The sequence below is a fragment of the Coenobita brevimanus genome, chromosome 40, assembly GCF_032717465.1.
Source record: "Coenobita brevimanus isolate Jiangsu-jjx chromosome 40, ASM3271746v2, whole genome shotgun sequence".
In the NCBI taxonomy this organism is placed as follows: Eukaryota; Metazoa; Arthropoda; class Malacostraca; order Decapoda; family Coenobitidae; genus Coenobita; species Coenobita brevimanus.
The window spans coordinates 10,481,119-10,553,207 of record NC_136993.1 but is presented as its reverse complement, the minus strand read 5'-3'; the positions used below and the strand labels follow the sequence as shown (position 1 = coordinate 10,553,207).

General features: G+C 41.2%; 1 protein-coding gene across 1 annotated transcript; it reads right to left on the bottom strand.

Annotated features, from left to right (window-relative positions):
* Positions 1–25,065: 25,065 nt before the first annotated feature.
* Positions 25,066–66,095, bottom strand: LOC145396953 (putative glutamate receptor). Its single transcript, XM_080270187.1, has 11 exons — positions 66,036–66,095; positions 53,703–53,923; positions 47,586–47,714; positions 46,788–46,946; positions 34,684–34,774; positions 27,751–27,949; positions 27,517–27,566; positions 26,360–26,489; positions 26,096–26,313; positions 25,621–25,801; positions 25,066–25,088 (listed from the first exon to the last, which is right to left on the bottom strand). The coding sequence occupies exons 1-11, from the start codon at positions 66,093–66,095 to the stop codon at positions 25,066–25,068; spliced, it is 1,461 nt and encodes a 486-aa protein (XP_080126313.1).
* Positions 66,096–72,089: the final 5,994 nt, after the last annotated feature.

The window sequence follows — 72,089 nt, the reverse complement described above, 5'->3', positions numbered from 1 at the left end:
CACATGACTTGGCCCTTCTCAGCTTGCGATGGTGGATTGAAGTTTCACGATGATCATCTACTGATCAGGGTTGCGGGAGTCTGTAGGGAGCTTTGCATGTCGAGCCCCACCTTCTGTGAGACTCCAGTCACGGATTAGCTTTCAGAATTTATCAATTTATTCCCTTAGCCACAACCCATCCAAGGACAATCCACAAGACAGTGGGTCTGGGAACACTTAGTCTGACCCTTCACTAATGGCCTCTCCAGCATGGGTAACCCTGTCCTCCTGCCGAGGCCAAGGGGATCTCACCCTGTTGGTGTAGCCTACCAGATGTATGCAATATGTACTACACACACGAAAACGCCCGCCCGCGCGCACACACACACACACACACACACACACACACACACACACACACACACACACACACACACACACACACACACACACACACACACACACACACACACACACACACACACACACACACACACACACACACACACACACACACACACACACACACACACACACACACACACACACACACACACACACACACACACACACACACACACACACACACACACACACACACGTGTGGGGGGGAGGGGGTTTAATATTCAGTAAGGAATGTGAAACGCAATAATCTTGTATAAAACGCGTACTTAAAAAAAAAAAAAAAATCTTAGCTTGGGTGGAATATCATCGATCCTTAGGTGCCATCCAAAGTATAGGCTTAAATACATATTTTTTTTTTGATATATTTTATTGACAACTCATTATATTATATGTATCCAATGGAATGATGGTGCATCACTGAAGCAGACTTGCGTGAAGAAGTTCAAGGCAGAGCGCAAAAATACTAGCCACATTACCTCCTGCCAGCACCACCAGAGTACCCTGGAAAATAATTTATATATAAATATTTACAGATTAAACACACACACACACACACACACACACACACACACACACACACACACACACACACTTTATATTCCCTCTGAGGTACAGGATGCCAAAGTATAATATTCATGTAGATACCAGACCATTAAAATTAGTTTCAGCATGTACCATGTACAGCACTCTATGTTTTCTCTCATCTGTCCTTTCACCTGAAGAGTTTCTTCTAAGATGAATAAAAATCACCTCGCGCTGAGCAGAGGAAACCAGTAAATAATAAATGTCATATTTCTTGGATTAATTGTACATATACTCTGCTGAAGGTAATTCTCCATAGCTAAGCACTACAGTGCAAATGAACAAGAAAGCATATTTCTTTTTATCTTAACTAATTGGTGGCTAAGGCAGTAAGCTGCACCTGGAGTATATCTATCTATCTATTGCCTGACGCCTTAATCCCGTAAGGGGTGGCAACAAACAAATCGCCTCCATGTCGCCCTGTCCCCTGCCATTTCATTGCCCTGCTCCCAGCTCACACACCCCTCTCTCATATACCTCTCCACTCAATCCCTCCATCTCATCCTTGGCCTCCCCCTACCTCTCCCCCCCTCTACCTCACACACATACACTCTCCTCGTCAGTCTCACGCTCTCCACCCTCTCCACAAGTCCAAACCACCTCAGTGTGTTTCTCCTAACGCTTCCTATCACATCCACATCCACACCACAACGCTCCTTCACTTCCTCATTTGTCAGTCTGTCTCTCCATGTGACTCCACATGCTCCTCTCAAATAACTGATTTCCAGTGCTCTCATTCTTGACTTCTGTCCCTACAACAAGGTCCAAGCATCACTTCCATACGTTAGAGTAGGTATCATAATACTGTCATGTAGTAGCTTTTTCACTTCCAAGCTCACTTCCCTGTTTCTTATCACTGCTTTCAAGGAACCAGCAACCTTTCTTCCCTAATGGAGCGTTTCAAGTACTTCACCCTCTAAACATCCATCCTTACTCATCACACTACCCAAGTACTTAAACGCACTCACATTTTCCATTTCTTCCTCATCCGGCCTCACTGTACATTCACTGACTTCACTTCTGTCGAAAACCATAATTTTACTCTTTCCTACATTTACCTTTAGATTCCGTTTCTTACACTCTCTCTCAGACTCATCCACCAAGCCTTGCAGCTCCCCTTCGTCTTCACTTAAAACCACATTATCATATGCACACAACAGTAGGTAGTTTCCAAACACAGCCCTCTCTCACTAGGGCCGCTCCAACATCCACTGCCCTACCTTGCATCTCTTTTATAACCCCATCCATATACAGACTGAACATCCGTGGAAACATGACATATCCTTGTTTCAATCCAACCATCAAATAGAAAAATTAACTCAGTTCACTATCCACATGCACTGCAGCCTTAGCACCCTCATACATACTCTTCACGGCATTCAGCAACTTCCCATCTTCTCCATATATTCTTAATACTTTCCACAATCCCTGTCTATCCACCCTGCCATATGCTTTCTCCAAATCTATGAAGGCCGCATACAACTTCTTTCCCTTCTCGAGAAAATTTTCCACTAAAGATCTAAGAATGAATATCTGATCTACACAACCTTTTCCGTACCTAAAGTCTCCCTGTTCTTCTCCAACTAATTCCTCTTTTATTTCCCTAACTCTGTCAATAAGCATCCTAGCATATATTTTTCCTGTTACACTAAGAAGACAAATGCCCCTATGATTGCCACACACTTCTTTTTCCCCTTTTCCTTTGTACAGAGGAATAATTATACCTGATTTCCAATCCTCCAGGACTCTACCTTCCTCCCAGGCAAATCTGCACATCTTCCACATCCACGCTGTATCAGTTCCTGGGGCTTTCCCCATTTTAACGTTCTTCACTGCTTCCACAACTTCCATCCTACTGATATTTCCTATTGATAATTTGTTCTTCCAGTTGTTTTGCTCTTCATGCAGACGCAGATTGACAAACTGCTAGTGGATCAATTATTTTGACATCAGCGAAGTCTGTGTCACCTCATGTTCAACAGCTACGGACACTGACGTCTCCTCGTGTGTCAGTTGGTATTACTGGCGTTGAGTATTGGCTAACTGTTGTTGTCATTCATTGGAATTAAAAATGATTCAGCAAAGACATCGTGGCTCAGTTCTGGAAAAAAAATTTGTTTTGAAGTCTCATACGTCATTATGCCTAATGAACAGGAAGCCCTCCGTTTCCGCAGTTCAAGATATGGCCATTTTGAAATTTTGCCCAATAAGTGCACTCATCTGTTACAGACTTTAGTGACTATCCATATCTCAAGGCACTGACATTTTAATCTTTTATTATTTGGGCTGAAATATTTTGTCTTCAGTATAGAGAAGTCAACCAGTTTGAGGATTCCATCTCTTGTGCACCCTCTACTATTTTTTTTACATTGTACTATTGCCAGCTGTTGTTCATTTATTGCACCCATTTTGGCCTGACTACAATTTTCATCTACATGGACTCGATGAGATTGCTTGTATTTCCATGTCTGGTATGTTTATTAGCTTTCCTGGCATGCAAGATTTACTATATTCATGAAGTCCAGTCCTGGTTTTTGTGGGAGTAGCCACAGCTCTGCGCATGCATACAGTGTTGCAGTGTCCAGCACCACAGTGATGTTCTACCAAGGCACGTGTGGTGAAACTGGAGGTAGACATTTTTGAACCACCTAGAACTTGAGTAGGGGCATTACGTCCCTCTCTTAAGGTATTCATTATGACTGTTGAGGACAGTAGTAATGAATCTTTAGTGGCCTCTGCTAGGGCCTGGAGCAGATAACTCACTTCGGACGCGGTTCTCAACATGCATGCCCACAGATGTTTAACACCATATATGAATGCTGTGTATGCAGAGTCGGAATCGATTTTTAAATGTGCAGTGAATTTTCGAACTCATTTTATCTGATTGTTTTCCTTGTTAGTATTCATTTCCTTAAATTCTCCATTTCAGACTGCTGGACCCAGGTGTCTTTGGCCCTTGTTGGGTATTGCTGCTTAACTCCCCTCAAAGACGTTACATGCAAACTGATAATGTTGGGGCTTTACTGTTAGGGTGGGTAGTATTGCATTTGGTTGGTATCCTATTTTTGAACCTTATGTTATTTTCACAACAAGTTCATGATATCTTGGATTTTTCCAGCACTGATGGGGCAATCCCCATATGCTTCCCGTTTCATGTTTGTGCCCTCATATCTGACCTTGTTCCTTAATACCAACATGTTCGGAGCTTTCATGGCCATAGCAACTGGATTACCTTGAGCTCTTCCCCCCATAAAATGAATAACTCTCCTTCCTCAGCACCATAGCAGTTTATATACAGGTTTGATGGCTGGCTGTATGTTTTCTGCAGTCACCGGGCAAAGGACAAGCATTTGACCTTGATATTGAGAAGCATCACCTCTACAGAAAAAGTAATGTCATTAGAGGGATCTACAATAAGTCTAGCTTCATAGTCTACTTCCCTTTCAAAAATTTTGCTTGTTCCGTACACTGCTGACTCCCCATTTGCTTTTTGACCAGCACAAACGTATTGGTTATTATTGGCTTTCTTTACATCGTCCTTCGTAGTGTCAATAATAGATTTTCAAGTTCTTCTTCTCAGCACTTTGCCAATCCCACATGGTCTCATTCTAGTTCAGTTTTTATTTTCTTTTTTTTTGTGGAGGGGAATTAGTCTGGAAGTTGTGAGTGCATCATTATTCTCGCAAGCCGATGTTGCTGACTAGCTTGCAAGCTCAGCTGTGGCATTACAAATATACTTTGGAAAGTCCTCAAAGTATTTGCTGTTGATTCTGGCTCTCTACAGTGTTGCACTGAAGCCTCCTTGTGTGTGTTGTGATTTCTACCACGCCATTTTCCACTTATCCTCTCAAAGATGCCTAGGTTCGGTGGTGTGTATTCCTATCTAACTTGGCTCCAGCACATGCAGGTTCCGTCTTTGGTGCTTCTCCTTTAGTTCTACAGTGTCTCGTCATCCATCTGGGGTGTTTCACGTGGCATCTTGGTTGAAAATGTCGTGGTACTCTGGGACACATTTCCCTTTCTCATGTCACCAAACTGCATCACTGTAACTGCATTGTTGCACTTTGGATTTAAATTTTTGTCTCACAGTTGCAATATTCTTGCCTTCTCCAAAACAAGGTCATCTCTACCAGCTTGACGATAGTTCCATTCTCTTCGCAATTGCTTTGGTTTTCAGTCTGAGGTTTTATCTTGACTGGGTTAAAAAAAAGATGTAGTATGACTACCCGCATGTTGAAAGCCAACGAGGGTTAAAATGGGTAAGGATTATAGTTAGATATCAGCCAAGCCGTTTGCTCAATCATGTGAAGTCGAAGCCGAAGCCAAAGACGCCGACGGAGACAAACGATTAAGCAGAAAAAACAGAACATTAATAATAATAATCCATCCATTATCCAATCATAATAAGAAGAACGATGATATGAAGAAGAAGTAGAAGAAACTAAATAGTAATAATAATAATAATAATAATGATAATAATAATAATAATTATTATTATTATTATTATTAATAATTATTATTATTATTATTATTACTATTATAATGATGATGATGATAGTAATAATAATAATAATAATAATAATAATAATAAGAAGAAGAAGAACAACAACAACAACCAGAATTCTGAAAATGCTGAAGCAATATTCAAAGAACTCCACATTCCAGATGAAAATACTTTTGTTTTCATTATACGTTTAATATTAAGGGACTTTTAGTATGACCCAAAATTTTTACAAATGTTGACCAGTGACCTTCAGATCAAGGCCAAGGTCATTCATACTAGGCAAATCATGTTCACTCATGACACACTACATCACCGAACTTGGTCAAAATCTGCCAAATTCTTTCCAATTTAGCACTTTCAGGCATGAGGCGGCCATATTGATTTTCCTCAATATCTTAAAAAGTATTTGTTGGATCTCAGTATCAATAACCAGGTGCATTGGTATTGTACTTTATGTTGACGACTGCATTCTGGAACATTAGCAAGGCAATCGATTCAGTAGTTTTTGCTGTGAAGGAAAAAAATATATATATATATATATATATATATATATATATATATATATATATATATATATATATATATATATATATATATATATGACCCCCTATAGATATACAGGGCTCCACCGAATATAGCGAATAAGGTGGCACACAAATTACATCTCACCAGAAACTATGTGGCAGGGAGGTGCGATTATATGCCATAATCCTCCCAACCAAACATGAGTTCTATTGCAAATGATTTGACGGGCGTTCCTGTTGGATCATCGTCTACTAAAGGTCCAACCGCACTGCTTCCTGTGCTTACGGGCAGTGTGCCACCGAAAGTAAATAGGCACTGTGTTGGAAAATTAGACTCTTGGATATTAAACAAATTGAAATCCATGAAGATCTATGCATACAATGTAAGAAGCCTCGCAGATTACAAACTTTATAACCTAATGACTGAACTGGAAAACATTCGTTGGGGTATTGTAGGTTTGAGTGAGATCCACAGAAAAGAAGAAAAAGTAATTCAACTTGAAGACTGCAAACACCTATTTTACTACATAGGAAGAGAAAATGAAAGAGTTAATGGTGTAGGATTTCTAATTAACAGAAATCTTGCAGACAACATTGTTTAATTCAGCAGTGTATCTGACAGAGCAGGATTTGTTGTCATTAGACTGTGCAAAAAATATACCCTGAAAGTAATACAGGTATATGCACCAACTTCTCAAAGCCCAGGTGAAGAAATAGAAACATTCTATGATGACATCCCCCAGATTATGGAAGAAGAAAAGACAACATATACTATACTCATGGGAGACTTCAATGCAAAAGTTGGGAAGTTGAAAAATGGAGAAGCATGTATGGGAAAATTTGGAGTGGGAGAAAGGAATGAAAGAGGAGAAATGCTGGTAAATTTCTGAAATGTTTGACATGAGAATAATGAATACATTCTTCCACAAAAGAACAGAGAGAAAGTGGACCTGGAGAAGCCCAAATGGAGAAACAAAGATTGAAATCGACTTCAATAGAGCAGATAAGAATAACACGATCACAAATGTCACAGTTATCAACAAAGTAAATACAGGTAGTGATCATAGAATGGTGGGTTACACAGCCAGATTCAATTTCAGAAGTGAAAGAAATAGATGATTAAAGATAAAAGGATATGCCCAATAACAGTAAACGAAAAGAAAGAAGCCTTTCAGTTGGAAATAAGGAATGGATCTCAGGCTCTAAGTAATGCTGAATGTGACATTGATGAGCTGAATGACAGACTAACAAAAGTGCTAAGAGAATCAGCGGAGATAGTAGGAAAACCTAATACAACCAAAGCCAAGAAATATTCAGAAAAGACACTCGAGCTTATGAAAAAAAGAAAGGAAATCAAAGTAAAAACAATGAAAGACGAAATAGAATGAGCAGAATTAAATAAACTTATCAACAAAAGACTAAGAGAAGAAAAAAGAGAAATATGGATCAGATCAAAGAAACCATCAAAAATGGAAAAAGTCTGAAACAGGTCCGAAGTAAAATGGCACTAGGAAAGCAACAAATGACATCACTGAAAGAAAAAAACGGTGAAGTCATTAAATGTAGAGATAAGATGGTGAAGAGAGTTGAAGAATTTTACAAAGAACTGTATGTATCAAAGGCAGTAGTAACAATAGCTAACTTTTCAGTTGACACAAAAGAAATACCTGAGGTAACACCAGACGAAGTAAATATTTGTCTTAAAAATATGAAAAGAGGGAAGGCTCTGGGAGAAGATGGAATAGTAACAGATTTACTGTTGGATGCAGGAGTAGAAGTACAAAATAGGCTTGCTCACTTATTTACCCACTGTATAAAACAGAAGAAAATTCCCAAAACATGGTGTAATGAAATAGTTATTTTACTCTACAAAAAAGGTGACTCAAAAGATCTTAGTAACTATCGACCCATTACCTTATTTTCAGTCATTTACAAACTTTTCACTAAAATTCTTCCGAACAGAATAACAACAATTTTGGAGGAAAACCAACCTCGTGAACAGGCAGGATTCCGAAGCGGGTATTCGACCACTGATCATCTACATACAATGAATCAGCTAATTGAGAAAACTACAGAATATAATAAGCCACTGTGCATAGTTTTTTTTTTTTTTTTATTACGAAAAGGCTTTTGATTCAGTGGAGCACGTAGCAATTATTAATTCATTGCGAGAACAAGGAGAACATTGTAAAACTGCTCGAAAACATATATAAGGAGGGAACTGCTACAGTTAAATTACATAAGGACTCAGAAAAAATTAAGATTGAGAAGGGCGTGCGTCAGGGAGATACAATTTCACCAAAATTATTTACAGTATGCCTAGAAAGTTTTTTCAGAGAGCTAGACTGGGAAAACAAATGAGTGAACATAGATGGAGAAAAGTTAAACCATTTAAGATTCGCAGATGACATTGTCCTAATCTCAGAAACAGCGGAGGCATTGCAAGAAATATTAAATGACCTGAACAGAGAAAGTCTGAAAGTAGGACTGAAGATGAACAGGAGTAAAACTAATGTTCAACCCACAAACACCAAAGAGAGTCATCGGAATAAGCGATGAATTTCTTGAAGAAGTTGAGGAATACAACTGCTTGGGACAAATACTAAAATTAACGAAAGATCATGATAGCGAAATAAAAAGACGCATTGCAATTGGATGGAAAGCTTTCGATAAACATAAAGAAATTATGAAAAGTAGCTTGCCAGTTTGTATAATACGAAAAGTATATAACGAATGTATAGTTCCAGCTATGACGTATGGTTGTGAGACCTGGAAACTGACAGAATCAATGGAAAATTAAATAATCCGTTCTCAGAGAGCAATGGAAAGGTCAGTGTGGGGAATATCTTTAAGAGACAGGAAAAGATCAACTTGGGTGAGAGAGCAGACTAAAGTCAAAGATAATATAGAAGTTATAAAAGAATAGAAATGGAGGTGGGCAGGCCATATAGCAAGAATAAGAGATAACCGATGGAGCAAGAGGCTGACTGACTGAACACCAAGAGATTGTAAGCGTGGCAGAAAAAGGCCAGACAGGAGATAGAGAGATAAGATAGAGAAATTTGCAGGGAAAACGTGGCAAAGATTGGCTCAGTCAAGGAACTCGTGGAAAAGGTTGGGGAAGGCCTTTGTTCAGCAATGGACTAGTTAAGGCTGATGATGATTATATATATATATATATATATATATATATATATATATATATATATATATATATATATATATATATATATATATATATATATATATATATATATATATGAACTCACAGAATATGGGGTTAATAATAATAATAATAATAATTATTATTATTATTATTATTATTATTATTAGAATAATTACACTTTCACTGATATACCTATTGCCCTATTGCATCATATTATCAAAAAGCATATAATTACATATTACCTATATACAAGTATCTTGGGAAAACCATCTATAGAATAGGAACCCAGCTATATTCATTGTTCCACCATACATGTTTCCTTAGATTTTATACTTGAATCAGTATTTATGACAAATATTTTGTAGATCTGGATTCCTACTCTGCACTTCACGACTGCCACAGATGACTCTGGATCTAAAGATTTACCCAAATGTTGCTGATGCCAATTGAAGCCTTAACTGCAACTTTGGTGGGTGGATTGAGACAGGAGGTGAAGTTTGGTGTGAGTTGCTTCATCCAGTAATCAAAAAGACCCGCTTCAACAATCCGCATGATCCTGAAAAACGTTTACTGTTAGAAGTTTTATTTTTTTTCTTTTTTAGTTTTATATGATCGTCTGATATGACTTAAATTATTCTTGCTCCCTGAAGGTCATTTTATCCAATTGTATGGACACCTTATTGTAAAAGTGTCAGAGAAGAATGTACCACACGCTTTAACTTAAAGACTCTCCCAAAAGCAAGAAAATGATCTGGTGGTAGCTAGAGAACAAGAACAAAGACACCATTTTAATGAAGGAATGCAGCTGGTGAGGCAACAAATGAAGGAATAGAGCACGAATTTCACTTTCCAAATCTATTTTTCTTTACACATGTCTTGTACTGGAGGGGGATGCCTTCACATGTTGGCACCAACAGTCATCCAACGGCTCACTCTCTATCCACCCAAAAGAAGGATGGTAGGCTTTAGGAAGGGACATCTTCATCCTGCACTCCACTGGGTTCATGATCATGTCTATAGCAATAATCAGGGTTCCTAGTAGCTTTGTGACTCTGTGACTCTGTAGCCACTGTTGGAGAGACTAACCACGTACGTGATTTCGATCTTCGTGAGATGAAGTTTTCCAGTCATAAAATAATGTTTATAGGTATCAGGGTGTAGCTTGATGATTTGCTTGAATTTAGCGTGGGCAGTGCTAGCGATGTAAAGCATGAGCATGAATAGCATAATGTAATGAAATCTCACTGCTGGTTGACATGTAAATTTACGTTCTTCTCTCTCCATTCCTTAGTGGCCGAGACAAAATTTTTTAATCAATAGGTGCCATATTGCTTTATCAAATGTAAATGATATGACCTGTTGGGGTGAAGGGGCTTGTATATAAGATATGCAAGTATAGTATACACCATAGTGATATATGATGAAATCTAAAACAGTAGCATCCACTTTTTTATAAATCTTTATAAATTTTCAGTACTACAATATTCCACAGTAGCTGATTTTTATTGCAGTTTTTTCTGAATTATTCCACTCTGTTATTAACCCTAGCTCTATAGCTTTATGAATGAAGACAAAGATATAATGAAGCAATCTTAAGCATAACATAGGTTTAATAAAGTTGTAATTATGGAAGCACAATTCTCACCTGCGACTGAGGGAAGGGATCAGAGGACTGCCTTTGGGTCCTGCTATGGCTGACATCATAGGCAGGAACTCTTCTTTGGCCAAGTAGAAGTAGCACTTGCCTTGTGTATTGAAAGATGAATACGTTTTAGTCTAGGAAGTACAGTACATCAATTAATACTGTAATAAATTTGTTCATGCATCAACTCGTGGATAGAAAATTTTATCCTGTCACTAAGGTTTTTATGTTAGATAAGTAAAATTCTTCACATACCTTTGCCACAGATTGACTTTCAGTGATTGCCTGACTCACACAGGCTCCTGTAACCCACTCTGTGGGGAGAGAAAGGCATGTAGACTTAGCTAGTTTACTAGGTTGGCCCAACCAGGCTGGCTCAACCATGTGAAGATACGAGCCAAGTCAGACATTAGGTGTGCCATAGCCTCATCCCTTGTTTGTTGAAGTAACTGCTGAGATGGACGTTGTGGTAACCGAATGGAAAGGTGAAAGGTGGAATCATTAGCGTACGAGTGGATAGTTAGATGTACAGCTTAGAAGGTCATTGATGAATAAAAGGAAGAGAGTTGGTGACAGGACAAAGCCCTGAGGAACACCACTGTTGATAGACCTAGGAGAAGAACGATGGCCGTCTACAACAGCAGCTATAGAACGACCAGGAAGCTATACAGTAGATGAAGGCACAGATAGAAGGATAGAAACCGTAAGAGGGCAGTTTGGAAATTAAAGATTTATGCCAGACTCGATAGAAAGCCTTTGAGATGTCAAGTCCAATGGCAAAGCTTTCGCCAAAGTCCTGAAAGGAGGATGACCAAGAGTCTAATGGGTAGGTGAGAAGATTGCCAGTGAAGCGTCCCTGATGGAACCCATACTGAGGCTCAGAAAGGTTATGATATGAAAGATGCTTTATAATTTTTCTGTTAAGAATTGACTCGAAACGTTTTGAGACACAGGATGTTAAGGCAATTGGACGATAGTTAGAGGGTTGGGAATGGTCACCCTTCTTTGGGACTGGCTGAATGAAAGCAAACTTCCAGCAAGAAGGAAAGGTTCAAGTTGAAAGACAAAGGCGAAAGAGTTTACCTAGGCAGGGTGTAAGCACAGAAACACAGTTCTTGAGGACAACAAGAGGGACTTCATCCTTCCCATATGCTTTGTTAGTACTAATGCCAGTGATGGCCGAAAATACATCAGCTGAAGAAATTTTAATGTCTTCCATGAGGAAGTCAGAGGGGGGAGGTGATGGAGGAGCACCACCGGTATTGTCTAAGGTGGAATTGGAGGAGAAAGTCTAAGTGAAGACATCTGCTTTATCAGGAGAAGAAATAACTACAGAGCCATCAGAGTAGAAAAGAGGAGGGAAGGATGATGAAATAAGTTGTTAGAAAGGTTTTTGGCAAGGTGCCAGAAGGAGAAGGAAGAATTCGGGTTGGAGAGTTGAGAGCATTTAGTACGGATGAAATTATTTTTAGCAGGCGAAGAACAGACTTGGCACGATTCCGGGCCGAAACCTATATAAAGATGTGATTCAGGGTTGGGTTGGCTTTGGTACCTTTTATGGGTCCTCTTCTTGTTCTGGACAGCTTCCTTGCCCAAGAGAATGACCTCTGTAATGCTCAAGGCACACTCAGACGGTTCCCGGCCATGGAAGCAATAATTATTCTTGAGAAAATCAAAGTACTGTCTGAGGGCCTCCCAATCCACAGCTCCGAAATGCCACAATCGACATTTCTTTGGAGGGTCCACAGGCCATACTGGAGCGACAGGACAGGTTAAGGTAGTAAGGATATGATCGGAGGAGCCCAACAGAGAGAAAAGATTAACAGTGTAAGCAGAAAGTTTAGCTGTAAGGAAGAGGACAAGTATGTTGAAGCTCTCTCCAAGGCAGTCAGAGATACGGGTAGGGTGTTGCACAAGCTGCTCTCGGTCATTAAGGATAGAAAAGATGTAGGCTTATTCACCAGGTGGATCAGTGAAAGGAGAGGAGAGCCAAAGGTGGTGGTGAACATTAAAATCTCGAATGGAGATTTCAGAGAAAAGAGAAATGGATAAAATGTGTTCCATTGTAGAAGTAAGACAGTCGAAGGATTTTTCACAGTCAGCAGAATCCTGGGATAAATATACAGTGCAGATATATTTATTATGAAAATGATAGGAAAGTCGAAGCCAGAGAGTAGAGAATTCAGAAGCATCAAGTTCAAGAACACGAGAGCAAGATAATTTGTTGCATACAAATACACAACAGCCACCTTTGGCTTTGAAATGAGTATAGAGAAAGTAGGAAGATACAGAAAATGGTTTGCTATCAGATGCCTCAAACAGCTGAGTCTCAGTTAGGAAGAGATGGTGAGGTTCAGAGGAGAAGAGGTGGTGCTCAGGAGATGAAAACTTGAAGAAATTCCACGAATGTTGCGGAAATAAAGCCCAGGTGAAACAGAAACTGGTTCCAGGTAACTCGTTGAGTCGTCACCAGGAGAGGGGTAGATGGTGGGAGCATTTATCATCCCTCCCCCTTGGGGACTCCAAGGCTTCGTTATTGGTCGCCATTTTCCTTTTTCTAATTTTGAAAAGAAAGTGTAGTGTGTACTGTGCATGTAGTTTCGTGTTGACAGTTAGAGGAACTTGTACTGGAGAGCATGCTTGGCTACTCTCTGTGTTACTGAAACACTGAAGAAGTTCAGCAAAGGAGGATGGTCAGGAACCAGTCCTGAGGGCTGATGAAATTGGAGCTCCAGCTCTCCCTGTCATCAGCTTTCCATCCACCTTGGAAGTACTGCCCTGCTCGACTGGTGCTACAGTCTACTCCTCTAGTTCAACTGTCTACTTCACTATGCTAGAGTCTGCCGGGGTAAAAATAATCTTGTTGTTTTTAATGCATCAAAGACTCAATTCTTACACCTATCAATCCGACAAAATCTTCCACTGAGGTACCCATTAATGTTTAATAATATCCAGCTCAATCCTGCATCATCCTTGAACATGCTTAGGGTTTCATTCACTCGGGAATTATCTTGGAAAGATCATATTTCATCTCTTGTAAAATATGCTTCCAAGAGATTGGGTGTGCTAAGCCGACTCCGTACCTTCTTTACCCGTGCACAGTTGTTGACTTTATACAGGGGTTTTATTTGCCCTTGTGTAGAGTACAACTCTCATGTGTGGGAAGGTTCCCCACATACGGCTCTTCTCAATAAGGTGGGGTGTTATGTGTGTAAGAATGTATATATATTTTTGTGTATATTGTGCATGTACGTATAGTGCATGTTTGTTGCTGGGCGTGTGTGTATGTGCATCGATGCTGTGTATGCCAGCATCTACGCACATGCACTCGCTCATGTTGTTGCCTGTTTAGTACGTACACATTTATAAAGTCTTAGTTAATTCTGTTTGCTCTCTCGACGCGGTTGTGAGTAAAATTGTTTTTCACATCAGTGACTTATTGTGCAGCTTAAACTGGCGACATAAAGATTCGTATTTACAAACGTTTGGAGTATGAGGGAAAGATTAATTTGCCTAGCTCTTTTCTGTATATTTCTCGTCTGGCCTCTATCTGCGTGTTCACGCATGCACACAGTCGAAGGATATATAAGGCATAGAATTTTGAATGGCTTGAGAGTTTTGTGGGATTGGCGTCAAGAGAGGGAGTCTTTGGACTGGAGATAAGAGATAAAGGAGAAGCAGTGTTTTGTGTGTTGTATATATTTCTGAACATGTTTTCACTTTGTATTAGCATCGAGTTGCAAGTATTATTATTACTGTATTATTATTATTATTTGTTGCAATTGAATGCAGTTTAGTTATCTCTTTTTTGTATGTGTTTGTTTCTTTTGTTTGGTAAGTTTGTTCCCAGACTTGTCTGATTATTCAGGGTATTATCAGGTTACTTGCTTTTCTCTTTCTTTTGTGTTCGATTATCTCATTGTAAATATTATTAGTTTGTATTATATTAGGTATTTTTCATTGTGTTTACTTTGCCCTCGCTAACGTTAGCTAATTATATTTACTTTCGGACCTGTGTTGCGAGATTGGAGTTAGTTTTTCTCTATTGTTTTTCATCACTTAACTATTTGTTCAGTTCCCTTTTCACTTTGTTTTTCTCAGTTTTTACGCAGTCAGATTTAGTTATCTTGTGTTGCCTACTCCCGTCTCGTAACATATAAACTGGCTTTACCTCGCCAGGATAATACCCTGATATTGTGTTAATTATTGTGTCATTGTGGTAGTGTGTCACCATGGAGGGTAGAACTAGTGATGTTAGTGTGGCGCCCCTACATATTGTAAGTCAGCAAGATGCAGTTCACTTCATCAACTCAGGACCACCGGAGGATAAGGTTAGGAGGTTGCTGAGGCAGGAGTTAACCTTAGTTGCTCAAGTTCTTGATATTCAGAGTGAGTCAGGTAATGCCTTCCCGTTAACTAACTTAATCTGCAACCGACTGTTTGGCACAGATCCATACGAACTCCCAGGATCCTTGCCAGACCTTGGATCAGTTTCTAGATCAGTTCATACATCCCATGATAGTTTAGCTGAGGTCATGTCATCCATCAGAAAGAATCTATTAATGAAGAGCAGGCTAAACGTGATCATGAGTATAGGATGTCACAGCTTAAACTACAGGAGGAGAAACTAAAACTGAAGCAGATGAAGCTTAAACATGAAATATGTATGAATTGCCCAAGTGCCCCAACCAATTTTCCCCATTCTTTTTCAGAATTTAGAGCCATTGAACCCACTAGATTAGTTCCCCCATTCGATGAGTGCTTCGTCCTGGAGTTCTTTGACCAATTTGAGAAGACTTCTACAGGTAACAAGTGGCCCAGAGACAGCTGGTTAACTCTAGTTCAGAGAGTAATCAAAGGTAAAGCGTTGAAGGCCTATGACAGTCTTAGCCACCAAGAATCACAGGATTACGAGGTATTAAAGAAAGCCATATTGCATGCGTACGAGATGAGACCTGAAGCTTACAGGCAGAAATTTAGGAATTGTAGGAACCGCCCTCATGACACTTTTGTAGATTTCAGAAGGCAGATAACTGATGCACTTAATCAATGGATGTGAAGTAAGGCTGTCTCAGAATCTTATGTTATGCTTAAGGAACTTGTTATCCTCGAGAACTTCCTTGATAAGATTGATACAGATTTAAGGACTTACCTTGCCGATAAGATAGTTAAGAATGCTGCTGAAGCTGCACTTTATGTAGGCGATTATTTATTGTTTAAGAATTTGAATAAGGGTAAGGAAGTTCCTAGGAGTCTACCTCAGAAGTGTTACCTCTCTCAGCTCCCCAAACAACCATCTCAGAAGCCCAACTCCACGAATTACTCAACACCCAAACTTGATACACCTCACATTTCCCCAAAACCTGCACGCCGCCCATTTACTTCCTGATATTGAAAGAGGCCAGGTCAAGCTGTAGATAGATGTTGGCGAAAGTCAGGTGTTGTGAAGCCAGTGAGCTTTGTTTCTCGTGGAGCACCCGTGGTTACCCCTTCAGTTGGTTCCCCAGTTGTTAGTCAGGGAAACTCTGATGTTTTACCCTCTTCTAGGGTTGATGTTTCTGGAAGATGGGAAGAAGGAGGCCACAGTTGTGTCGGAGCCCACTGTTTCAGGAGATGTGGTACAGGCAATGACGAGCAGTGTTGCCCCTGCTTCTTCATATGCCCCCTACCTGTATTCTGGTTCGGTGAAGGTGAATGGCGTGCAGCATCCAGTACACATTCTTCGTAACACTGGTTCTTCAGTTTCTTTGTGGGTGAGGCCAAATAATGAATTTTTTGTTGTTGCAGGAGAGTTTGTTCTGATTAGGGGAGTATCAGGTGCAAAGACTGTGCTGCTAGTTTCTTGTGAGGTTAAATATCAGTTGTTTGATGGATCGGCACAATTGGGTGTTGTAGATTATTGACCGGAGAGTCGTGTTGATTTAATACTTGGCAGTGACCTAGTGAGAGGTGAGGAGATTACCACTCCAGTTTTGTCAGAGGTGCCAGTGCCCGAAGTTCCCTTGAAGGTTGATCCCAATGACGCAGAGGTATTCCCAGTTTGTGCAGTGACTAGGTCCATGTCATGTGCAGAGAGGAGTCGACAGGAGAAGATTGCTTGTAGTGTGCCCAGTGCTATCGTACTAGAGGCAATGGTCAGTCCTACGTCGATGGACATGAAACAATCGGACAGTGAGCTATCTTTTGCGGATACGTTTATGGGTTCTGTGGAAGATATTCCACTTGTTCTGCTAGAGGAGGTGAACATTGAGAAGTTAAAGGAGTTGCAATCTGGAGACCAGGAGATTCAGAGGTTGAAGTTGTGTGCGGTGGATGACTTTGAGAAGGAGAAGGGTAGATATTTTTATGTGAGAGATGAGACTTTGTGAAGATGGTGGAGACCTCCATATGTGAATGTAGATGATGGGATGTGGGAATACCACCAGTTCGTAGTACCTAATAAGTGCAGGCAGGAGTTAATTCAACTGGCCCATTCTACTCCATTTGCAGGTCACATAGGTGTAAGGAAGACCATGGAGAGGTTGCATGCAGAATTCTACTGGCCCCGCATGACAGCAGATGTGGCTAAGAAGGGAGAAACCTGTACTGTACACAGGAAAAAATCATCTGGTAAATTACCAATATGCTGGGAATCGAACCAGGGACTCTCAGATGAGAGCCAGGCAGCATACCACTACACCACGACCAGGTAAAAGTTAACTCACGTTGTCACAATCTTGTAACCAACGTCCCTCCGCCCCCACTGTGGGCATCAAGAGGATGAGTTAACCCCCTGGCACTCGGGCAAGTAGAGTCCCTGGTTCGATTCCCAGCATATTGGTAATTTACCAGAAGATGTGGCTAAGTTTTTCAAACATTGTCATACCTCTCAAGTAGTGGGTAGGCTAAATCTGTCTGTCCCTAAGGCCCCACTTGTTCCCAATCCTGCCATTGATCCCCCTTTTTCCAGGTTAATTATTGATATGGTGGGACCCTTGCCCCGAACTTCTGGCAGTAACTCATACCTGCTTACTATCATTGATCCCTCTACGAGATATCCTGAGGCAATACCTCTACGTTCTATCAAAGCTAAGGCAGTGGTTAGAGTTTTGCTAGACTTCTTTACAAAGTTTGGTTTGCCGCGGGAGGTTCAGTCAGACAGAGGGTCTAATTTCCTTTCCAACATCTTCCAGCAGTCGTTGGCTCAACTTGGTATCACACACATCAAGAGCAGTCCCTACCATCCAGAGATGCAAGGTGTCTTGGAGCATTACCACCAAACGCTCAAGAATATGCTCCGCAAATACTGCCTGGAGCACTCTAAGGACTGGGACCGTGGTTTGCCGTTCCTCCTGTTTGCTACGAAGGAAGTACCCCAGAAGAGTTTGGGTTTCTCTCCTAACGAGCTCGTGTTTGCCCATCGAGTCCAGGGTCCTCTGAGCTTGGTTAAGGAGACTTGGAGCAGTAGCCTCGCTGAGAACAAGAGCTTACTCCATTATGTGCAGGACTTCAAGACGCGTATGAGGGAGACTCTGGAGCTGGCCAGGGAAAATCTCAAGCAGGCACATGAAAACAAGAAGGTGTGGTACGATTGAAAGGCCAGGCTGAGGGAGTTCAAGGTCAGCGACAAGGTTTTGGTGTTGCTGCCACTGCGGGGTCAGCCGCTAGCCTATAAGTTTAGTGGTCCTTACCCTGTAGTGCAGTGTATTGGAGACACTGACTACCTGGTGGAGACCCCCGACAGAAGGAAGAAGCACCAACTGTGCCATGTGAACATGCTGAAGCTGTACCATCGTGCACCGGATTCTCTGGCTCCCGTACACCTTGTCTCTGCCACTGCTGCTGCTTCTGAGGAGGATGTTGATAGCGGCTTGTTTGAGGTGGACCGCGAGTTTCCAGATTGTAACTCGTGAACAGGCAGGATTCCGAAGCGGGTATTCGACCACTGATCATCTACATACAATGAATCAGCTAATTGAGAAAACTACAGATTATAATAAGCCACTGTGCATAGTTTTTTTTTTTTTTTTTATTACGAAAAGGCTTTTGATTCAGTGGAGCACATAGCAATTATTAATTCATTGCGAGAACAAGGAGTGAATGAGAACATTGTAAAACTGCTCGAAAACATATATAAGGAGGGAACTGCTACAGTTAAATTACATAAGGACTCAGAAAAAATTAAGATTGAGAAGGGCGTGCGTCAGGGAGATACAATTTCACCAAAATTATTTACAGTATGCCTAGAAAGTTTTTTCAGAGAGCTAGACTGGGAAAACAAATGAGTGAACATAGATGGAGAAAAGTTAAACCATTTAAGATTCGCAGATGACATTGTCCTAATCTCAGAAACAGCGGAGGCATTGCAAGAAATATTAAATGACCTGAACAGAGAAAGTCTGAAAGTAGGACTGAAGATGAACAGGAGTAAAACTAATGTTCAACCCACAAACACCAAAGAGAGTCATCGGAATAAGCGATGAATTTCTTGAAGAAGTTGAAGAATACAACTGTTTGGGACAAATACTAAAATTAACGAAAGATCATGATAGCGAAATATAAAGGCGCATTACAATTGGATGGAAAGCTTTCGATAAACATAAAGAAATTATGAAAAGTAGCTTGCCAGTTTGTATAATACGAAAAGCATATAACGAATGTATAGTTCCAGCTATGACGTATGGTTGTGAGACCTGGAAACTGACAGAATCAATGGAAAATTAAATAATTCGTTCTCAGAGAGCAATGGAAAGGTCAGTGTGGGGAATATCTTTAAGAAACAGGAAAAGATCAACTTGGGTGAGAGAGCAGACTAAAGTCAAAGACTCATGGCACTTTGCGCACATCATACCAATACCCAAAGAGGCTGGTCGTCTGATGAATCCCACTTCATTTCGTTCTATTGTGTTGACTTCTTGTCTATGTAAGGTCATGGAACGAATGGTTAATGATAGGCTTCTTTTTGGTTTAGTCGAAGAATTTGTTAAATGATCAACAATGTGTCTTCCGTAAATACAGAAGTTCACTAGATCATTTAATGAATTTGGATCATTGTATTGCAGAGACATTTGCCAATAAAAAATTCATGATAGGGGTGTTTTTGGACATCCATAAAGCCTATGACATGACATGGCGACACGGTATACAAATGAAGCTCTATGCTTATGGTTTAAGAGGAAATTTGCCTATTTTTATTTCAAATTTCTTAAGGGACAGGACTTTCTCTGCCATATTGCCCCGTAACGTAACATCGGATATATTTATCCAGGAAAACGGGGTGCCGCAGGGAAGTGTGCTTAGTCCTACTCTATTTACCATTATGATCAATATTCTGTCATCAGCTCCCATCCCAAGGAATCTTAAATACTCACTCTAAGCTGACGATTGTGCAAATATGGAACTCTTCCCATAATGCACAATTTTCGGCTGGGCGGATTCAACCAGCCCTTGACTCCGTCCACCAATGGGCCTTGCAGTGGGGATTTAAGTTTTCCGTCCCTAAGTGTGCCCCTGTAGTCTTCACTAATCGTAACGTACCTAATTTGGGCTTAACTTTGGATAATCAAGCGGTACCTTTTCAAAATTCTGTAAAGTGTTTGGGAATTCATTTTGATCGTTGGTTGAACTTCAAAATTCATGTTAATAATTTGCTTGCTCGTTGTGATAAATCAGTAAATGTCCTCAAGTACCTAGCAGGTACTACATGGGGTGCCGACAGAAAATCTTTATTAATGGTGTATAAGTCCCTTATTCAATCAAAGCTAGACTATGGCGCACAGGTGTATGGCTCAGCATCTGATGCCACGCTGATAGGATTGGATGTGTCCAGTGTACCCGTGTAGCTTGTGTGGAAGTGGAGGCGAATGTGCCTCCCCTCCGTATTCGTCATGACCACCTGACTTTGTCCTATGGACTAAGAACATTTAGGAAAAATAATATTGGCAATGTGGCCTGTACCCCCCTGCATCAATACCACCACCTTCTGCTGGGGGTGCGTTGGCCACTTGCCGTTTGCCTCCACTTACTGACTCAGGAGCTTGGTGTGGACCTCAGTGACTGTGACAAGTTAGTGTTAAAAAATATAGCGCCTTGGGAGCCACCCGGCTTTACCATTGACGTATCATAGCTCCCGCACCAAAGGCCAAGGCGCTGGAGGCGGAGATCCACCACTTGTTCCGTAACATCATCGTGCCTCAATTGGGGTCCCATCAATTGTACACCGATGGTTCCAAGTCGAGTGAATGTGTGGGTGCAAGTGTATGGTCGACCGAATGTGCCCTCAGGTATTGGTTGCCGACTCATACATCTGTGTTTACCTCTGAACTTTTTGCTATTGACAAAGCCATAGACTATGCTCTCAATTCTAGGCATGACTCATTTGTCATATTTTCAGATTCAAAATCAGCCCTTCAGGCAATTGCATCTTGTACTACGGACTCTCACGAGATCCAGGGCTGCATCGTTAATAAGTTGCATTCATGCAACAAGTCATTCACGCTGATCTGGGTGCCTGGTCATTGTCGCATCTACGGCAATGAGCAGGCTGACTTACTTGCAAAGTCAGCTGTGGAGCTCGAGGAGACTTGGGACGTTCCTCGTGATCTGCGGTCGAGTCTCTCTCTCGGAAATAAATAAATAAATCTTCTGTGGTAAGGTCAGTGGACCAGACTAAATATTGGAACATGTAAGCCGTTCCTGGGAGACTCACTGCCAACCATCCCAGTCACCTGGAAGAAAAAGTGTTGGCTCGTTTGCAGCTCAATGCCACCTTCCTAACACACATGAAAAACGATTCCCACCACACTGTGACATCTGTGATGCGGTGTTATCTATCACTCATATCATCCTGCACTGTCGATGATTTATCTGTGAACGCGCTTCACTTATAAATTACTGCGGCGCAAAAGATGTCCCCTTCACCCTTTCCACCATCTTGGGTGATGGGGACATTGTTATGACTGATAAATTGATGGCTTTCTTGAGAGGTACCGGACTGATCAGAGTGACGTGATTTTTTTACTATATGGTTTTGGTTTTTATCAAATGTAAATATGTAAATATTGTACTATTAATTAGGGTTGACAGTTGACATATTTGAAAAAAATCCTCCTCCCACTGATCTATTTCTAATATGGATGTCCCCTACATTAAACCCCGTTCCTTGCCTGACAGTCACCAGTTGATGAATGCAAGTGTGCAATATACTGTAGAAAGGTATTGGGCACTTGCAGTCCATTGTGGTCTATTGGGCGAGGTTCTTCACCTTTTGTACATATTAGGTAAATATATTATACCATCTTGATTAAGTTGTCCTAATTAGGGCCGACAGCTGACGTATATGGAAATGTTCCTGACTCGTCTGGTTCCCTTTCATATATTGATGTCCCCTACATTAGGTTATGCTTCGACTGATAGTCACCAGGTGATGAGCGCAGATATGTAATGTAGAAAGGCATTACATATCTGCAGTCGATGGTGTTCTGTTAGTCGAGGTATTTTTACCATTAGTGTAGGTCTAGCTATTTGTCTCTGTATGATTTAGTATAGGATAGCGATTTGTCTGTTAGGTGATCAGTTTTAGGGTCTTCAGATTAGGTTTTTCTTTATAATATAAGGTATAAAAAAAATATAAAACCAAGAAAAAAACAAAAATAAAAATACAAAAAATAAATAAAATAAAATATATTTATATATATATATATATATATATATATATATCTCTATATATATATATATATATATATATATATATATATATATATATATATGTAAGTGTGCATGAAAGTGCGTCTGTATATATGCATGAAAGCGTGTGTGAGTGTGTATATATATATATATATATATATATATATATATATATATATATATATACGGCCTTAATGACCAGGGGCTTTGACCCCAATGGTCGATAGGCCTGAAAAAAATAAGCAAAAAAAAAAAAAAAGGAGAGTTTTGTGGGACTGGTGTGGAGAGAGGGAGTGTTTGGGCTGGAGATCAGAGAGGGAGGAGAAGTAATTTTTTGTGTGTTGTATATATTTCTGAACATCTTTTCACTTCATATTAGCATTCGATCACTATTATTATAATTACTGTATTATTATTATTATTTGTGGCAACCGAGTGCAGTTTAGTTATCTCTTTTTTGTATGATTTTATTTCTTTTGTTTGGCAAGTTTGTTCCCAGACTTGTCAGATTATTCAGGGTATTATCAGGTTACTTGTTTTTCTCATTTTTTTGTTTCAATATCTCATTGTAAATATTGTAAATATTTTATTAGCTTGTATATTAGGTATTTTTTATTGTGTTTACTTTGCCCTTGTTAACGTCAGCTAATTTTATTTATATTTCGGACTTGTGTTGCGAGATTGGAGTTAGTTTTTTTTTTTTTTTTTCATCACTTAACTATTTGTTCAGTTCCCTTTTCACTTTGTTTTTCTCAGTTTTTACGCAGTCAGATTTAGTTATCTTGTGTTGCCTACTCCCATCCCGTAACAGGGGTCAAAGGCTTTTCGTCTCATTAACTCTTCTCTTACTGGCTCCCTTCAACCTCTGTCTCTTTTCCGCATTGTTGCAACTTTATCTCTTTTGTATCGCCACTCCAATGGTCACTGCTCCTCTGAACTGTCTGTTTGCATTCCTGCACCTTTACAACAGGCACGTAGCACCCGTCTAGCAATAAACTCTCATCCCTTTTCTGTCCAACTCTCTAATGCAAGAGTTAACCGTTACTCCTAGTCCTTCATTTATGCAATAGGTTATCTCTAGAACTGTCTCCCTCTGTCTGTATATCCTACTTCCTATGATCTCCAGTCTTTCAAACGCAGTGTGTCCACGCATCTCGAAATGAACGGATCTTGAGTTTGGCTCTCTTTTGTATTTTTTGTTTTCCTTGGAAGGAACAGTTTGAGGGCTCCTGGCCTACGGTTCATTCTTCCTTGCATTAAAAAAAATAAAATTACTTTTCAGAGAGAGTAAGCTCAGGGTGCGTCCACACGTGTCGAACATATTTTGACAACACAGCTGGCAACATGTTTGGGTACATGTATGCAGCAGTATTTGGACAGATGTCTACAAACACTTTTCAGTGCAGCTTCGAACACTGGCAGCAGAGGCTATGGGATAAACGTGTTCATACCAGGCAGCTGAGACTTCATCATGATGTTGCCAACATGACTGGACGCTGCTGTTGCCAACATGTTTGCAGCGTGTTTGTTACTGTGTTGCTTACATGTTGCCAACACTTGTTCTTCATCATACACACATATTCCTCGGACGAACTTACGAAAGTCTCCCTGTTGTAATTTAGATTTGTGTTCGCTGGATTGGCAAGAAAGGAAGTGTGCAGAATTTTTCCAAGGCCTGCATTCTCTTGTGTTAAGGAAGCTCCCTAACACATTTTCCTAAGCGATTTATTTTGCCTATTACGCCTTACTGTCCCACTCTGTGTTACATACAGTAAATCCTTTCAGTATTGCCACAGTCTTCAAAAATAACGTACCAAAGGATATTAACCGGCCATATCAAAAAGTAAATCGCTAAGGCTGTCTTCATAGATTCCTTAACTAACAAGAGTACCAATTCAAGTCTCGAATTTATCCTACGAAATAGCATATCTTAGTTTCGAGAGATGAAAAAGGCCGTGGGTTGTAACTGTTTCTGCAGCAAGGACATGGAAGGGAGTCTTCAGAGTCTTACCGTGTGTCTAGCCCTTCTGGGGAAAAGAAACTAACGTTACGTCAGAGAACTGACCGTAAATATGTCTAGTATCGAACCCCAGGACGCTCTGGACGAGATCGTTAGCAGTAATCTGGAACAAACTACTATACTCATTTTACACTGGCACAGATTTTTGTCCTTTTTCCAGCTTATCTCACACAACTTATTGGCAAAATGGGATAAACATGGATCTCCAACGTGCTTTCTGTAGCACTTCTTCATGTCTTGCATCATATTCTAGTGTTAGTCTCTTGTTACAACTAGGTAATAAAGATGAAGGGACGATAATTTTAGGCTTAGGTAGAGTAAGAATGGTACAGTTACAGTATTTCTACCATAAGAGGGTTAAAAACCACTACATCATATATGAAAAAAAAAGGAGGTGCATAGTACCTTAAGTTAGTCAAAAAATAAACAGAAAAGCAGCATTGGATAAGAGATAGCTATTGCAGAATAATCCAGGAATGAAGCAGATGAATTTGCAAAAAGTGACAGGAAGGAAAGGGAGAAATAGGAAGAGATGAGAGCAGACAGAGAGGCACAACGATAGCTGTGAAACAGACAGCACTACATCGAATAGTCACCAGAACCTACAACCAGAGAATACATGCAAAAATCCTGGCCCATTATTGGCATGCTTTTTTCATCATTATCATCATCATCATCATCAGCCAGTCAGTCAATTCATCATTCAATAATCAAACATCAATCATCAATCAGTCTTCAATCAGTCAATCAATCATCAGTTAATCATCATTCAATCAAGCAATCATCATCATCATCATCATCATCATCATCATCATCATTTTCAAAAAAATATATATATATTTTTCCTATTAAAACAGGTGGTGAAGAATGTTTGGAAAAGGTAAAGAGAGCCTAAGATTAACTACCCTCGTGAGGATGTAATACAAATACAATTAACCTTTATATATTCAGGTTTTTAGCAAGACACTACAGCTGACACTAGACGATTATACACGCCTGAAAATGAATTACATGAACCTGACAAAAGTAATCCTGCTGTCATTAAACTTTCCCTAAAGTAGGAGAATGTTATTAATTCCAGTCAATAGCAGTCAGTTTCAATTAAATGAATTAAAGGATCCGGGAGTGAACTACCTTTGAGAGAAAAGTCCTGAGCCATGAACATGCGTAACCTCCAGCTGTTGCCGACCAAGACGTGGTCACCGCGCCTGACATGGGAGTCCAGTTTCGTCGTGTGGTCCCGACCCAAGATAAGCTCCAGTCGTCCGTCGTGTTGCAAGTTTGCTACGCTTCTCATATGTCCGTTCTCTGCTGTCTAAGCGAAGATATTTAATGATTTGTATGACAGGTGAATTGCTATGACGCCCTCTTTTTTTATTTATTACTGCTGCCATCAAATGATTCTATTCAGACCAGAAAAGCCCCTGACTGCAAGGTTGTTAACGAAGGCTGTGTCAAATCACCAAGGCTTTTTTTCCCTTATAACTCAAATAGTAGTACACCACAAGTACGAAGGTAATAATGACCTCCTACATCTAAGTCTCAAAATTCTCGGGTCTAAAAAAAAAAAAAAAATCTGCACATATTCCAGTAGCATAAAATAACTTACTACAAATGCCTCTAGGATAGACGAGCCCACTGGAAGGAAAGCGGTGACTGAACTGGTGGCAATATCTTCCAGTGACTGTATGGGCATAGGGATGTATCTAATGGCCAAGAGGGACATGAGGTTGCCGGCATAGCTTAGGAACAACACCAACATGGCCAGCATCCACACTCCCAAAACCACACGTTCCCACCACCACCAACCCGTAGACTTGACCACACCTGGGTTAAGTTAGGTTAGGTTAGGATCAATGCTAATATGGCCAACACTGCGCACTCACATCACCATCCTGTGGACTCAGGTACATCTGGCTAAGGTTCAGTACAAACAGTGCCAACAGCTGTACCTTCTCCATCTCCTGCTTCTCACCAACATCAATTTCAAATGAAGATCGCATCTGAAAATAAGTATTATACTTTTTGTAGTCCTTTTTATAAAGTGAAACATTTTATGCCTAATACCTGGTGACTTTTTAAGTTAACAGAAGCGATCTACCTTATTTCTTACAGTACAAAATAGTTTTCGTTAGGAAAGGGGAGATGCGGACGAGTGTTTTACAACACTGTTACCTCTACATGTGGCTCCACTGGACGTGGGCGAGCGTGGGAGGAGGGAAGTGGGAACTTCTATGTTTTACAACTTCTTTCCGCAACCGCCCACGTCTGGTAAGATGAGTAATACCTGGCCGTGAGAAGGTATTGCTTTCGTACTGTTCAGACAATTATGTGTCTGGTGGACGAGTATAGAAAGCCTGTAATTGTGGAGTTGCCTAAACTTTGACTCAATAACTTCTTTAACATCTTCCTGTTACCAGACGATTTTAATCATATTTTATGAACCCCTTAGTAGCGAAGGATTAGTAATAACTCGGACTCTCCCAACCCGAGGATGAATAAGAGTAATTATGAGTGGAGTGGACAGAAAGGTGAATGTGGAGCATGGAAGGCAGAGTAAGGCTAGGAGTGTGCGGTCGGCTGGTGGAGAGGAGAGGAGATGCAGGGGAGCTGAAGTCTGCACTACCAGTGGTGAGGGTCCCGATTTATTCCCCTTCTTTGGTACCATCAGAATAGCCTTGTGCCGGCCACGTAAGTGGCAGCTACACCTTCTGAAAGGAAAGCACACCCAAACATAGGCAGTGCCAAATGTTTTCATACAGTCAGTCCATGTGCATCCAGTGTAGATGGAGCTTGCTTATTGTGGCTACCTTCTTTGTTGTAGTTAGTGATGAACACACAGATTGCTTGCATGTTGCAGGGGAAACCTGACCATGAGTGGGTCATGTGGACAACAAGGTTGCATCTGTTCGCATGCATATAGCTGGCCCATGGAAAGTGTATGGTGGCTGACCCTTTGTCGCATGTTGGATGATGAGCATTGCAGCTGACTGTGTGAATGCGGATCACATCTGCCCTAATATATCACACATGGAAGATGGCGTAGACCTGAGCAGGTTCAATGACTGCTGAGAGCTGTTCTGAAACATGATCATATTACATCAGAGTGCTTTGAAGCAATCTCATTTAACCATTTAACACCACGGCATTATGAATTCTCACCTTGATACAACAGGACACGCAGGCAGCTGGAAGCAATTGTTAACGACCTGGATTGCTTCACATCTTCAGGTAAACTAAGAAAAGTCATCGTCATTAAGAAACCGAGCACCCCGACCAGCCCCATCAGGATACCACCCCACACCGGTGGTCTGAAGGGCAGCAGGAAGCCCCAGGGATCCACCTCGGACGATCCAATACTGATGATGATCCGGGTGTACCACATTGTCACTGGGGCAGTAAACTCGACCACCTCTGTGCGGGGGGCTGTGACCTGGAGCAGTGTCTGCCCAAAGTCTGATTCCTGAAGAATAGTGATGGCAAATGAAAGCTATGATTTATGCTTAACTCCAATTGCACCAACTCTCATACGTGTATAGGTGGCAATCCAGGAGTCAAAACTGTGGCTGTCATACATGTGCTGATGAAGATTTTGTCCCTGAGTTTAAAGCCATCTGAGTCTAGTTTGGTTTTCAAAGAATGTAAGACATTCTATTCTATCTTGTGACGCACCAGTACACTGTTGCCAACTTGGTAATTTTTTTTTTGCTAGGTTTGGTGGTTTCAAAAAGCCACCCAGCTAATTTTCTGCCATTCAGCTACTCAGCGACGTTTTAGCTACGGTGATAGAGACTGATGTGGGTGAAAGCAAAGTTTGAACATGAGTTGAGGGTATTTATGAATGCATATGAGCCTGGTAGTGAAAGGGATGAAGAAGGGAGGTAGTCTTTCTGTAGTGACGATGATGAGTGTCTGCAGAGTTCTGGAGCGAATGTGAATGAGGTAATGACGGGAGATCTGAATGCTAGAGTGGGAAATGTAGCAGATGAAGGTGTAGCTGGTATGCATGGTGTGCCTCAAAGAAATGAAAATAGGCAACAAATGACAGGGATGTGCATTGAACAAGAGATGGTGAGTGGAAATACCTTGTTTGAGGAGAAAGATATTTATAAGTATACATGGGTGAGACAGGAGGGTGGAAGGGTTGTTGATAGAGCATTGATGGACTATGTGGCTGTGTCCAAGAAGGGAAGGGTGAAGTATGTCTGACCACTACCTGGTGGAGGGAAAGTTGAGAGCAGGTAAGAGATGGGTGAGAGCTAGGGGAGTTAGGTGTGGCAGTGAGGTTTTGAAAGTGAGTGAGTTGGAAAAAAGAGAGAAAATGATAGAGTATCAGGAGAAATTGAAAGATGAGTGGAACACAGATAAAGATCAGGACAATGGCAGTGTGGAGAAGGAATGGCAGTTGTTTAAGAGTGCTGTGGTGGGGCATGCAGAAGAGGCGCTTAGTGTGAGACGAGTGGGTGATGGTGTAGGCCTAAGAAAGGGAAGTGAATGGTGGTGTGAGGAAGTAAGTATTGCTGTGGCTGAGAAGAAACGTGCATATGAAGTATGGCTGCAGAGGAAGGATGAGGTGTCATATGAAAGGTACAGTATTAGGAAAAGAGGAATAGGACAAGAAGGGCTGTGCGTGATGCTAAAGTGGCAGCAGATGAGAGGTGGGGTAGGCGGCTGACTGAGAATTTTCAGCAGAATAAAAAAATGTTTTGGAAGGAGGTGAAAAGGGTGCGAAAGGGAGAGTCTGGAAAGGAAGAGCGAGTAAAAGCAGAGGATGGAAGGATGTTAATTAAGATGGATGCAGTAAGGAAGAAAAGGGCGGAGTATTTTGAAAGATTGTTAAATATAGAGGAGGAAAGGAAGGCTGAGATTGTGGCAGATGGAAGGGTGCAAGAAATAAATGTGTTGGGAGAGTTGAATGATTCTTTGATCACGATGAAGTGCACGAGGCAGTAAAGGAGATGAAAGCAGGAAAAGCTACAGGTATGGATGAGTGTGCTGTGGAATGCCTGAAAGGTGGTGGAGCAACTATTGTTGAGTGGTTAGTAATTTTGCTGAATGTGTGTTTTGTGAGAGGTATGGTGCCAGTTGATTGGGCAAGTGCTTGTGTGGTCCCATTGTATAAAGGTAAGGGTGATATTATAGTATGAATGTACTAGCTTTAGGGGTATAAGTCTGTTAAGTGTTGTAGGTAAGGTGTATTGTGGAGTGTTAATTAAGAGAGTTAGAGAGGATACAGAGGGAGTGATTGGTGACGAGCAGTGTGGCTTTAGGAGAGGGAGGGGATGCATGGATCAGGTGTTGGTGTGAGGTGTGTGAAAAGTATTTAGCAAAAGGTAAGGACGTGTTTTGGGCATTCAAGGATTTAGAGAAAGTGCATGATAGAACTGATAGGGAGGCTTTGTGGACTGTTTTAAGATTGTATGGACTTGATGGTAGGTTGCTACAAGGAGTGAAAAGCTTTTATGTAAATAGTAAAGCACGTGTAAGAGTGGGAAATACTGTGAGTGACTGGTTTCCCGTGAAAATGGGGCTGCAGCAGGGATGTGTGATGTCGCCTTGGTTGTTTAATATTTATATGGATTGTGTTGTAAGGGAGGTGAATGCAAGAGTGTTGGAATGGAGGTCTGAGTCTCATGAATGTTGATGGTAGAGAGTGGAATCTGAAGCAGTTGCTGTTTGCGGATGATACTGCACTGGTGGCTGATTCAGAGGAGAGATTGAGACAGTTGGCAGAGGAGTTTGGAAGGATGTGTGAAAGGAGGAAATTGAAAGTTAATGAGAATAAGAGTAAATATATGAAGTGTACGGGGTTGGTAGATGGTAGGGGGATGAATATAATTTTGAATGGTCAGTTGCTTGAGGAGGTAGAGTGTTTTAATTATTTAGGGTCACATGTTGCTGTGGATGGATGAATAGATGCAGAAGTGAAGTTTAGAATGAATGTAGTAGGAAAGGTGCTGGGAGGAATGAAAAAATTTTTAGATGTCGTTTGCTTAGAATGTAAAGGGAAGGCTGTATTAAGGTGTTGTGGTACTGACTGTGTTATATGGGGTTGAAGCATGGAATATAGGTGTAGCAGAGAGGAAATGTTTGAATGTAATGGATATGAGGTGCCTGAGTAGTATGTGTGGAGTGACGCGTATGGATCAAGTGAGAAACGATGAAGTGCGAAGGAGAACTGGAGTTGTTCGGGAGATTGCTGATCGAGTTGAGCAGAGGGTGTTGTGATGGTTTGGACATATGGAGAGACTGGGTAATGAGCGATTGGTGAAAAAGATAACTAGATCTGATGTGAGAGGCATAACGCTGAGAGGAAGACCATGAATAGGATAGATGGACAGTGTGAAGGGAGCACTGGATGCAAAAGGGATGTCTGTTGGGCAAGGAAGAGTGGTTGTGTGTGATAGAAATGAGTGGGGAGAAATTGTGAATGAATAAATGATGATGCACTGCTGAGGGGATATTCTCCCCCATTTGGTCTGATCAGCTGATCAGGTGAGTAAGGGGATGGGTCCATTATGATGTGGCAGGGTAAACTAGCTATGCTGTCATGCCCTGCTGTGGATGTCACTGATTGCACTGCACAGTTGACCCTTGTGCGGTGTGGTGCAGTGAGGATCTTTCCCTTCTTCCCTTGAGGCTAAGATGCTAATACATGTGTTTAAGTGGATGAGTAAATTGGGAGTGTGTCATCCTGTCTCGGCTGCCTCCCTTTCCTTGGGGGAAGCGGGCTTGGTATACAGCTAGATAGACTTTTTCTATAGTTTGGGGACATTTCTGGCAATTTTTTGACCAAACCAATATAAGAAATTATCTAAAAACATCGGGTAAGGAAAGAAAGTGTTATGAGTCCATATTATATTTACAAATCATAATAGATAGATAGATAAATAGACAGATAGACAGCTCTATGCGAGCCTGGGAATGGGAAATGATCTTGCAAGTTAAACTGAGGAAAAGCTGACGACAGATTAGGAAGTAGCAATGTCAGGAGATGATGCAGGTAGTTTGTCAGCGAAATTGCAGGAGAACAAAGCCTAGTGACATACACACATACTCACACACAGGTTTCTGGAACTTTCCAACCACAGTGTAACACACGTGACACGACCCCTGTTTCACCAGAATTTAGGAAAGAGAGCTCAGAAGGAGAGAGGCCATAGAATCGGCAGGTAGTAGGGAGAAAGGCTTAGCAACTTGGAAGAGAGAGGGAGAGAGCGAGACAGGGAGGTAGCTAGCGGGACTATACTTAATTTCACTCGTGTGTGAGAGACTGTTAATATTTCCAAGACAAATAAAAATAGTCCCATACTATTCTTTACCTCTCCTGTCATTGCATGACAAAAAGGGAACCAAGATTATCTATACAAATCTACTCACTTATAACAACCGCTCGTCCACAAGTCTAATATATATATATAACTTCTCTACAAGTTACTACAAAGTCTTTTATGACAAAAGTTATTATAAATAAAATGGGCACCAGTCATCCATTACGATCGTTCGTGTCCTGGACGTAGTCATACTATACAACTCATTGTGATCGTCTTGTCCTGGTCAAGTTAATACTCAGTTGAGTTACACCGCCTTTGTCCTACGCTCACTCACAGATTGCAGCTAGCTTTCCGTGAGGAAAGTTATTACGACAGTCGAGTGGCCTTCATGTGTGCTATTAAGAAACAATGAGCAAGAAGTACAGCCTGCGTTTTCGAGCTGAAAGTCTCAGTGGCTCTAGATATAATAAGTGGCTTAATAGACTGGAAGGGGACGAAACCAGGACCTTTTGCAAATATTGTGGGTGTTCCTTGAATGCAAAACTAAATGAAACTGAAAAGTACTACAACATTACCAATTACAGGAAAGCAGAAGAACCATTTAGTTCTGAAATGCAGATTTATTCCTTTTGCAAAAAATAAGTAATAACACCAGAAAATCGGAGGGCCGAGTAGCTATATTCAAACCAGAACATTGTGGATTACGAGGAGCTGACCACTTGCTAGAGGTGTGCAAAGTGTGTTTAAGTGCAGCAAAGGATGAGATCGGAATCTTAAAAGATCTTTGTATAGTGCATTAGTCTGATGACCCTTCACTTCAAGGAACTGAGAGCTGATGTAGGTGAAGGAATATTTAGCTTACTGAGTAATGAAAGTAATGACATCTCTGTAGCAAAGTTATTTGGTGTCCTAATTAGATATTATTCTGATAAAAGGAAGATAAACGTAGTAGCATTTTTGGATATGGTTGAAATCAGTGGGTACAATGCTGATGCAGTAAGTAGTGCTATAAAACTGTCTTTAAGAAATAACACACTAGATTTGCAGAAACTTTTCAAAACTGGGACTGACAGTGCATCAGCGATGATCTGTGTTCATAATGTTTATATGAAATTAAAGGCGGAAGTCCCACGATTGCTGCTGATCAGATGTGCGTGTCACTAACTGCAACTTGCTTCTTCTTATGCTGTGAGGGATCATCTTCTAAGGCACCTCGATTTTTTAATCAGAGACTTTCATCTGGTTCTCACACTTGTCTCTGAGACAAAAAGTACAAGGAGCTTAATGGTTTGATTGATGAAGGTCAGTCTCCTTTGAAAGTTAATTCAGACACGATGGACTGGTGATTGAAACTACCATAGTCAGAATTCTGAGCCAGTGGATTGAGCCCATGGTCAGAGTTCTGAGCCAGTGGATTGTGCCCAAAACTCATTATGAACTTGCACGGAAAAAATGGCGCTGTTATACTGCTGAACCCCTTTAAGCAATGCTTTGTATTATGAAAAATTAGATGTTTCTACTGTTTTCAAAGTATATTCATGAAGATCAGTGTGTCAACAAAATGTCTGATGCAAGGGTGAATGATTCATCAAAACTGCTGAATGATTTGCATCAACCGATTGACTCCCTGTACTGTAAGACTATCATCCCAGAAAAAAACAATTAAATAACAGTGACTCAGTAGAAAGTTTCCAGGATCCACACCCTTATTTGGGTTATAGAGAAATGAGGGACTGCATGTTTCTTGAGAAGGCAGATATTCGTAAACCAGGGATTCTGGACTTGGCTGTTTGTTGGTGACGAAAGTTCTTTCACCTGCATAGACATTCAGCGGAGAAAATTACACTATATAGTGTGGAAATAAGCTTTAGACACAATTCAGCTTCGGGCAGAAACAAAGGGGCCACTGGGGAAAAACCATACAATGATCTTTCTGACCCAGTTCTATCGGTACTTACCTTACCACATGCTAATATTGATGCTGAGTGTGTATTTAGCCAAATGAACATTGTAACGTCAAAACTCTGGAAGAGAATGAGTATGAAGTGTATGAAAGCACTCTTAGCCATAAAGTATGGACTGAGAGGGCAAGGAAAATGCTGCCAAAACAACCAGTCGTCTGAGGAGGTCATTAAGTATATTGGCACAGTGGAGGCCTACAAGAAAATGTAGGGTAGTAGCTCACAAGATCCTGCAACGTGTTCACTGATCATCGAGGAAGATGAACCAGAATGGGACTTGACTGATTTATTCTGACCACCTTCAGATTAAGTGCTGATGCCCAGTGACGTATTACTCGTTGAATTTATGTTACACGGCATTTTCCTTACATCATTATTCTCATTATTAGGCATTGAGTCTGTGTGGGTCACTTATAGTGTTTGCAATGTTAACTTTACTGTAATCTTCATATTTAATAACTGGACGACTTTAACAGACCGATCTATCGACTTCTAATTTGCATGAGTTGACAACTTTGGCCACCAGTACCTGTCAGCTACCCTCGTGCTGTGGTTGGGGGAGGTTGTGAGGTTTTATATGAATGTTAGTTTTGCTACATTGCTACATTGGGAACAATGTAGATGAGGGCTTCCACCATTCACAATCTGGATGTAGTGCTACTTGAAGTAATTCAGGATTAAGTTACAAGCCAGATGGTTTCCAGTAACCTGGGAAATAATTTACTACCTTGAATGGTAACCATTTAACCAAATGATGCCTGGTGGTCTGCTGGAAGGGCACTCCAACCAGCTCTTGCCGATCAGAATTTTTATCCAAGGGATAAAAACATTTATTACTTGCATAATGTCACTTAGATCCGAGAACAACGGGGAAGAAAAGGAGTAGATAATATAGAGAAGTATACTGTATAACTGGTATATCTGGAGAAAATGAAGTGCGAGATATATGGAGAATGACGTGCCTCTCGCTGCAGCATGCCAATGATGCCTGTCCAGGAGCCATTTGTCTGCCTAGTGCCAAAAGCCCGATCATCTGGTGTCATATACCGGCACCTTAAAAAGAAAAACAAAATATTAGTTGCTAATCCACTGTAGTTAGGACATCCACAAGACGAAAGGTTGCAATTCTGCTTCATTAATTTCGTACCAGAGATGCGTAAAAGGATAAGAAACTGCATTTGTACACTCAGCACAAACTTTATCACCAGTATGGCCTGTGACAGTAAACCTGACTGATGAGTCAGCACATCTCCCACCTCTGTTGTATAAGCAGAATACACTTTCCATCTTTCACCAACATCCAGATTTCTTCAGTTCAGTGTAGTGGTAAAACAAAATGCAGCCTACATAAATACCGTATGTACAGGCCTAAGGTTTATAATTCTAAATTCATACCTGATAACTAATTAGTTTTCTTTGGCATATGATGGAATTGTCAAAATTATTAGTTCATTAACCCACCACGTCCCGGCAGGTTTTTCACCACTGCCCTCCCCCTCAACCCAGCAGATTTTGGATTTTTTTTTTTCTTTTTTTTTTTTTTTGCTCAAACCTCCACTTTTTGTGAGAATGGAAAATCACAGAAAAGTTCTCACCTGAGTTTAGAAGTGGTCTAAATGGGTGACCCTCCACACACCTGGTACCATGTTCTCTGGAGCCGCGCTGCGGCTGTCATATTTTCTATGGCAGGGATTAGTATGGGAAACCACTCAGAATAGGTAGATATTTATTAATTTAGTACAAAAAACATGTAGTACAAGAAAATGCTGGTTTTCAAACAAAAATATAGGCGATACAAACAATGTTCCATACAGCGATCACATGAAAATCACCAGAATCTTGCACATAATTATGACTCATTATGACTGCTGATTCAATTTACATTTTAGTTTTCCACTTACATTATACTTTTCTGCTAACATTATACCAGTTTCCACCTTATATAACCGTTATCACATATTTACAGGCCTTACTATTATAGTGAGTGTCATATTATCGTATATTTACAGGCCTTACTATTATAGTGAGCGCCATATATTTACTGTACAGCACTTACTATTATCGTGAGTGAGCTTCATATTACTGCATATTCACAGCACTTACTAATATCGTGAGCATCATATTATCGCAAGCACACACAGTTTCAGTAATGTACAAAGGTGTGGTATTCTTTGAAACGTGGGTCAACACACAATCCAATGTTGCATTCCACACACTCGTACCTCGTGTCTTTTCTTTGAGGGGTCTTTTCTCTGAGGTGCTGGGATTTAGGATGGTTTGGTTGAGGAGGGATGGTGGTGAGGAAGTGGTATCAGGTGAGGCGTAATGGAGTCTGGGCGGCAGTGGCAGGGCAGGTGCAGTGGTGGGGCCTGTCCTCTGCATATTTCACTATGATTTCCCAAGACAGCTCTCTCACAAACCTCTTGAAGGTCTCTGAGGTTCCTATAGTGAAGGCATAAGGTAGTGGGCATTGAGGACCGTGATGTCAAGCAAGTGGAAGATAGCTTTTTGTACCACTTTGTGGTGGTCCTGGCACATTCCACACTGAAAATCATGGAGTCAGACTGGTCTACTTGCCTCACGTTGACATTGTAGTCCAGTTCCTACTCCGGTTTCCAGAAATGGAGCTTCCTCTCGCTGCGGTGATCCACAGAGTTGGTGCGGTGCATCAGAGGGCAGTGTACCTCCAACAGGAGGAAAACTTCCTTACTGTGGTCCATACGGTGGCGAGGATGTTATTTGCCTTGAAAAAAAAAAATCACCTAATTCTTGTCAAGTTTCCTCCCAACCGTGACCGTATGCCGACAGTTTTTCTTGAATGTGCCACCACCTCATTCGTGTCAAGTTTCCTCCCAACCTTGACAATATGTCGACGGTTTTTCTTGACTGCCACAGATTCCGGTGTTGTGAAGGTGGAGGTACCGAGTGAGAAGGGTGCTAGTGTACCAGTTGTCCAGGTACAGGACGTGACCACGATGAAGGTGCTCCTCTATCATTGTCTTTTCCATGGCCCCAGAGAGTCCAATACTTCGATCTTCTGTTATGGCTGTCTGTCCACCGGTGTACAAGACTATGTCTTGCACATAACCAGTATTACAGTCACATATAACAAAGATCTTGAACCCAAAATGGTGTCTCTTGCTGAAATCTATTCGAACCCATTACCCTCCCAAAGAAAGGTGTGCCGGTTATAGGGTCCGTAGACCAGTATCCCGGAATTTGTCATTTCTGTACAGTACCCATCAAGAGAACCAGTTACCTATGGTAACTGGGTAGCCATATTGCTGGGAGTGCCCTGCTTCTCATACCATCACGCTCGCCTTCATGGCACTGGCTGCTTGCGAATGTGTTGGTTTGCTTCACAATTCACACCACAAACTCCTCATCAAAGTATAGGTGGAAGAAATCCATGCTGGCGGAGCCTGCATGGAGTCCAGGAGCAGTACAGCCAGACTGCCACTCCTATGTGAACTGGTGAATGATAGGCGTGAAGTCATTCCCATCCTCCCAATCCCATGAAACACCACCGTCTCCAGCTTCGTCTCCATCGTCGCCTTCATCGGGGTATGAAGGAGAGGGTGGTGGGGGTGGTTGGGGAGGTGTAGCCTAGAGTGGTTCCCTTCCCCACTTGCGCTCCTCTTCCCTTTCCCTTCCCCTTTCCCTTCCATTTCATTCCTTTTCCCACATCACAGGGCTGTGGGGAGGAAGTGCAGGAATCTTGCGGGGAGAAAGAGGTGCTAGGGTGCGACTGATACTCAACCTGCCCGTTGCCCAGGTGCACCTCGTGCTCACCCTGGAACTGCCTCCCAGCCACCACCACTTTCATTTTCACTGCTCACTCCTGCCAGACCACTCATGCCTTTCCCATACAAAGCACAAGCCCCATACCTTATTTTCCTCCTCGTCGCCCCTTCAGCTCCCTGTGGCTAAAGCCTTTCCCTCCCGAGCCATGAAGTAACACCACGTCCTACAGCTCCGTCCTCGTCCTCGTCCTCGTCCTTGTCAGACCCTTCCCCTAGGGGCTGGAGAGAGGTGTGTACACGTGGTTGGGGTCCAGGCTAACCTTCCCTAGCCTTACAGTATGTAACATACCACCGCTTCCTTGATGATGGTACCTCCTCATCATTGCTGCTCATTTCATCATCAGGCAGCACGTAGTCCTTGTCTTCCACATCATCATCGATTGAGGAATCACTGTCACCTGTGAAGGCGTCAAGGGTGGCTTGAATTTTGTCATCAGAAGGACCTCAGCACACCATGTCTGTGCTGGGTCACTGCTAAAAAGTGAGTGACCAAAACAAGGCCGCATGTGGGTAATGCAGGGCCATGGAGTGTCCCCCCCTTGGCGGCGGGTAAAGGAAGGTGTCTCGCGTATACATACCAAAAATCACACGCGAAATTTTAAAAATGTGCAAATGATGGACCTCACAATTGCAAAACATATGGATACATCAATAGGTGTCACCATGACAAAACGCAGTGACATATCCACACGTCAGTGGGATGCGGTGGTTTAACCCTAGTAATATGTGGAAGCTCATTCAATGTAACAAAAATATCAGACAGCAGCAAAAAATATATACAGTATGCTACACAAAAGTTGATGTGTTGAAATGGAAAATTTATTTCATAAAGTAAGCATACATTTAGGTTCTTGTATAAAATCTGACTTACAAAGATTTTAATGATGTTTTACACCTTTATCTCAGAGCTAGCCAACATTCTTTTACCTAGAACGGTAAAAGAAAAATGCAAAGCTGATTTTACTTCTCTGTCAGTAACAAGAAATATGGTTAAAGTTTCCGCATCTGTAATCCCTTTAATACAATGAGTTTTTTTTTTACTTATTTTTATTATATAACCAAGAGATATTCTGGTTTATAAGAACGCTCTATTATAGGCAACAATAGTGGAGGCTATGTTCCCTACTCTCGTTCAGGAAGGAAGCTCCCTAGCACCTCATCTTCTGTGATTTATTTTTGGATGCTGCTGGGCAGTATTTTGTACCTTGCTTATGCAAAGTATGGCTATAGTAGACTGATTCAGGTAACAAAGAACCCAATAGTAACGAACAATAAGCAAATTGAAACTGCCATAAGCAGAGTGCTTGCCGGATGCATATGTTTGTGTCTGTTTAGTTTTCACCGGCGTGTGGGCAGTAGGGAGCTTCCTGGATGGATCCGATTGTGTCTGCTTAGTTTTCACTGGCGTGCAGGGAGTGATTTGATAAAATTTTTCTTGCTTCATTGTGAAGCACAGGATGGCTTTAGAAACATAAAAATTGCATTTTCAGGTCCACCAGACGTTACTCTTCAATTTGGATTAAAAAAATATCAGTTTTCGAAATTTGAAAAAAATATGCCTGGACCGGCCACTGGTCCCAGCGATTTCCGGACCCACGGTCATTGAGGGGTTTAAACTCCCCACCCAGTCCAGGGCCTATGAACGATTTTGATGAAGAGCAATAGGCTTCCAGGGTTTATCGATATCTACCTTTCGATTTTTTTAAACAAATCGACTGGTGCAAAATTGTAACCTATAGAGAGCAAACAAAAAGACAGACAGAAAAATAAAACTGCCATAGGCAGAGCACTAGCTGGATGGAACCCCCTTCCTCCCCCTCCCCCTCTTCACCCCCTCCTCTCTTCCCCCTCTCCTCTTTCCCTTCTCCCCTTTTCCCCTGTCCCCTCTTCCACCCCTTCCATCTTCACCCCTTCGCCCTTCACCCCCTTCTCCCCTCTTCCCCCTCCCTTCTTCCCTCCTTCCCCTCTTCCCCTCTCCTTTCTCCCTCCCCTCTTCCCTCCTCCTTTCTTTAGCCTCCTCCCCTCTCCCCCCTCCTCTCTTCCCCCTCCTCTTTTCCCCCTCCCCTATTCTTTCCCTCCCCTCTTCCTCCTCCCATCTTCCCCCTCCCCTCTTCCTTCTTCTTTTCCTCTTCTCCGCCCTCTTCCCCTCTCTTCTCCCCTTCCCGGATGGATGCAACTGTCTGTTTAGTGTTCACCGGCGTGTGGGCAGTACAGCGCTTGCCGGATGGATCAGTTTGTGTCTGTCAGGACTCCATATTATAAAATAATACAAATCATAACAGAAAGCATGATGTATAGATCGATAGATAGATAGACAGAGCACCAGACAAGGTGTGGGAACGGGAAATTACCTTGCAACTCTTTAAGCGAAGAAATGCTGATGTACACACGAGCAGTGCCTCGTGACCATACACACACACACCAGCTTCTAGAAGTTTCACATCAGTATATTCCACGTGACACGACCCCTGCTAAAATAGGAATTTAGGAAGCAGAGCGTAGAAGGAGGTTAGCCTTAGAATCGACAGGTGGTGGAGAGAAGGAGACTGGCTGTAGGACCGGCAGGTAGCTGAGAGAGTGAATAAGAAGAGGGGTCCAACTAGACTTACTTAGTATATTAATGTTAAAGCTTTGTAGCCAACATTTTTATATATGTAACTCTTAGTAGTTGTAATAGGTGAGTCTTGAGTTAATTGAAGAGCAGGAGGAGTTAAAGATGAATACAGGGAGTTGATCTTGATTTATTATCTTCAGAGAAAGTCTCAGTTGAGCAGCGTATGTATTATACAGAGACATAATATACTAAGTAAGTCTAGTTGGACCCCTCTTCTTATTCACTCTCTCCACTACCTGCTGGTCCTACGGCCAGTCTCCTTCTCTCCACCACCTGTTGATTCTAATGCTAAGCTCCTTCTGCGCTCTGCTTCCTAAATTTCTATTTTAGCAGGGGCCATGTCACGTGGAATATACTGATGTGAAGCTTCTAGAAGCCAGTGTGTGTGTGTGTGTGTATGGTCAAGAGGCACTGCTCGTGTGCATATCAGCATTCCTTCACTTAAAGAGTTAAAAGGCAATTTCCCGTTCCCACACCTTGTCTGGTGCTCTGACTATCCATCTATCTATCAATACATCATGCTTTCTGTTATGATTTGTATATATAATATGGAGTCCTGACATCGCTCGGTCACGTAGCTGGCGGTCCTCCAACAGCAATCATCACTGACATATGCTAATCTATTAATACATAACAGTCTTCTTCTTCAATCTTAATACATAATATTGATTATAATATTGTACAAGTATAATATTCATGATAATATTGTAATGATCCAGTAATATTTCATTTTAAACAAGTTGTATACATAATTTAATATAGGTAAATTGGTTATTGTATTACATTTTGTAAAATGTTTATGTATAATAGTAAAATGCATATATGCAAAAAAAAAAAAAAAGTTCAAAGTTAAGATTATGGTAAGAGTTATTAATATTTCATATTGAGATAATGACACTAGTTTACTTCTATATCATGGGTCATTCTTCTTCTTCTTCTTCTTTTTTTTTTTTTATATAAAATTAATACTATATATATACAAAGCATGTACACTTCATACAGGGGGGGTTGGCATGGATGCTTACTCTACCCCCACTAAATACTGACTCCAAATTTGCAATTCTTGCATGCATTCTGTGCATTGCAAACAACACTACTGCAAATACAATACAGAAGGTTATATAGACAGTAGGTGCTGGGCTATACACATAATATGGGTTGAACATACTCAGACTCAAATCTTCCCAGGGCTTCATTGTTTCATTGATCAGTTGCATAGTTTCAAACTTAGATGAAGTCAACTTAATACTTGTGCTCATGTTTAAGTCCATATCAGGCTGTGGGTGGAAATGTTTTTGTGTATGATTGAGGATGGCGTAGTGATTGATGGTGGATAAAGTGGACATGGATGGTGTAAATACCGCACAGTAGTCTGGTGCTATGTATAATCCTATTGCTAAAGTATGAGATGCTGGTATATCTGGACAGACTAAGTAAACTGATGTGTTATGAGTGAAATAAAAAAAACTGTGAGTGTCCAATGCGTTGATGGTGTACAAGCTTATCTGACCTTAGTAAGTCGCTTGCCGGACATCTTTCCTTGTTAATGCAAGAGGAAAAAATAGCAATTTTCTCTTGTTCATTTTTAATATGTTTTTTGATGTAGATCTGTCCGCATTGATTGACCGATGAAAAGACGTCAATACGATCTTTCTCTGTGCCAGAGAATTTCGGAGCAGTTTTATCTTCATGATAAACAAATAACTGAGCTTGATCTGTGGTGTTCATTTTCACTGGTTGGTCTGTTAATTTTACTTGGACTTGTTTATCGTTGTGTGAGGGAATAGGAATAGAATTTGCCTGAGTGATGAACCCTGTTAAGTATATTTTCATAGGTATGCAAGTCAGAGACAAAGTCCTCACTTGCTACATCGGAGGGGGTTTGCCACTCATCATCTAGAACTGACGTATTTGTTTCTTGATCTTTAGTTTGTGGTGAATTTTGTACAATGGTGCTCTCCTAATTGTGTATCATCTGATATTAACACGGGTGGGGGCGATAATATCTCTGTCATATCACTTAGCTAAAAATTTTAGAACTCATGTTGCAAAGGTATGGTGTTATGAAATAAGTTTTTTGTTTATGTCCTTACTAAATAGATGAGTAAATGAGTTGTAATATATGATAGATAATGAGTGTATAAGTGTATATATAAAAATAAGTAAAGGAGTTGAATATACCTAATTTTAGCACCGAGAAGAAATGAGTAAGTATAATTACACCCACTTGATACAGATCGGAGAGGTGTGTCGAAGCAACTGTTGATCTCGGAAGATAAATGCAGGGTTGAATGAAGATCTCCTCTCGATAATTCTAGGGCTGTGTTGATGGACGATATTACTCAGGAAATTCTGTGGCCTGGTGCATGTAGTGGTTAACAGCTGTAGTCACAGGCGAACCTCATCATAGAAGGTCAAATTTCCAACTCAATACTGTGGAAATAAATCAGTATGAGTAGGAGCTATGTGAATAATGAGTAATGAGTAGTGGGTGAGAAGTGCCTGGTGTCAGTCACACGTTGATTGGCGTGGCGTTGTCTCAGAAAACATGCATGGTGATGTCGTCTCAGCAGATACACACGGTGACGTCGGCTTCCCACACTGGTAGCTGTGGTGAGTAACTGAGTAGTGATGAGTAACCTGGGTGAGGAAAAGTGAGTAAGATGCGTTATAAATGTGGCTCTGGTGTTTTGCTGTGTGTCTTGACCTCTGCATCAGCGATTGAGGTAGGCGGGAGAGAGATTGGGTTTTTTTGTGCTTGTTGCTTAGGTCTTTCTTTTCCTTTACTTGCTTTGTTTTTTAATCTTCTTGTTGCTGCTTGAAGTTATGTGAAGATTATAGAGTTGTCTTGTAGACTTGTTATTTGTAGTTAATTGTAGAGCTTGTTGATCCTCACTCGTAACTCGTCGTTGCTACTGTATGCTCGTAGACTCGTAGGCTTGTAGACTCGTAAGCTCGTAGACTCGTAGGCTCGTTCGTTACTGCCACCATTTAATGTTAAAGCTTTGTAGCCAACATTTTTATATATGTAACTTAGTTGTTGTAATAGGTGAGTCTTTAGTTAACTGAAGAGCAGGAGGAGTTAAAGATGAATACAGGGAGTTGATCTTGATTTATTATCTTCAGAGAAAGTCTAAGTTGAGCAGCATATGTATTATACAGAGATTTAATATACTAAGTAAGTCTAGTTGGACCCCTTTTCTTATTCACTCTCTCCACTACCTGCCAGTCGTATGGCCAATCTCCTTCTCTCCACCATCTGTCGATTCTAAGGCTAAGCTCCTTCTACGCTCTGCTTCCTAAATTCCTATTTTAGCAGGGGTTGTGTCACGTGGAATATACTGATGTGAAGCTTCTAGAAGCCGGTGTGTGTATGTGTGTGTATGGTCACGAGGCACTGCTCGTGTGCACATCAGCATTCCTTCACTTAAAGAGTTGCAAGGTAATTTCCCGTTCCCACACCTTGTCTGGTGCTCTGTCTATCTATCTGTCTATTTAAACATCATGCTTTCTGTTATGATTTGTATTTATAATATGGAGTCCTGACATGTTTGCCTTTTTTTCACCAGCATGCAGGCAGTCATTTTGCAAAATTTTTCGCGCCTCATTGCGAAGCACAGGAAGAGTTTAGAAAGGGAAAATCTGCATTGTCAGGTGCGCCACATTTTTCTCTTAAATTTGGTATGAGAAAAAAAAAATCGATTTTCAAAATTTGATGTAATGGTGCTGAGGCAGGCCGGCCACTGGGCCCCAACAATTTCCGGACCTACGGCCATTGAGGGGTTTAAACCCCCCACCCCGCCCATGACCTTTTACCGGCGTTGATGAAAAACAATAGGCTGTCATTATTTATGGATGTCTACCTTCTGATTTTTTTTTTTTTTTTTTTTTTTAGAACGATTGGCGGAAAATTGTGACCTATAGAGAGCAGACAGACAGACAGACAAACGGAAATGACTAACATGCTTGCCGAATTTTTTTATTCCTGCAAGCAACGAAACTGCCATAGCCAGAGCACTTGCCTGATGGATCTCATTGTCTTCTTAGTTTTCACCAGCGTGTAGGCAGTCATGTGTCTGCTTCTTTTTCACTGGTGTGTTGGCAGTCATTTTGCAAAATTTTTTGTCATTCATTGTGAAGCACAGATGGGTTTAGGGCAGTGGTTCTCAACTGGTGGTCCATGGAGACATTTTGGGTGGTCCACAGGACGTTCACTATATTTGGTAATAAACTGGAGATTGGTGCATATATTTTTTAATTTATTGAAAATTCAGTATGAAAAAATTTATCAATAAATAATTGGCCATTCATTTTATTGTATTATTCCTATTGATTATTCCAGTATGACTGGTACTTACCCAAATCTGTCAACACATGCAGTCAGATATCTTCTGCCATTTACATCAACTTCCATGTGTGAGAGCAGATTTTCATGTTTGTTGTACATTAACTCCAAACAGAGGCATCGGCTTGCAGTGGAAAGTGATATTCATTGTGCATTATCAAGTACCACTCCTAACATTGAAAAGCTTGTCAGTGAGAAGAGAATCCAAAAGTCTGGTTGCAAAGAAAAATGTTAGTTGTATACTCCGACGCAATTTCAAAATTCTGTTTGTTAGAAATAAATTTCACAGGAAAATGTTAGAGAAGTATTTATGTATTTCCTGGAAATCATGATTGGAAGAAATATATTTCAGACCAAAATGTCAGCTGTCTACTATTTTGTATCATTTCTTGAAATTCTGTTTGAAAGAAATATATTTCTAACCAACATGTTTGTTGTCTATACTTTATTTACCACTACTCAAAAATGAAATGGTCCACGATATTTTTTTTTATATTGGGCTGGTGGTCCATGGCACGAAATAAGTTGAGAACCACTGGTTTAGGGCGATAAAAAACATGCTTTGTCAGGTGAACTAGATGTTTGTCTTCAATTTGGCAAGAATGAAACATCGATCTTCAAAGTCTGATAAAATGGTGTCGGAGCCGGCCACTGGGTCCCGACGATTTCCTGACCCACGACCATAGAGGGGTTTCAAACCCCTACCCAGCCCAGGGCCCTTGACCGATTTTGATGAAAAACGATTGTCTTCAATGGTTTATGGATATCTACCTTCTGATTTATTTTTCAAAACAATTGGTGCAAAACTGTGACCTGTAGAGTGCAGACAAACAAACAAACAGATAGGCAGAGTGACAGACAAACATACAGAACTGACCAACATGCTTGCTGAATCAAAATATTCCGGCAGGCCATGAAATTTCTATTGGCAAAACGCTTGCCAGGTGGATCCCTCCTCTCATCTCGCTACCCTGTTCCCTCCCCCCTCTTGCCCCCTTCTTCTCCCTCTCTTTCTCTTCCTCTCTTTTACCCTCTTCCCTTCCTTCTTCCCCCCTGTCTTCTCCCTCCTTCCCTCCTCTACCCCCCTTACCACCTCCATTTCCCCCCCTCTTCCTCCCTTCCCCTCTTCCCAACCCATCTTCCCCCTTTACCCCCCATCTTCCCCCTCTCTTCCCTTCTCCTTCTTACCCCCGCTTTTCCCATAGGCAGATCGCTTGCCGGATGGTTCCGATTGTGTCTTCTTAGTTTTCACTGGCGTGTTGACAGTAATTACGCGAATTTTTTATGCTTCATTGTGAAGCACAGGATTCGTTAAGAAGATAAAAATTGCATTGCTATGTGCGCCAGATGTTTCTCTTCAATCTGGTAAGACAAAAAAATATCGATTTTCTAAATCGAAAAAAAATAAAAAGTGCTTGAGCCAGCCACAGGGTCCAGATGACGACCGGACACACAGCCACTGGGGAGTTTGAACCCCCACACCCAGCCCAGGACCGTTCACCAGTTTTGATGAAAAAACTAAAGGCTTATAGGGTTTGTGAATATCGTCCTCCTATTTCTTTTTTTTTTTTTCAGGACGAATGGCGCAAAATTGTGACCTGTAGAGAGCAGACAATCATACAGACAGACAAACATACGGAACTGACCAACATGCTTGCCAACTCTTACGATTCCGGCAAGCAACAAATTGACTAAGCAGAGATGTTATGGAGCTAACTTAACTGAAGAGAATGTGGGCCAATACGTAACACCTCTACCTCGAAAACCCCATCCTGACGAGAATATTGTAGTTTTGCAGCTCCATGTGTAATGCACTAAAGACCTCAGTCTATACGAGTTTATATGTTCATTACCAGGTGGTCTCCCTTGAACTGAATAAACTTCTAGATTCAGCAAAACTGAATTAGCACACTATGTAATTATTTAATGGAGTGGTGTCTATATAAGGGGTTTATTCAACTATTCCTCCTGGACGTGTGGACTGATTTTGGTGAAACTTTTTTGGAACACTCCCTAAGGCTCCAGATTCTCCATATACTTTATTTTTATTCCGAGAAATATTTTGCTTGCCCAATTACCATATTCCATTTACTCCTCATTAGGTTGTGTTTCATAATGAAGCTAAGTCCACTTCCTGCGAACCTTACTACATGCAGTCTTTTCCTACATATTTAGTTTATTGCAGAGTTCCACAAACAAACACTGGGTGGCAAACCGAATAAGCATAGGCCGTTACAGGTGGCCTTACGTGTCGTAATAAAACAAAATCATTCATATCTAGTGGACAAAAACTTATTCACTTACGTAAAATTCATATCGTTTGCGATGGTCTCAACCAGCTTGGTTTCTGGGCTCATGATGAGCAGCCTCTTGCCTCCTGGGGCGGTTGGGTCAGATACCTCCTTCGTCTGTCCTGTTCCTATGTGCAGGTGTGCGACCGACAGAAGAGGACTGTGGATGAACCTGTATTGGAGTTTTAGAAATATAAAATCAGTAACTAATTGTTTTCTTTATCTACCATAAAAATGAATAAAAAAGCAAAAATTTCAATGCCAGATTGCTGAGAAATAAAAGAGCTTTGTTTTTATCAGTTACTAGGCAGCGCTTATGAATGAAATGTCACTCTGCAGTATTGCAGAACTTCCGCCTATCAGAAATCTTTTTATTCTCCGAACTGCATCTCTTTGGAACTCGCTTCGCCAGAGTTGTTTTTACCCCCACCACACTTCAACCTAGAGCTGTTCAGCTGTTACAGATTTTTAATGAGTGGAGGACACCAGTAATCTGGTATACGGATTTTTTTTTCTTCCTCTGTTCTGTTATTAAGAGAGAGAGAGAGAGAGAGAGAGAGAGAGAGAGAGAGAGAGAGAGAGATTACTTATGCAATAGAAATCAAGAGAATTATATATACAAACATATACAAAACATAATTTACTCTAAGCTAGTGAGATTTCGTAAAATGATCAAGTTTTCCTTATCCTAGTCCACAGGTATCATAAAAAATATGAAAAAAATGGCAACTGAATTTAAAAAGTTAGTATGCATAATAATCTTGGAAATTTTCTTAAGAAGGTGATATCTTGTTGCTTTGACCACGCTTACTTGTACGCTTTTTCAGGAAACATGGAGTGGTGAGTTAGGCGAGTTAGTCCACCTTTCGCAGTCCAAGAAGCAATTCTTACTGAGTAGGTTCCATTAGAGCTGTAGGGAAACTCCACAAGAATATCACACCTGCAAAAGTACGAGGACATGGGTATTAAATCTCACTACGGCTATGTCTCAGTAATTTATTTTCTAATACTCCTTAAGATTATATTGCATTATTCCTCTCTGTACAGTTCATCAAGCAATACTAACAGAGTAAGTTCGGTTGAGGTCCTAAGGTTAATTCACAGATGTATTGCACTTGCAGATGTTAACGCCCTTTTTTAAACGTACGCTGATTCCTCTGTATTATTTTGATTGAGGAAGACACTGACGAATGTTAATTGGGAGGAATCCCAAAACTTGGACATACGGGCTTCTCTACATGTACTGGTGGAGTAGGCGATAAAGTAAGTACCAACCCTACAGAATGCAACGAACACTTAACTGAGGCAGTAAAGGATTAATTATGGCTTCATTATGACTTTTTGACTATGATTTCATGACTGATACCCTCCATTTCACACAAGATATCCTGGATTAACCTGATCACATGCATTCATACTGGGACGGTGCAAGACAATTACAGGAGGCAGGCAAGATTCCCCATGAGTAACGAGGCCAACCTATGTGGAGATCTCAGAACAACTCTAGCCCTACTTATTTATTCATATCCATATCCTTATTATCCAGTGCATATTCTGATGATTATTATTCACATCCTCAATACACCATACACTTTAGGCCGCAACATCCTCTTGAACAATGTTGCTGAATGTCAAGTAGGAGCGAATATCACAAGGAAGCATACAGTGGGAAAATAAGATTTTTTTTTTTCTTTCTTTTTTACGAGTTTCCACGGGAGTACATGGGGACGGTGGTACTGAATATCTGACTATTCATATAGGCTAATATAGACAGATAGGTAGACGGAAAGACATCGGGGTGGCATTGAGTCAATGGCAAAGACAGTCGCGAAAGATAAGTGAGACTGTCCTAAAACCTCAGGCTGAGAAATGATGTACTAATAGACCAGCAAATAATTAACCTGGAAGCGTAAAGTTCGTGATAACCGGCAAGTACCAGTATGACGGGGAAATAAATTTAGTGAAGAACTCTACATATTTTATGCTTACCTCCAAGGTTTCGCCAAACTATTAGTTCCATAGGCTGTTGGAAATCAAGTACAAATGTTTCTCTTCTTCACTTCGTTTAAGCTCATCTCGAAGTTCACCCACATCAATATCACAGCCAGTCCAGCATTAAAGACGTGGCCTGGAGCATTACGAGAACACACGATACTGGACCTAGGCACGGGTTACCTCACGATGTGCCCATATCAGAGCAATGTTTGGATACATAAACACACGATTTAGTCTCTTCCTTGGCTCATGTCAGTCATCTACTGAACCTCCAAGAACAGGATTCTCCTATGTGCCCTGCCTCATCTTAAAAGGCTGACTCATCTTAGTCAGCCACACTGCAGCCTTTGAAGCATCTTGTCAGGCAGACTCAATCGCCCTACACAGTTCCCCTGACTCAAGTCAGTTGTGAGAACAATCTCCAGCTCCCAGACCCACCACTGCAGCGTGAATGTGAACAAGTTCCACTCCATAGCAAAGTTGGATCCCTACTGAAAATGCATCAATCTGGCACACACACACACACACACACACACATACACACACACACACACACACACACACACACACACACACACACACACACACACATCATGAAAATTAATCTCCACATTCCACATACTGTACATTCATTTCTTGTCTCTATACCCAGTACATGTTAGTTGTACTTTAGACAATGCTCTGGCGATTGAGCATTACACAGGTATAATCTTCACAGGCTAAAACTCATTATATGTGTAAATATATGTAGATATGTGTAAAGATATCCTCATGGAATATTGCAGGATTGAGAGATAAATTGCATAATCCGGATTTGGTGAGTTTTATTTTGGAGTTTGTTATTGTATAGTTGTCAGGGATTAAGTTAGGTGGTGTGTACATTCCCCCTGAGGACTCCACATACCACGATCCCGATCTGTTGGGTGCATTGCCTGGACGGATTGGTGAGTGTGAATGTGCTGTGCTGATGGGTGACCTCAATCCTCGGATCCGGAGGCCTCACATAGGTAAGACAAACGGTGATTCTTATGTGAATTGTGCAGAAGAAGATTTTACGATGAATAATATGGAAAGACCTATCTTGCAAATGTGAAACGATAACACTATGGTTGTGGCAAACTTCCTGAAACATGAGAACGAACATCTGGGAGGCACCTTGTAATTCTGCCATGAGCAATGGATATCTGAAATTCATTTGTGTTTGGTGAAGCATGATGTAATTAGTATAATCAGTGATTTACAGGTTAAACAAGATATCAAGGGATCAGACCATGCATATCACTGACTTTTAGTACCAGTAATAGTATTATAATGTCCCCTGCCCTTTTGTTACAAAATGCCAGATGTTTGGGTGGGTCGTACATATGGATGTGCAGCAATAATATTGTATTAAAAGGACTCATGCATCGTGATGTTAATGAGGACGAGTTTATGTCCAGACTGGCTCAACATGTTCCCCAGATCTTTATAATTATAATGGCTAGGGATAGTGTATAAAATGCATTTGTAATATCATTAATGATATAACCAGGGAGTGTGTTACGGAAAAGGGTTTTCAGATTCGTCAAAAAGAAGATACTGATATATTTGTACAGCACAGATGGGAAAGGTTACTCGAGTCAAATGGCCCCAGAACCATTTGGAAGGCAATTATCACTCCAACTGTGATCAACCAGATGAATCTCAGTTTAAGATACATTTTAATGAATTGTTAAATCCTGATAATCGGAAGGAAGAACCAGTTGACATCGGGGATGCGCCTACTGTTCCCGTGCTGGACGACCAGTTTAACCTGCCCCGTCCTGACCAATTTTCCACCACAGACTCCCTCCAATCCCGACCAATTTGGAAAAAAAAATTTTTGGCTCAACCCTCCGCTTTTGGTGAGAAACATCGATAATTCATAGAGAAATCGCTCACCTGAGGTTTAACCCGTACAATCCCACCGTCGGCATAATGCTGACGGTACAAAACGTCTCGAGTAATCCCAGCGACATGATGGTGCCGACAGCAAAATCAGAGCTCTGTAGCGTATCTCTCACTGCTTCAATCTAGCTAATTTTTTGCTAAGGAGCAGCTTAATGTATTGACAACATTGTGCACAAGCACTTGTAGCACTGAGTTTGGTTCTGCATGGCTGGGTAACATCAGTGTGCCACTGTTCGTCACAGCATTAGAATGTTGGGGAAGTCACGCCATTTTTCCACCTCACTGGGCTGCAGGAGGTGGTTTAAACTGTCACATGGACCTGCTGTCCCTTCATTTAGTGATTCTATAGAAGAGGGAGACCTGGACGACTCTCCTGGAGAGGAATATGAGCCAGTGGAGAAGGATATTGAGAATGAGGATTCCCCCATTCTCCCTGATCCCACCCAACTGGGTGGGAAAATGTAGCTTACGGCTTGGGAAACTGGGCTAGAAACACGATGGACGGCCATCCTGCACTTATTTCTCCAATAAGGAGCACTTTTTTTTTGCTTTTCCTTGATTTATGTCATTTGGGATTGTTTTATACAATAAAATTTTTTCCGTATTTGGTCCGGGACTGGGTGGGTATAAAATTACAAAATTGCCTGGGATGGTACGGGTTAAAATACTGAATACAAGTAGCAGTACCCCTTACATTACTGGGTTTTCTATCAGGCTGGCTCCAAAGAAAACGAGTTCAATGGGAGAGTAACTATTCTACCCCACTCAAATAAACGGTATTTATTTATTTATTTGGTACGAATTTATATGCAGTACAAGAGTATACTGGTTTTCACACAGTGATATAGGTAATATAAGCATTGTCTCACTCACCAAACACATCAACATACCTGATCTTTTTTTGGCGACATTACCTGATCATCATTTCTGGCTGTTTCTTCCTCTAATGCTACATAAACTTCGTCCTCCACATTGTCATTGATTGGGGAATCATTCTGACCTTGAATTTCGTACCGTGGCTTCACCTATGTTTCGAACATTTCAGTGACTCTCTCGAAAACCATGCTTGTGGCATTGCCCATAACATGTCTGTGAAATGTTGCTAACATGTTTGAGGCATCAAGCAATGTTTCCGACAATGTTCGGGAACAAGTGTGGCCGGCTCCTAAGAGGTGTTGTCTAGAACAAACTATAGCGCTAAGATTATTACCATATGTGATTATGCCAAGAATATGAAAGTGAAATTACATGTCTTGTTTATTGATTTTAGCAAAGCTTACGACAGAGTTCCAAGAAGTAAGCTTTTGCAACATTTAAAATCTCTGGGTTGCGGTAAGATAATGTTAATACCAAAAAGAAAAATGTACAGATGTACCAGGAAAATAGGAAGAGCAGCAATGGTGGAGGCCACGGTGTGGGTGAGACAGGGTGCACCGTTTGGCTGTTTGTTATTCACCATTTATATAAGATGGTAAAGCAGGCAATGCAGGCTGACGGTTCCCTGGTGCCACGCACATGGTCCGACTTATGAACGGCACCGTTTTCATTGGTACGCCACGGGAAAGGTGTATAAGAAAATTAACTATTGTTCTAGAATACTGTAATGAACATGTAATGATGCTCAGTGATGGTAAGACTAAATACTTTCTCATTAATTATAGTGATACACTACCAGTTATGGTCCAGGGCTATGAATAGATTATTAAAATCTGCATTTATACTTAGGAGCTTGGTTCACATATGCAGGGGGAATGAAGGAGATGATGCAGCTGCACGGAGTGCAGGGACAAAGTATACTGAATAAATTCTCCGTGTTTTGTTCTGCTTATATGGACGTGCATTTTTATAACAAACGTAGAGTGTTTGACGCACCTGTTACATCTGCCTTATTGTATAGTACTGAAACATGGCCCACTAAGAGCTGTGTATACGCAACAAGGCAATATAATAAACTAGTAAAATGCATACTGGGGTGAGACATAATACAAGTATCAATTTGTGTTTCACTGAGTCAGGATTATCCCCAGTTAATCATGTTTTGGCTGTAAGGAGGAAACATTTCTTGGAAGCCAAACTTAATATGAGAGATGGAGAAATGCCATTTCATTTTGTATCATCTATGCTGAGAAGCAATTACTCCAGGCTATCGGTTTATGCAAACGTAATTAGAGTTTGATTATACTGAGAACCTACTGTACCGATTAATCGTGGTGATAGTGAAGAAGCCAGATACTGCATCCAACATGTAGAGGTGTATGGTATGTAGGAGGACTGCTGGGCCTTGATAGCAGACTGTGAAGCCTATGCCCAGAGTCAAACACATAAAAAAAAAAAAAAAAAAAATACCGGACATACAAGATTGACCTTAACCCTGAAATGAATGCACATGGGATTTCTTCCGACTGAGTGCACACTGCCGATTATGTTCGGCAGGCGTTCACAAGGACATGGTTAATGTCCCATTATCAAAAAATCTAGACAGGAAGGTGGAGTCGATTGCCTCAGGAACAGCGTTTATGTCAGTGTCATGCGGGGCATGTACAGGACAAACTGAACGCCACGTACCGCTGGAATGTGCACCCTCGGAACCATTACATCAAGATTTACTAGACTAAACTTCATTGCATTAAATTTATTATTATATGAGGAAGAACATATGGGTGCCTTGTGTGAATATGTTTATGAGTCATAAAGTTGTGTAAAAATAATTGGCATTATGGAATCGCGTGCTTTTTTATGTAGTTAATGTTGTTTGCCCACCATGTTACCTATAAAAAAAATAAGTATTTGTTTAAAACATTATAAGGTATCGGACTAATTACTCTCATTATTGAACCATGTTTTACTTCTGTAACTGCATTGTAAGAACACATTTTGTAAACATACTGTCAATAAGCTTTACCATCATCTGCCCACCTGCCCTTACTATTGGTTTAAGCACAAGTAAATTATGTGTATTACCTATACATTGTGACTTGATCCTCAGAGTGTCTAAACACCTCACCTTAAAGCAGAGGTGTAAGTAAAGAGGAGCAACATGGAGTTGGTCATGGCCAGGGTGTTTCGGAGATAGTGAAGGCGGTGGACTGAGAGGCGCGTTAGGACAAGGAGCTTCGTCGACCACATGAGGAGGTGGCTCTTGCGAGACCACCAGGTGAAGGCAGCGAGAAACTCTGGGTCGTCACTCACTACTAACACCGTCACGGACCAAGACACCTGCCTCAGCTGGTGGCATCATCCGAGCAGGATGGATGTAAAAAAAAAAAAAAACTAATGGGGGGAGGGGGTAATATACCCCATAGTGTCCCTGAAAGCAGCCTCTGCGAAGGCGAAAATATCTGAGAAACAAAGAACGGGCACTTTCCTGTGTTCCCCTCCCTCCATTTTAACACAATCAACCTGCTGTTAAATAACTAATAACAGCCGGTATAGAAATCCGAGATATGCTGAGTTATTGACTGATTGGTTGAGTTATAAAGGGATTTAGTAGTTCGTATGTAATCTAGCCTGGTCCCCAGCAACACAAATCAGCCCACCTAGCACTGTGGGACTTGTCCACTCTCCTGAGTTTATAGGTAAGTTAAATTGATCTCCGGTAGACAGCTGAAAAGTGCACTAAGAATGAAGATAACCCTACTGGAGGTATAACAAGCTGAATGCAGTATCAAATTGAAGCTTAGGTCTTCAAGTTTCCAGAAGTGGAGTTGTACTTTGCAGTATCGCTGCGTAACCTTTACTTTTTAACCTCTTTTTTACTGTAAACTTAACTAAAAAATAGTCACACCATGCATATGCTTTCTTTTGCATATTTTCACACCCACATATGACTTAAGCATAAATAACGTATCGTTTATGTTTCAAACACGAGAAATTTAGAATATGCCTATCAGTTTACTGTAAAATGCACATAAAACGACATACTGGCTATTTATTTTGTATAAAAGTATTGAAAAAATCATCATACACATTTCAAGAACGATAACGAGATAACGGTCACAGGTATCAAAAAAGTTACTTCAACAAAAATTTTGAAGCATTTCAACAGCTTTCAAATGACCCATAACTGAATATCTGGATTAACATCCCAAGGAATTAAAGTAATTTTTGCATGAAGCGGTTTTAGTCTTAGACCACAGCGGGTGAGGCTAAAAAATGGGAGTTACCATCACCGACAATACAAGTGTTTGAGGATAAGTAATTAAAAACAAAATAAATTAACTTATTTTCTTGACGACACATGCTACAATGTGGTTTTTACTGCAGACTGCTGTGAGACTGTCATCAGGCGAAAAAAAAAAAAAAAAAAAAAAAAAAAGGAAAATAGGCGAAGATAATGAGCAAATAATTTTAGTCATCATTTTCATCCTCATCATCTTAAAATATAATTACACTATTTAGACAGCTATCACAGTTGCATATCTCAGCACATTTTTGGCTGCTAATATGCAAGGGCATTTTCTTCCATCAGTGTACTTTTCACCCCTACAGAATAGGTGGGTCTGGTCACGCAGTTCCATTGGGGCAGACTCCTTCAGACTACTTACACACTGCATGTACAAATCACATTTGACCAAGCCATAATCAATGGGATCCATTGTTTTCAGCTTTGCAGTGTGGATAGTGCACCAGATTATAGTTTGTAACTAGGTTTTTAGAGCATGTTTCATAAAGACATCATCAATCGGTAGGTAGGATTACATTGGCTTGTCTGTTGAGGCTGCCGTTCTAAGGCACAGCTCATCGAGGGTGTCACATGACATGCCTTTAATTGCCTACCCTTCTCATACATCAAGAGGGGGAACTTGTTACTGCTTCTAGTCCAGGCTTCTTATTTTGACGGTGAAATTTTGTCAGTCCCATCAGAGGGTCCTGATGTTTTTGGAGAATGGTACAGGTAGTATGCTTTCCGAGCTTGAAGAGACCGGTGGTTGTGTCAGCCTGTAAGGGCATGTGCAGCTGGTAGGATTGAACAGTGCCGTTTCTCCAGTGCTTCAGCAATTTTAGGTACAGGTATGAATCCCGAGTGACAAACTTTTCTGAATGACCTTAGTGCATGTATACGTCATTGTTTAATTTCCCTCTACTTTGGTAATATAAAAGAAGTAAGACATTTATATCATCACTTCTGATAATGGTGCGTGGCAAAGATGACATATGTGTGGCACGTAGGATCATCTTTGTGACGCTTTTCATTGGTTGAGAATATCTTATCCAAACCTCTGCCTCCTTGATCGGTTACTTCCCCTACAACTTCTCCATTGGGATGGCCTGCATCAATGTAGAGAAGTGTATGGTATGGAAGACTACTGGGCCTTAAGGGCAGGCTATGAAGCCTATGCCCGGAGTCGGACACATAAAAAGAAATACAAGTGTCCTTTCTTAGGTAATTCTCTCTGTGTCTTTTACCTCTATGTATTTGCTCAAGAAAAGAATGAGAGCCATTTTGTTCTGTCGTGACCTGAGAAACTTGTCTATTTCCCATGATCTAATGAGAGTGAACACAAACAGTAGATAATGCTTCCGCATTGCTAATGTTCTTTGGCTTTGATAATTGAACTTGTCATAGCTGTCATACTCTAATACAAGAGTCTCAGCATCAAGGTCAGGATTCCTGTATAAGGTGATCAACTTCTTGACTACAACTTCTCCAATGTCATCAGAGGTGATTCACTCACACCTTGGATAAAGCTCATGCCGTCAATGATGTATGCTGCTTGAGAGTGACACTTGGACCTCAACTCCGTTTCTTACAGAACATTTTCCTCCAGCTTGTGTCCTAAATCTGACTTTGTGGTTTTTCTCATGGTTCCATCACTATGGAACAGTTCAGCTGGAAATGGGGTTAACTCAAATGACATAACTTCCCTATCAATGTCACGGTGCTTTGCAACTGATAACAAGTTCTATCTCTTACACTGCAAAGCAGAAGATAATGGATCTCACTGATTATGGTTGGGTCAGATGTAATAATGACATGCAGTATATACGTAGTCTGAAGGAGTCTGCCTCAGTGGAACTATGTGACCTGGCCCACCTATTCTGCAAGGATGGAAAATAAATGCACTGATGGAAGAAAATGTCCTTGGATCTTACCAGCCAAAAATGTGCTGAGATATGCAACTAGGATAGCTGTCTAAATAATGTCATTACATTTCAAGATGATCAGGATGACGACTAAAATTATTTGCTTATTATCTTCGCAATTTTAAACGTCTGATGACAATGTCTCACAGCAGTATGCTGTAAAAACCACAATGTACTGCCTCCAAAAAAATAAATTAATTTAACTTGGTTTTAATTTCTTCTCACTTTTACTGTCGGTGGTGGTTGCTCCCATTTTTTAGCCTCACCCACTGCGGTCTTAGATTACAACCGCTTCATGCAGAAAATTACTAATTCTTCTGTAAATTAATCTAGAGTATTCATTTAGGGGTCATTTAAAAGCTGTTGAAATGTTTTTTAAAAGATTTATTGAGGTAATTTTTAAAATTCGTGTGACCGTTTTCTCGTGATCGTTATTAAAATGGTACCATGATTTTTTAATCTATCTATCTATATACCTAGGTTGCTTCCCCCAAGGAAAGGGAGGTAGCCGAGACAGGACAACACTCCCCATTTACTCATCCATTCAAACACATTCATTCGCATCTTAGCCTCAAAGGGGAGAACGGACAGATCCTCACCGCTCCACACCACACAAGGGTCAACTGTGCAATGCAATCAGTGACATCCGCAGCAGGGCCCGACAGCAGAGCTGGTTTACCTCTGCCACATCATAACGGACCCATCTCCTTACCCGCACCTGAACTGACTAGCTGACCAGACCAAATGCGGGAGAATATCCCCTTAGGGCTGTGTCATCACTTATTCATTCACAGTTTCTCTCCATTTATTTCTGTCATGAACAGCCACTCTTCCTTGCTCAACAGACATCCCTCTCGCATCCAGCGCTCTCTTCACACTGTCCATCCATCCTATTCGTGGTCTTCCTCTCAGCCTTATGCCTCTCACATCAGATCTAGTTATCTTTTTCACCAATCACTCATTATCCATTCTCTCCATATGCCCAAACCATCGCAACACCCTCTGCTCAACTCTACCAGCCATCTCCCGAACAACTCCAGTTCTCCTTCGCACTCCATCATTTCGCACTCGATCCATACGAGACATCCCACACATAGTTCTCAGACACCTCATCTCCATTACATTCAAACTTTTCCTCTCTGCTACAACCATATTCCATGTTTCAGCCCCATATAATGCAGTCGGTACCACAACACCCTCATACAGCCTTCTCTTTACATCCATTCTAAGCGAACAACATCTAAACACTTTTCTCATTCCTCCCACCACCTTTCCTACTTCATTTATTCTAAACTTCACTTCTGCATCTATTCTTCCATCCACAGCAACATGTGACCCTAGATATTTAAAACACACTACCTCCTCAAGCAACTCCCCATTCAAAATTATATTCATCCCCAACCATCTACGAACCTCGTACACTTCATTACTTTACTCTTATTCTCATTTACTTTCAATTTCCTCCTTTCACACACCCTTCCAAACTCCTCTACCAACTGTCTCAATCTTTCCTCTGAATCAGCCACCAGTGCAGTATCATCTGCAAACAGCAGCTGCTTCATATTCCACTCTCCACCATCAACATTCACCAGACTCAGACCTCCACCTAAAACTCTTTGCATTCACCTCCCTTACAACACAATCCATGTAGACATTAAACAACCAATACGACATCACACATCCCTGTCGCAGCCCCACTCTCACAGGAAACCAATCACTCACAGCATTTCCCACTCTTACACATGCTCTACTATTTACATAAAAACTTTTCACCCCGTTTAGTAACCTACCATCAAGTCCATACAATCTTAAAACAGTCCACAAAGCCTCCCTATCAATTCTATCATACACTTTCTCTAAATCCATAAATGGCCAAAACACATCCTTGCCTTTCGCTAAATACTTTTCACACACTTGTCTCACTGCAAACACCTGGCCCACGCATCCCCTCCCTCTCCTAAAGCCATACTGCTCATCACCAATCACTCCCTCTGTACCCTCTCTAACTCTCATAATTAACACTACCATACACCTTACCTACAACACTCAACAGACTTATACCCCTAAAGCTAGTACATTCATACTTATCACCCTTGCCTTTATACAACGGGACCACACAAGCACTTGCCCAGTCAATTGGCACCATACCTTTCTCAAAGCACACATTCAACAATCTTACTAACCAGTCAACAATAGTCACTCCACCACCCTTCAGGCATTCCACAGCACACCCATCCATACCTGCAGCTTTCAATGTTTTCATCTCCATTACTGCCTTCTCCACTTCCTCCTTCGTGATCAAAGAATCATTCAACTCTCCCAACACATTTATTCCTTGCACCCTTCCATCCGCCACAATCTCACCCACCCTTTCCTCCTCTACATTTAACAATCTTTCAAAATACTCTGCCCATCTCTTCCTTACTGCATCCATCTCAATTAACATCGTTCCATCCTCTGCTTTTACTCGTTCTTCCTTCCCAGACTCTCCCTTTCGCACCCTTTTCACCTCCTTCCAAAACATTTTCTTATTCTGTTGAAAATTCTCTTTCAGCCGCCTACCCCACGTCTCATCTGCTGCTACTTTAGCATCACGCACAGCCCTTCTCGCACTATTCCTCTTATCCATATACCTTTCATATGACATCTCATCCTTCCTCTGCAGCCACACTTCATATGCACGTCTTTTCTCAGCCACAGCCATACTCACTTCCTCGCACCACCATTCACTTCCTTTTCTTATACCATCACCCACACGTCTCACACCATACACCTCTTCTGCATGCCCCACCACAGCACTCTTAAAAAAATGCCATTCCTCCTCCACACCGCTATTTTCCGAATTTTTCACTGCATTCCACTCATCTTTCAATTTCTCCTGATGCTCTATCTTTTTCTCTCTTTTATCCAACTCACTCACTTTCAAAACCTCCCTGCCAAACCTAACCCTCCTAGCTCTCACCGATTTCTTCTATCTATTTATCTGTATACCTAGGCTGCTTCCCCCAAGGAAAGGGAGGTAGCCAAGACAGGACGACACACTCCCCATTTACTCATCCATTCAAACACATTCATTCGCATCTTAGCCCCAAAGGGGAGAACGGACAGATCCTCACCACACTACACCGCACAAGGGTCAACTGCGCAATGCAATCAGTGACATCCGCAGCAGGGCCCAACAGCAGAACTGGTTTACCCCTGCCACATCATAACAGACCCATCCCCTTACCCGCACCTAACCTGACTATAGTCTGACAAATCTAAACGTAGGGTTTTGTGGAGTCAGCCCCTCCCTGCACTGTTGCCATGTTTCCTAACCCTACGATGTATAACGCCTGTGGTTTGTGTAGTAGGAATGATACATAAATATAACTCATACTAATATAACTGTAATGAAAGTGCTGACATGTATCAAGGAAGAATAAAACTATTCTGCATACTATATTATACGATAATAGAGAAACGTTGCATAAAAATTTGGCAGTGTTGCTCTAAAAATATTCTAATTATTACTTACTTCCCCAACACTTCTAACATTGCTAATTAATTTAGCAAGTATAATTGCAAGAAAATTTGAAGGGATAAAAGTGGGAAGAGGCGATCCTTTCATAATTAAAATAAATATATCAAACAGCTCTGGGGTGGCAGCACTCACGCGACACGTGAGAGAGAGAGAGAGAGAGAGAGAGAGAGAGAAATAATAATAATAATAAAACTTTATTTCCACTAAACAGTGGGTATTCTTATACATTATACAGTAGTACAGCATACAGTATGAAAGTTCTATACACAATATAATACAAGTTGATACATATGGTGGAGAATAGTGACAGAGGTAAATGGTTTAGAAGGTGTGGGGACACTTAGGTTAAAAATAGATCAATTAAGGGATTTAGGAACGAAGGCAGTGGGAAGGATTAAGACAGATGGGATTGTAAGATTAGGGAGTTTGAGCAATAGAGTAGAATGTTTCCCAATGCACCTGGGAGGAGGAGGAGAGAGAGAGTCAAGCAGTTACGGTACGGTAGGTTACATTTCCGTATGCTCTCAATAAAATAGCATAGCAATTATCAACGGCTAATTATTATACAGCTGTTGATGGTGGGGGTCTATATTTATAGGAGGTGTTGGTGGTGGAGGTATAGCGGGTGTTGTTGATGGGGGTGTTGTTGGGGGTAGGGGTATAGGGGGTGTTGGTGGCAGGGGTATAGGGGGTATTAGAAAAACGGAGATCACAAGAGGGAAACAGTGTCAAGGTCATCGCTGATGGACAGGTCAGCTCGGAAACGTGGCGACAGTGCAGGGAGGGGCTGACTCCACCAAAACCCTACGTTTAGATTTGTCAGACTTTAGCTGATCAGACCAAATGCGGGAGAATATCCCCTCAGGGCTGCGTCATCACTTATTCATTCACAATTTCTCTCCATTTATTTCTGTCACGCACAGCCACTCTTCCTTGCTCAACAGACATCCCTCTCGCATCCAGCGCTCTCTTCACACTGTCCATCCATCCTATTCGTGGTCTTCCTCTCAGCCTTATGCCTCTCACATCAGATCTAGTTATCTTTTTCACCAATCACTCATTATCCATTCTCTCCATATGCCCAAACCATCGCAACACCCTCTGCTCAACTCTACCAGCCATCTCCTGAACAACTCCAGTTCTCCTTCACACTTCATCATTTCGCACCCGATCCATACGCGTCACTCCACACATACTCCTCAGACACCTCATCTCCATTACATTCAAACTTTTCCTCTCTGCTACACCCATATTCCATGTTTCAGCCCCATATAACCCAGTCGGTACCACAACACCCTCATACAGCCTTCTCTTTACATCCATTCTAAGCGAACAACATTTAAACACTTTTTTCATTCCTCCCACCACCTTTCCTACTTCATTTATTCTAAACTTCACTTCTGCATCTATTCTTCCTTCTACAGCAACATGTTACCCTAGATATTCAAAACAATCTACTTCCTCAAGCAACTCACCATTCAGAACTATATTCATCCCCCTACCATCTATCAACCTCGTACACTTCATCACTTTACTCTTATTCTCATTTACTTTCAATTTCCTCCTTTCACACACCCTTCCAAACTCCTCTACCAACTGTCTCAATCTCTCCTCTGAATCAGTCACCAGTGTAGTATCATCTGCAAACAGCAGCTGCCTCAGATTCCACCCTCCACCATCAACATTCACCAGACTCAGACCTCCACCTAAAACTCTTTGCATTCACCTCCCTTACAACACCATCCATGTAAGTATTAAACAACCAAGGCGACATCACACATCCCTGTCGCAGCCCAACTCTCACGGGAAACCAATCACTCACAGCATTTCCCACTCTTACACACGCTCTACTATTTACATAAAAACTTTTCACCCCTTTTAGTAACCTACCATCAAGTTCATAAAATCTAACACAGTCCACAAAGCCTCCCTATCAATTCTATCATACGCTTTCTCTAAATCCATAAATGCCCATAACACATCCTTGCCTTTCGCTTAATACTTTTCACACACTTGTCTCACAGCAAACACCTGATCAACGCATCCCCTCCCTCTCCTAAAGCTACACTGCTCATCACCAATCACTCCCTCTGTACCCTCTCTAACTCTCATAATTAACAATCTACCATACACCTTACCTACAACACTCAACAGACTTATACCCCTAAAGCTAGTACATTCATACTTATCATCCTTGCCTTTATACAACGGGACCACACAAACACTTGCCCAGTTAATTGGCACCATACCTTTCTCAAAGCACACATTCAACAATCTTACTAACCAGTCAACAATAGTCACTCCACCACCCTTCAGGCATTCCACAGCACACCCATCCACATCTGCAGCTTTCCCTGTTTTCATCTCCATTACTGCCTTCTCCACTTCCTCCTTCGTGATCAAAGAATCATTCAACTCTCCCAACACATTTATTCCTTGCACCCTTCCATCCGCCACAATCTCACCTGCCCTTTCCTCCTCTACATTTAACAATCTTTCAAAATACTCTGCCCATCTCTTCCTTACTGCATCCATCTCATTTAACATCCTTCCATCCTCTGCTTTTACTCGTTCTTCCTTCCCAGACTCTCCCTTTCGCACCCTTTTCACCTCCTTCCAAAACATTTTCTTATTCTGTTGAAAATTCTCTTTCAGCCGCCTACCCCACCTTTCATCTGCTGCCACTTTAGCATCACGCACACCCCTTCTCGCTCTATTCCTCTTTTCCTTATACCTTTCATATGACATCTCATCCTTCCTCTGCAGCCACACTTCATATGCACGTCTCTTCTCAGCCACAGCCATACTTACTTCCTCGCACCACCATTCACTCCCTTTTCTTACACCACCACCGACACGTCTCACACCACACACCTCTTCTGCATGCCCCACCACAGTACTCTTTAACAACTGCCATTCCTCCTCCACGCTGCCATTTTCCCGATCTTTCACTGCGTTCCACTCATCTTTCAATTTCTCCTGATGCTCTATCTTTTTCTCTCTTTGATCCAACTCACTCACTTTCAAAACCTCCCTGCCACACCTAACCCTCCTAGCTCTCACCCATCTCTTACCTACTCTTAACTTTCCCTCCACCAGGTAGTGGTCAGACATACCTCCACCCTCCCCTCTCAGAACTCTCACATCCAACAATCTTCCTATTACATTCCTAAACACAACCACATAGTCCGTCAAAGCTCTATCTACAATCCTTCCACCCTCTTGTATCACCCATGTATACTTATAAATATCTTTCTTCTCAAACAACGTATTCCCAATCACCATCTCTCGCTCAACACACATCGCTATCATTCGTTCCCCATTTTCATTTCTTCCAGGCACACCATGCATACTAACTACGCCTTCAACTGCTACATTTCCCACTCTAGCACTCAGATCTCCCATCATTACCACATTCACATTCGCTCCCAAACTCTGCAGACACTCATCAACATCATTCCAGAAAGACTCCCTCTCTTGTTCATCCCTTTCACTACCAGGCCCGTATGCACTCACAAACACCCACAACTCACGTTCAAATTTCACTTTCACCCACATCAGTCTCGATGACACCTCCTTCCATTCAGTCACACATTGCTGTACTTCCGGACTCACTAACAAGGCCACACCTTCTCTTGCCCTTCCTCTATCAACACCTGACAATCTTCCATTCACACTTCCAAACATAGACTCACTCTTCCCTCTCATCTTCGTTTCACTCAAAGCTAACACATCCAACTTTCTTCTCACAAACATTCTCCCAATCTCCTCCCTTTTAGCCTCAATCGTACTACATCCACACACATTCATAGACCCAATCTTCAGGGTACGTGGATAACTCCATCCCCCATCCCTTTCTCTGGCCTGTCTCTTTTTAGGAACTAAAAAACAGAGGAGGGGGTACCTAGTCCCCTCACCCCGCCCCTTTTAGTCGCCTTTTAAGACACGCTAGGAATACGGTGGCAGTATTCTTCCTAACACAACCTGGCTGCAGAGTAGTAGTACCACCCCATAGTGCGGCCAGATTGTGTCCTCCCCGCCACAGAGGGGGATTTTTTTAATATAAAAAAAAAATGCTATTATGATGTTTCAGGTGCATTATACAATAAACTGATAGCCATATTCTGATTCCCCATGTTTTGAAATATATAAAACGATGCAATATTTTTGTATAGGTCATATGTGGGTGTGATAAAATGCAAAAGAGAGCATATGCATGGTGTGACTATTTTTTTTTTTTTTTTAGTTTAGTATACGGTAAAAAAGATTAAAAGGAAAAGATTTTGTAACGATACTGCAAAGTTCATCTCCACATCCGGAACTAGAAGACATAGGCTTCAATTTGATACCACATTCAATTAGTTATACCTCCGGTAGGGGTATCTTCATTTTGAGAGCCTCTTGCCGCAGGTCTGAAAATAATATGGTATATGCCAAACATTCATGTTTTAAAATTAACCTTTTGTAGCCTCCTGGGAGCCTTGAGGACAGGGAAAAGGAGGCTCTTTAGCCCAAAAGTTTTTAGATTATGGGTCCTTTTTTCCCAAGTTTCTGAAGGTATGTTCTGGTTAATTCCTCTGAAAATGAACACAATGCAGTATAAAGTGTACATTATTTGGAAGCCTTCCAGAGCCACGAGGAGCTGACAAAAATCAGCCTTTTTTCTTCAGTCTTTATGTTTTTGGAACTGTACACAAATGATAAACACTTTATCACGGTGTTATGGGGCAGCCTGGGGCGAACTATAGAGATCTTTTTTATTATACTGTGATTATGCGGACTTATTGCTCACCAACTCTCGCCTCATCGTGCTGACTGCCTGGGTGATGGTTGCCAACCACATTTCGTAGAGATGCAGTAAAATGGCAACAGCGAGAATATCATTATGGACTGCATGTTCGCTGGTACTGTACTGTGAAAAATTAATGATTATGGTTTACAGTTTGGTTGATATACAGAAGAGCAATGAAAGCGATTCACATTTTATTCCACCAATGTCTCCAGTTAATACACTGGGTATCCCCACATAAGATATCAAAATTACTGGCCCAGTAAAATTTTTCATAAAATACCGTTAATCTTGGCTATTTACTGTTGCGAGAATCAAGAATCGAGTGTGTATTCAACCAGTAAACAGCTGCTGAATCACATGATTTAATAAATATGCTGTTCTGTACCCCTCGTTATAAATCGTACTGCACTGAAGTTTGTCACACGAATCATTTCCATATGGGTATCAGGACATTGTGGCCACCCTGTACAACAGCCAGCCACACTGCCTGAGCTCACTTGGCCATATTTTTAAAACTAAGCGCGCGAGGAGGAGGAGGAGGAGTAGAAGTAGTGGTGGTAGTAGTGGTAGTAGAAGTTGAAGTAGAAATAGAATAGTAGTGGCAGCAGCAGCAGTAGTAATTGAAGCAGGAGTAATACTTGTAGTTATAGTAACAGTAGATGTTGTTATAGTATTAGTAGCAGTTGTGGTAGCAGCAACAACAGCAATTGAGTGTCAAGTTTAAAACACCACTAAGGAGAGGAAATGTTTAGACTCCATCGCACTGCATATGACACAATTAAAAAGAAGGTAAACGGGTCATGTTCCATTTATTCCCCATCATGTGCTTTAAGTTTCATTACAAACTGAGTGTTAGTCTTCTTTTTCTCGCTTTTAGTTATAATAAGTCGGACGATTGTCTCAGACTGTTTACCTCAAGAATTATTTGAGTGACTTACCTTCCTCGCTTGGGTAACCACTGACAAGAGATTTGCCTGTGCCACGTTAAAGGGATCCATAGTCGTCGCCACCTGGAACACAGCAACACCCCAAGCAGCACGTAACTCGCTTGCGTGAAGTGACTGAGAGAGAGAGAGAGAGAGAGAGAGAGAGAGAGAGAGAGAGAGAGAGAGTGTTACATACCACACAAATCTTATGATCTTTTCAAGGTGTTCCTCTCTTAATAAAACCAGAAACACATTGATTACAGTACATTGTAGATAAAAAGCTCGAGAATAATACAGACAAGCTAAATTTATGAAAAAAAAAAAAAATTGAAGCGGTATGGAAGGGTAGGTGTATTGCCTCATTAGTCAATAACTCCAGACCTTCCACTGTCTCAAAACCAAGTCATCTCCTAATGAGATCTTGCTCATCTGATCACTGAATCTCAGCTGGGATGGAAGTGCCGTAATTCTATTTCTTTAGTTTGGAACCCTAGATTTATAAAGAAATTATTCATCACAGTATACTCATTAGTCAAAGTTTTTAATCCCACTTTACTTCTACATTGGCCTCGAAGAATTGAAGCAAGGGTGTCATTCCAAACGAAGCCCTGTTACTGACGGTTCGAAGCATTTCTCAAGCACTCCAGTAAAGTTTCATACTACAACCCTAACACTGGAACCAGTGCCCGGATGCACAAACGGCCTTAAGGCTACACACGGCCTTAAGTCGGGTAGTTTAAGGCCGTGGGTCGCTAAGGCCCATGCACGAAGCACCAACAGGAGGGTAAGCCTCAGTAAGGCCTCCTCAACCGCTGAGGCTGGGTCGGAGCAGCCTTACCGCACTGAGACCCGTAAATAAAGTAACTCCGATTTGATATTCTCGGTAGCACAAACCGGCCCCAACTTGTTATTGTTTGCCTCGGCATGGAGTTGATGGTTGTCCGTGAACTAGATCATGCTTTGCGAAGGGAATGGAGGTTTCTTGGAGCAACTGAACCCCTTGAAACATAAATGATGAACATGTATTGAGACAATATCGCCTCCCCAGGAGCGAATTCCTTTGTTTAACGGAACTTGAGCCTCATATTGGGAGTGTCACGTTACACTGCCATGCCATTCTTGCCTACACAACAATTTTTGGCAACCCAGAGGTTCTACGCTAGTAGGAATTTTCAGTGTTATTGGAGGGTGGTATTCATGAGTCAAGTGTATGCAAAGTAATATCACGTGTGACAGATACTTTAAACAGAAAATGACTGAGAAAAATTAAGATGCCCAGTGGTTTGCTGAGAAGGACAGAGACGAGGGTTTCCACAGAATAAATAAATTTCTTGAAGTATTTGGGTTCCCACGGGAAGGGAGGGGAAGAATACATCCGCAGTATCCCTGCTTGTAAGGGGCAACTAAAAGGGGCCTTTTTGTCTCCAGTCTTTCTTTCCTTACTGTCCTCTTCTGTCTTCCATTCTACCCCCTTTTCTTGATGTTTGTGTTTCTTATGGTCTTTATTTTCCCTCTACTATGCCATGCAGCCATAATATGGATTGGTGATAATTCATCATTATTCCTAACTTCCTAAAGTGCTTGGAGCAATGGATTGAACCCTAATACCAATTAAGGCCCCAGATCACAAAGAAAATGTATTTGTCAGCCGCAAACGGTTTCATTCACTGGCTGTGCAAGTTGTTTGGCAGCAAGAAAATGATAAAGAACTGTAATTACAGATATCATGGCAACACTCACGCTGCCAATATCTGGGCTAATTCTAACCACCAGAGATCTGAACCAAGGTGTCTATGGTGACATTTTTATGCCAGGTAATTGTGGTTGCTGATTGCTTTGTTTAAAGTTAGACAATGGTTAGGTAAAACAACGCAAACGTAATAAGTTCCCATTCATATTGCTATTTTATTTCTTTACTCCTAAACCCTCTCATCCTACTAATGTTTTAAAGGTTGTGTGGGTGTATTGCTCTTCATCACTAATATTGGGACGTCTTGTCATTGCACCCGACATTTTCAATTAATTATCGGCAATTCACGTGCTTATCCTTGACTGTTGTGTTTTTGTTACCAGCATTGTGTGAAATAAGGTATTGTATAGAACTCCTAGGAATTCTATAGAATGACCAACATTTTTTGGCAAGGTATGAAATAAGTTTATTTCATTCTGACTTTATATATTTTACCTAACCTGGGACTTTAATAGAATGCATAGGTATTCTGCAGAATGTCTAATATTTTTATGGCAAGTATAATGTAATAACAAGGGGTTAGGCTGGGATAATGTAGGTTAGGTTAGGTTAGGTTAGGTTAATTTAGAAGAACGTTATGTTAAGCACTTACCTAAATTTCTAACCTAACCTACCGTAATCGAACAAACGTAGCCCAGACCATCCCAGCCTAAAACTAACCGCAGCCTAAATTAACCTAACGTACTCAAATGACTGAGTTCACAGTTTGCCGGTTTGCTGCAGTTTGGTCGTTTCTCACGTTGCCTAAAATAAACACGGTAATCTACAGAATACCAAGGAAATGTGTACAGATGATTTTATCTTATACATTGCCTTGAAGTTTACCTAGGCGTTCTATACAGTGACTGGTTTCCCACTATGACGGTAACATAAACACTCCTCTCGCCTCTCACCCCCAGCTGATTCATGAAGGTCTGTGATTGGCCCAGTGTTTGTGTTCTGCCGTCTGATTGGTCGGCAGGGTCGCAGCTGACGCGCTAGATTTCCCCCAAAACATTCCCTACAGTTAAGGCCAGCCGTAGCTAAGATCAATGCACGAAACTTAAGTCAGCCCTAAGACAAAGCAACGGGTCGTCGTGCATGGGCCTTAGAGGCAGCCGTAGGGCCGCCTTTAATATTTCATATAAGGCCAGCCTTAAGGCTGCCATCCGACGGAGTTTTGTGCATCCCAGCCCAGGTCTTCATTTAGTGTGAGACTTGGCTGCGACCCCTCTAGTCCAGATTCTTGGGTAGGACCGTAGCACCTCCAGTCTTTGAACTGCAATATGTTTAGGCAACTCAAAATATGTGATGTTGACTTTGACTTTTTTTTTTCTTCTTTTGTTACTTGGAGGGAACAATCTTGCGGGATTCTAGCCTTTGATTCCTTCCTTGTTGGAAAAAAAAGGAACAGAAGGCGTGCATAAACTAAGATTCACGAGTGTATCCAAAACTAGTGATTGAGAGGCCATTGTATCTCCACTCACCGCTGATGTCTGCTGAGTGACAAGGAGAATAGAGGAATGGTCTTTGGAAGCTGCTCTCAGTACGGCGTTCAAGGCTTTCCCATACCCAACAACCTCAGTGTCGTTATCTGGGAGAATAATCTATTAGTATTATCTTACATTTTTCGAACATGTCATCTATGCTTTTACAGGAAAAATGGATAGTAGTCGTCTAGCGGAAGGGAAAACAATAAATACACTTTACAAACTCTTAGGTTATTTATAGACCATTTCATTTAGTTCAAGAGACATATTTCGAACGAGAAGGTCTAGATCAGTGGTTCCCAAACTGGGGGCCATGGCCCCCTTGGGGGCCATATATCAGAATGTAGGGGACCATAACCTGAACCGAAGGAGTTTAGCGAGTATAGGTAGTCAGTGGAGAGAACTTACACAGGTTCAGTACAGGTTTGTGCAATGCCTTGCTGCCAGACACATAAGTAATACGTCTTTTTTTTTTTTTTTTTTTTTTTTTTTGTAATTACCTTTTTTTTTTTTTTTATCTGATTCTGTGTTGTTGACATAAAATAAGGCATGGAGATGTATTAGAGGAGTAGATAATTTAACTCAATCTAATTCTAAGGCTTCCTAAACTATGGATTCTGTATGATAACCTGGTCTTGAATCTTGAGTATCAGCAAGGATGTTCACATTTTTCTGTTAACTATCCATTCACAGTTGCAACATTGATGCGCCTTCCCATATAATCAGTTTGTGCCCACCTGTGAATACTTCAATAATTATATATATATAAGATTCAGCTAAGACAAAATACACATTTCTGTATTAATACTTAACAAAAGAGAAAATAACAAATGGAATCAATAAAATTACAGGATTTGCTAGAGTGATTTTTATATGGACAGTGACTACAGTCACTGTAGTCATGGGTTATGGTTGGGGAAGGGGGTCCATGGACAAGGATCATGTATGAAAAGTGGGTAACGACCAGAAAAAGTTTGGGAACCACTGGTCTAGATATACCCTTCATTTGCCGATCCTCATTTGAATAACATTGTCTGGTACCAGCAATAATTATATGTATAGGACGTCCTGATGCTGAAGGGAATTGAAAAGGCTTCATGTCGCTGAACAGATAAATACATATTCCTATTGCCCTGGGTGTTAGAGAGAGACGGCTTCGTGTGGTGGCACCGACGTAACTGAGCTTCTCCACTGCCCAGTTATAGGAACATCCCTCAATGCCCACCTTTTGCCCTAATAGGAGAATGGTGAGTGCACGTGCAGGCACCTTCAGTCAGCAATCCACCGAATTCACGTTCACTTAAGCCTGGGGTTGGAACTACCTGTCACTAATCTAAATTACGTATGAAAAACAAGAACTTTATCGAAGCACGTTATCGTGATGCTATGGTTAATTCTGAAACAAGACCTGACTCCAAGAAAGGTCTATATTAAGCTAAATATAATCATGTCGAAAGAACATAGATGCTTCATTTTACTGGAGAGAGACATGAGGAAATTGGGTAGACTGGCATTCTCTCTGAAATTTAACAGTTTAAGTATACAGTGAAAGCCAAAACTGTTGTCCGAAAAACATGCAAACAACGAATGGAAGGCGAACATTTTTGTTGTGGGAAATATTTTCCCCCAGAGTAGTTGCACTCACTACTTTTAAAATAATCGTCCCTGATTAGAGAGCAGAGAAAAACCTGAGATCGTTAATACCTATTCGAGCGGTTTTTATAACCCAGAAATTACGTTCTCTCAATAATTCTTATTATTAATCATTAATTGCTACTGCGTCTAACCCTCGTGGACAGCTGTGTTATAAATACATGAAATTACTTGGAAAGTTCCATTGACCTAAACTGCGTCTGTGCATTATATGACGTACCCTGAGGATGAAAAGGTCCTCATATAAAAAGCAGATGTAGGTTTAACATATATACATAGGTAAAGGGAATTTTTGATTTGGTTTTAGTTTAATTAAAACTAAGATTAATTAGATTCGCCCTGTATATATATCATGATGTAATCTAACTGTATTTAGCATTGTAATTAATTAACAGTTGGCACATCTACAATTCTATGAGGAACTATAGGCTTGCCATTTTGACTCACTCTACCCCTAGACTTCATTGAGCTAGCACGTTGTAAAAACTTCAATGACGCTTGGATGCCCAGGCAACCAATCTAAAGTCAGGCTCGTCGTCATCTGCTGTCCGACTCTTTCTAGCTAAGTAACCTTAACGAATTAGCCAATTCAATGGGGGATGAGCTAGGAGATAGGAGAGTAATAATTGAGTTTAAGTACACTTAAACCTAAGAGACTTAAGTGAATTTACTTAAGGACAAATTTTTGGTGCCTCGAGTGAGGACTTACGATTTGTTTACCAGAAAATTCTTACATTTTTGGTTTCGAATGAGGATACTGACTTGTATAAAGTCAAATTTCTGACATTTTTGGTGCCCCAGAGAGTGAGCATAGCTGATGTGTGCCGAAGCACTGAATGTGTTTAAAGTTGCTTTTGTTGGGCATAGCCTACTACCATGCTCGGTTGAAGTGGATGACGTGGAAATACGTATATAGCGAGCTCCAGGTGGAAGGGCAATTTCCTTCTCCGACGATGAAAGGCTGAATGCAGTATTACATGGGGAGCATGACCGTACTATCCTTTTCCTGAGAGGAAATGATATTCATGAAGATGTGGAAACAGTGTGGGAAGAAGATATAACCCTAGATTTTTAACAACCGAGGGGGATAGGTTTGGTATTATGAACCTAATCCCTACACTCCTCAAAATTTAAATGATTAATTAGCTGAGCCGGAGAATGAGTAGTTTGCAAATTGAGTATGGGGATAAAATA

Coding starts and splice junctions, on each gene's coding strand:
- LOC145396953 (XM_080270187.1), bottom strand. CDS start 66,095: ATGGATCCCTTTAACGTGGCACAGGCAAATCTCTTGTCAGTGGTTACC. Junction 47,715..53,702: donor ACTTACACCTCTGCTTTAAG/GTGAGGTGTTTA, acceptor GTACTTTTGCAG/GTGTGATATTCTTGTGGAGT. Junction 27,567..27,750: donor GGGGCTGGTCGGGGTGCTCG/GTTTCTTAATGA, acceptor ATCATGTTTCAG/AACAGCTCTCAGCAGTCATT.